Below are 70,498 nucleotides of genomic sequence, written 5' to 3'. Positions count from 1 at the left end.
CCCAGCCTACAAAATATCATCAAAAGAGAATCTTTTTTTATGCAATATTATGGTAGTTAAAACTCTTGTTTTACTTATCATGTATCGAGATTTTTGAATTTATTTTATTGTGTCACAAGTTATCTCTAATGATAGATTCTTTATTTTTTTATTTTTTTATACATTCTTAAATTTTTAATTGTATACAAATATGTGGCTAAGTTTGGTTGAATGCACATTTTTCCACTCCGGCCAACAGAGATATTTGTGTGATTTCAAAAAGGTTTCTAGTCACCCTAGCTCCACCTACCAAGCATATAGTTAAACCAACCATTAACACTATTAAAATAGTATTTTCCACACGTGAAAAAGATCAACGATTTTTATACATAACCACTGAAAGCGTTTTTCATATATAAAAGGAAAGTATTACTCGTTTCCAGAAACGTGCAAACATTTTCTTTTCGATGTTTTGGCCAATATTGTTGTTGGCAATAATGTATAGGTAACCTGTCGAATTAAGAAACATATGAAGCAATCAACAAAACGGTATTGAGAAAGAAAAAGAGTAAGACTCCTTAATAAGGATATAAAAAGGTTGACACTGAAAAAAGTGCATGAGGATGCCATTGCTGTTGGCAAGTTTTACGCGTTTTCTATTTCCTAATTTTACTGTTTAATTAATGCATACTTCGATTTAAATGGAACACATCCTTTTTCCACAAAACTCACAATGACAACTATTCTTGAACACAAATTTCTCAGTGTGTACTTCACGAGGAGGAGTGACTCAAATTTGACTATACATTTCATATCTTTACATGAAAATATACATATCGAAGACCTAATAGAAAATGTTACCAAACTCATCACATACGGTTTATGAAACGAGACTCTTTTGTGTGGATATGAATGAATGGACTGATCATCATACAAGGAAAAAGAAAATCTTAAATGAAATGATTTGTTGGGATGGCATGGTGACCACAACTGCAATAGCTAGTATACACATGACTTCCTACAAATTCCACTTATTTTGGACAAAGGTTGGGGCAGTTGACTCTATCCTTGTTTCCCACTTATTTTAGACAAAAACCAAGCCACATTCGTACTCTCTTTCCCCTCTTATTTGGTAATTTGAACACAATTCATAGGGTCCCCTCATCATTACTGTTGAGAGTTGTCCCACATTGGTAAGGGATAAGGTTTGCTATGTGCTTATATAGTCTTGGACTACTCCCCATATTGTCAATTGATTTTATGGTGGAACCTCAATTTCATCAATTACTCAATCGTCAAAACCATATATATATTGTCAAACAAAACCTTATATTTATTTGATTATATATGTCTAATACAAGGAAAAACAAGGTTTTGGGAAGGGCATAAATATTCGTCAAGTAACGCATGATGTGGTAGGTTTCTATCAAATTCGGTAGGGGGTTTCTTGTAGCCTTGTAGGTAAACATAGGGCTGGAAAAAAAATCCCGAATTACCCGAACCCGACCGAAAATTCCCGAATTCAAAACCGAAAAATCCCGAAATAAAAAATCCCGAAACGTTTGGTAACCCATACCGAAAAAATCCCATGGATTCGGTACAGGAATTGGGACTTGGTTGGCAGATGTTCGGTAATCCCGAACCGATTTTTATACATATTATACATTTATTTATCATATATTATATATATTAGAATAAATTGTAACCATTAGATTCAGTTGAGATTAAATCTCAACCGTTGGGTAAAACACCTCACTCTCTCTAATCTCTCAAATGTGTCAGCACTTCCTCTCTCACTTAGACGACCTGCACTCTTTCTCTAACCTCTCAAATATCTCCGCACTCTCTCCTCTCCTCCTCAGCTATGTCAACAAACTCAACACTCTCTTTGATCTCTCGAATCGTCTCTACACTCTACTCTCCTCCTCCTCCCTCTGTGAGCACACTCAACACGTCCGACCGACCACCACATCTCTATGACTCCTCCATATTCCAGATCCAGGCTTCCATGGTTCCACCTCGAACGACCTCCAAACCAAAGCTTCTCTAGTATGATAATGAAGGTGTCAAGTTCATGAAATTATTGTACCTTGATTTTGATTTGGATTCTAAAATTGAGAAGGTTTTGAACTTTCAATTTGGAGATTTAGAATTAATTAAAATCCCCTTATTTCAATTACTGCTTGATATCTTTGTATTTGGCTTTCTACTTTTGAATTTTGATCGAGGGCTTCTTCGATCTTTGTATTGTTGACTCTCTGAATTTTTAGGGTTTGTCTGCAAATTTGGGATTTGGGATTTGCGTTGATTCAATCTTCTAAATTAGGACTGCAGTCATTCCCGATCCCGAACCGAATAACCGAAACAATTTCGGGAATCCCGAAATTCGGGAACACCGAAATTTTAGTACGGTTTCGGGTTTTAGAATTGCATCCTGAAAGGAGTCGGTTTGGGATTCGGGCTTTAGGTTTCGGTTAGGGATCCCGACCCGAACCAGCCCTAGGTAAACACTGGAATTTATTCCCATATATCTTGGGACCAAAAATTGATGGGTTGGCCAAAGGACCATTATTTTTTTTTTCTTTTTTCCTTGGTTTACATATAGAGTATTCTGTTCTCTTTTTTTTAATAAAGAAATATTATTAGTATTGCAAAATAATTATCTTACACTCATTATTTCATTAATTTTTCATCAAAGTAACTTCTTTTTTTTAATACAAGTAAAAGCTCCCATCATTTCCTACTATATGTGTGCGCGCGCGCGCATAGACAGTTTTCATCACCATCCCCTATACCTTTACTTTGTTGTTTCTTTTTAGGCCATCCTCAAATATCACCTCCACAAAAAAAAATTATAAATTTGAAACCATATGATCATTGGACTAAATGATTGTCATTATAGTATTTCTTTGCAAAACCGTATCCGTCTCCGTCTATTTTTTCATTAAAAAATAATATCTTAATAGTTTTGGATTTGTCTATCTTTTTGCAAGATGAATTATGAATGATAAATTAAAATGTAAATGGTTTGGATCCTTGAAAAAAAGTTAGGAAATGCAAACTACAAGAAAGTGTGTCAAAATGTGTGTAAAAAAATGTGTCCCTCGATCCGGACCCATGTTTATATATATTAGGGCTAACCACATTTTACACCCTCAAGGTTTGTAGTGATTTTCAAGGTCATGAGGGTTCAATTTTCTCACATTGCACCCTAAGATTTTGTAATTGTATCAATTTATACCTTTTGTCTATTTGCACCTCTAATTCTTTATTAAATTGATGAGTTTTTAGTCAATTTGGTACAAATATAGCTTACATGCTAATCCAATTACAGTTTCACGCTCATCATGTCATCAATTTAATAAGGATACAAATAATTTCTTAGACAAAAGGCATAAATTGATACAGTTTTCAACCTCAAGATGCATATGAAAAAAATTAAAACCTCATAGCGTAATTTGAAAACCACCCAAATTTTAAGGGTGTAAAATGTAATGAGCACTATACATTAAGTCACCTTTCTCTTTCACGTATGTATGTTGAAGCGTGTCCATAAAAATATAAGGATAGGACTATCCACACACCTATTTTTACTTTTTACACACTTTTTTTAATTTTCGACCATTGAATCGCATAAATTGAAGAAGATCAATGACAAAAAATTAACAAGGATGTGTGTAAAGTAAAAACAAGTGTGTGAATAGCACTATACAAATAGATATATAAGCACCATCATGCTAATCTACACCTTTCAAATTAACAAAGAAGTAAGAGTGGGGGATTGAAGGTAATTTGATTGCACGTTTTACCTCTACAACCAAAGTTAACCAATAACTCAACTCATAAAAAAAATTGAACTATTAGAATATGAGCCAAGAAATGTTTAAAAGGCAACAAATTCCTTCCTCCACACTCAGCAATCAACCAGTACAAACGTACAGACAACAAGGTGCATGCCTTTGTATCTTAATCTCTTTAACTACTAAACAAAATATTCCAACAACATTGTGTTATGAATATTGAAACTAATTAAAGGTAAATTAATAATGTCGACACAATTGTGGAATCTTGAAAAGTTCAAGCCAAAAACACCTATATTTTAATGTAAAATATAGGTAAATTAATTTTTAATCAAACAATATTCATTTATTTTGTAGGTAAATCATTTTATAGTGCCGTTTTAGATTTTCAATTTGGTGAAAAAATTAAGATAAATTTAAAATACGTAATATTATGCAAATTTAAAAAACAATTTAGAGGAATCAAAACATCATATCATTTTATATTTGTTAAGTAAAGTGGATGCTGCTTCTTTTCTTTTTCTTTTTTTTTCTGGCCACAAACCTTAATCTCCAATTTGTTATAATACACAATGAATTTAAAACATATATTCATCCACTTATTACTATAGTCTAATAGTACTCATCTTTACTTATAAACGAGAAGTCTTCGGTTCGATTCTAGCAAAAAGCGAATTTGAACTACATTATTATTAGCCCATTGTGAAGCTTAGTCCATTCCTCCATCCCTTTAGTGGAGATAATATTGTTTATTAAAAAATATTAATACAATAATACCGAATTATTAATCTCTCTTTTGAAATCGGTGTATACAATTAATTGTATACATTAAAATTGTAATTAGGGGTACTTTAGACATCCAAAAAATGTAAAATGTGGTAAGTCAAATAGGATTAATAAATTTGCTTATGTGAAATCTAGTCATTGCGTTTTAACAATGATATAAGTACTTTTATTTTGTCGAAGGTAAATATTATTACAAACAAAATAAATGTAAACAAGCAGAGGCTCAATTACAAGATAAGCACAACACAGAAATAGACCCCAAAACTAAACAAAACAGAGCCCAAAACAGAAAGAAAACAAAATAAAAATGCAAAACACAACCGCTTGCAACCCCCGCCGTTGCCATAGCATCACAGATCCACCAACATAAACTAGCCTGAGATCCAACCAAACGACACCCCAGAAGTAAAGCAAATGAAAGAAAATAAGGCTCGATCATTCTCTACCGATCATCACCACAAAGATTGCAGCCACAAATCAAAGAGAGCTTGTGAAAATTCACGGTTCGCAAGCTACAATACCAAAAGGCAAACAAGATTGATGTTGTAGACCACGGAGGGACGAAGCCAAGTGGGAAGAGTATGAATCAGATTGATGAGAAACATGGAGGTGGACGGGCATCAGGGAGTGGAGGGAAGTGGAGGACGGAGTTTGGGGCTAAGGACAGTGAGATTGAAGGCAAGAGGAGTGTACGACGGGAGATCAAGAGAGAGAGGGAAAACACAAGCTGAAACAGAAAGGAAGAGGAGCAGAGAGCTACCACTAGCCATAGCTAAGGTCGGCAGCGGCATAGAAGTTATCAGAATGGAGATCACTCACGCAACGACTAAAAAAGCTCTCAGTGGGACATAATGATTCTTTCACCAAAATTGGAGAGAACTGTAAATAGGATAGCGTTATCCACACTCTCAATTTTATTTCTCACATACTTCTCAATTTTTAACCGTCACATTGAATGAATTGAAGAAGATAAATGACAAAAAATCAACAAAAGTATGTGTGAAGTAAAAAAAGGAATATGAATTATCCTAAACATATCATAATATAATTGATTTTGCTCCTTGACATACACGACTAAATAGAGTACTGGGAGAATAAAATTAAGCAGCCACACCATCCCATATTATTCATAAAACAAAATTAAAGCTGAATTATATTATTGTATATATACATAGGCATGTATGTATATATGTAGATGTAGTACCTCACCAACATATCATTGATAAAACTACGGGAAACATTTTTATATGGATGGCCATCTATAAGTAAGACCTTTTGCCAATCCATGCAAGTAGTACTTCTACAAAAACAAGATGATCAACTACAATCGTTACGTTCACTATTTTTTTTTCACATCAAGATGGCATAGCGCATGCTATCACTTACCATTAGTTGATTCATCTCCGTGATCTGGGAAAACTCACCAGATGCCCACACCCCATCAGCACCATGAACATGATGAGGTTGAGAAAAGCAAGAAATCACAGAAAATGGCACGAGTACAACGCTGTACAACAGCGAATTAAACCCCTTAATCCAACGTATACGCGGCAACGATCTTCTATCCACGTGATGATGATCATGATGTGCTGGAAAAATTGGCAATTCTGCTGGTGCTGGGTTCCCTGCCCCAACATTTACCATGCTCTCATCTGCTACTCTAGGGCTTTTCCTTATGTTGTGGAGATTTTGCCTCATTGTTGCTAGCATACTCCACATCTCTCGAATCACCGGTCGGATGCCTAATTGCTTGCCGGAATCAGAAAACTAATGAACAGAAGATTTTGGTTGTGAATTTGGTGAATTGAAGGAAAAGGCTTTTGGTGAGGCCAAACTTTCTATGTGGCTTTTGATAATGGCATGATAGTGGAGTTGCTAGTGCTAGTGTTTATCACAAAGGGTTTATGTCTGAGTGTGCCTTTTTATAAGGAAGTTCACATTCACATATATATATTCCTATTTTTGTGGGGTAATATCAAGGCCAACATTCCCACAAAGCTGCCTAGCTAATTATCTAACATTATTACAAATTAAAACCCCCTCCTGTTGTGCTGATTTTGTACACATTTTTAGCATATACAAAAGAAGTGAATTTTTAAAATTTTGGCATTACCTTTACAGTTCATTTGGTACAAAACTGAGGGCTGAGGATGTCCCACATATGTGTGTATGAAGCTTGGGACACTTACAGATCGTATCAAAAATCAGATCATGGTGTGGTACCAATCATTTTATGATGAGAAAATTTCAACCATTTGATAACTACTGAACTTCGAATATATATTTTCTTTTGGATACATAACACACATACGACGGATGATGCATAATTAAGGAAGTCTACTAGCTATCAGTCGGGTCCCAGATTTGGACTACATAGGAGAGAATCAAATACTGGAATTTTTTGTGTGATGAATTCTGATATCTTGGCTATCACTACAACTCAGTCTCTTACAGGTGTAATCAACATGCATAGTAACCTAGCTATCAGTTGGGATTGTTGCTAAATAATTATTTAGAAATCTTAGCAACCTTTTTATTTGATCTTTATGTTTCTTTGTGGCTTATATTCTTATCATATGTAGTGTTGTATGATCCAAAGCGTTTATATTCTAAATCACTTTTCAAATATTATCTCTACAAATAAATTAAATAAACTAAAAATTGATTAGTAATAATCTAACAATTATTGGATATACGAGTTATGTTTCTTAATTACTTAAAATGCTAAATTTCAACAACGTTAATTAAACAGTTAAATGAACTCTGATTTAGTTGATTATTTGCACAGTTGGTGACCTAGAAAGTTGATAGTTCCGATCATCAAACAACATTGTAGGGTTAAAAGGAGAGTCGAGAAGGTAGAAAGAAAAAGTTCAAGTGAGAAGGGTACTAGCTAGCATATTCCTTCACAAAATCACTCAAGAACTAATTATAATTAAAGCATTTAAATTCACAATTTGTCACGACAAAACTATATATGTTATGGTCCAACAATTTTTTATTAATAAACGATATTATCTACATTAAGGAAGTGATATAGTCCAACAATTTAGCAAGAAAACATTACTTTTTCTATAATGGATAGTTTAATCGTTGTGCTCTTGGACATGATTGCCATTTACTTGTCTTTTAACTAGCTACTACCCACAGCTTATTTTTGTTTTATCTTATTTTTATACAACCCACAGTTATTAGGGCTATACCTTCAAGAAAGAAACAAAACCAGGCTGGTTTGTTCACATATTCCTTTTATTTTTTTAGCTAGCTGCTTCTTTTAGGAAAAGAAACATAATAAACAAGTTAGTGTTTGAGTACTGGAAAAGTGATTAATTAGGTCCATAGTGATGGAAGTTCATGAACCTGCATGCTTCAATTAGTTTCGTTTCACAAAATCCTATAATTATCAACAAATTACTAAAATGTAAAAAACCTTGTTAAAATAAAATTATTACAAAATTAGGTTTTAATTCTTAAACAAAATAAGTTTATATTAGTGCCTGGTACAAGATCTTTTTTTTATATAAAAAAAAAAAGGATCAGCTAGTGGCTGCACCACGTTAGTCTATCATTCCAAACGCCAGGAACACTCACAGAGGCATTTCAGCCTCTTTTGGCCACCATCATGCAATTCACCAACGTCAAAAATCGAACTTAGGACATATTGTGTGGAATACATGTCTGAAATTTATCTCCAACTAATGGGCCACCCCGTGGTGGTTGTACAAGATCTAAAATTGAGTTTAGTCCATTGGATCTATTTAAATGCCAACATTTATATTGCATGTCTTTTTTTTTTCTTTTGTAATTTCATGATTTTTTTTTTATTGTGTCTACACTAATTCCTTAGACCAACTTCAACAATGGGCTAAAACCTATAATTCTCCTCTTTTTTTCCCCTCAAAATCCACTCCAACCCATGACCTAAAATTAACCTAAAACCCAAATAGAGGTCAAATATCAGCCCAAGTTTAGGCCACAAATTGGAGTAGACCCCAGCTTCTGTGACTGAAGCATGGGTTGTGAAGCCCAATTGCCCTCTGTCACTTACTCCACGCGCAACACGCAAAGCCTTCAACCTACATTCAAGCGAGGTGGACCCCACCCATGTGGGTGTGTCCCCCGGTTTGTCAAGTTTTGTCTATAGCCAACGGCTACTTTTCTTCATCGGGTGGTGGTGGTAATTGGACCGTTGGTTAATCCAACGGTCCACATTCAAATATGTTTTAGTTCAAAAAATTATATGAACATTTTACATTTATATATTTATTGAATTCAACGGCTTGGATCGAATATAATCAAATCTAACGGTAAAAAAAATATCTAAAGGTCCAAATTAAAATCCAACGGCTAAAATAATTAAAAAAATAATAATTTAACTCAAAATTCAACCAAAAACTCTATGAATACCTATGTATTTGTTCAAACATCCACACAAAACTCAATTTTCTCCTACAATTATTCCAATTTTTCTTTCTACCATTTCTTCTCATTTCCAAATTTTTTCAAGATGGCAAAAGAGCATGTTAGAGGTCGTAATTGGACCTTTGACGAAGATATTGCTTTATGTTTGGCATGAATTTCTATTAGCAAAGATGGTGTCATCAGCACGAATCAAAATAGAAAGGTCTTGTAGGGTAAAATCATTGATAAGTTCCATGAAAACTCCAACGCCAGTCGAAGGGAAACTGGTGGTGTTTATGATCGGTGGAAGATTATCAACAAAGTGTGCACTTTGTGAAAGGGAAGCTTGGAGAGAGCCATTGTTGACATGCCTAGTGGAAGGGGCACCTCAGAAATTGTGAGTTTCTTTGTTGATATTTTATTTGTCATGTACATAATAGTATTTTGCAACTAATTGTTTTTATGTATTTGCGACAAGAACTACACCAAAAAATCAAGCTTTTAAGTTGCATTATGCTTGGAACATCCTCAAGGATTGTTTGAGGTGGGGAACCGATGCGGACCAACAATGGGGAAGATTATTTCATAGTGAAACCCCACCCCCAAATGATGTCAAGGAAGGTGTGAATTTTGCCAACAATGAATATGGTGTTGAACAAATGAGTTTATGAGTTTTCGATTGTATTAAGTTTATGTGGTTTATTAATTATCTTTTTTTTTTAAGTTTATGTAGTTTATTAATTGTCATTTGTATTAAGTTTATGTGGTTTATTAAATGTCGTTTGTATTAAGTTTATGTGGTTTATCATGATTTTCATGTATTGATTTAGTGATTTTTCAAAATTTATCGGAATTTAAATATTTTTAGGTTAAAATGTTCATATAATTAATTTAGGATAGTCTACATAATTTTTTTTTTAAAGTTAATATAAAAAAATAGCTTTAATTCATTCTTTGATAATCTCAGGCTAAAATTTTAAGCCATAAGTTTGGAGCAGAAAAGCTGTTTTTGGGCTAAATATTTTTAGGTTTTAGGTCACCATTAGAGATAGTCTTATAATATATTTCGGTACAAATATTTAGGTACACTAACTCATTATAAGCATATTTCGGTACAAACATTTTGATACACTAATTCATTATAATATATTTTAGTACAGCTATTTTTGTACACTTATATATTTACGTATTTTTCTTATGTGTCACTAATTTCTTTTAATTTTTTCTCATTTAGATTTATTTATAATTGGAAGAACTAAAATGTGCATATTAATAAAATCAAAATTTTAATGTGGAGACATTAAATAACAAAAATAAAATATGAATTTTAATAAAAGTACTCTTCAAAGAATTAAAATCAAAATGTAACCTAACACCAAATTTGTTTTAAATTTCAATTTTTTTCAAGGACTAATGTCCACAAGCCCTTAATTACTTGATATATTGACTTAAACAGAAACGGAAACGACTTTATTAGGTCCTTTTTCAATTAATTTCTAATTGTTTTTGTAGGAACACACTAGAATCACTAGTGCGGAATCATATTATGATTTCCAATTATGTTAAAGTTATAATTAAAAATACCAGCTCCTATAATGGAATTTGCAAACCAATTCGAAGGTGTCAAGGGCTCGATTAATGTCAATGTTCATCCAGTTCATGTAAATTGCCTTACACAAATGTATGGTCTGGCTGCTAACCGTATCGTGGCCTGCAAATAGATAGCTATCTCCCACTAATTCTCTTTTCAAAGTTTTGGTGTTGGATTAAACGCGCTAATTAGGTCTAGATGAAGTCCATACTCATACTTCCCACTTTGATGGTCAAACTTAGAGGAAGAAAATCTTTCGATCATGGACACAAAACATAATTTGGTTTTGTTCACAAAAATATAATTTGTTTTTGTATTCACTATTTAGGTCGGCAGATATACTCAATTGCTCCCTTTTCATGCACACTCAGCAACTATGTTTATGAGAGTCATAGTGATAGCATCTGCAAATGCAAAAATTTTAAAAATTGAAACAATCTGGGCAAAAAAATTATACTGATTTCTTAAAGCTACTTAAAGATCATTCCTTGTTTGTTTGTATTTGTTAGCAATTATAATGCATATGGTATTGGTCAATTCATTTGTTTTTAACAAATGCGTTAACGTTGGACATACCATTTAGAGATTAAAAAATCAACCATACATGATTAACGCAATTTTGTGACACTATAGTATATAGAAACATGACTCAATATAACCAGCTTCGCACAAACTTGTAATATATAATCATGTATTAGGGATTAGTTTGCTATTGTAGCTAGGTTAATTCCTTATAGATATGGCACAAAACCCCTTCTTTTGGTTTACCTCAAAATCTAGTTTCATGACCTGAACTTATTGTTTAGGTTCTCCTTTAACGACCATCAATATTTAACCTTCAGGAAATTATGTAATCTAAACATGATTAAATTAATAGATAAACTCAATGGTTCGATAAAAGAACTAGTTTAATCGTCATGGTCAGAGCCGGATTGTGTCACTTAGTCCATACTTAAACGCAATTCAGCAGAACTCTAGCATATTTAACTTTTCAAGTCAGATCCAATACACGTACCATGAAACTAGAGTCCCACATTACAAACTTTTTGCATTTTATTTTGTTGCAATATCCAAATTTCTTCTAAATCAATTTGAATCAGGGTTGTGATGGATAGACTGTGTGCAGTATTCATCAAACATTCACATACACAAGTGGAATATGATCAAAAGGGGAGAGTAGGTACATTAAACACACATAAAACAATTTTTTTCATCCAATAATTATTTGTCATACATAAAGGACATTGGCCCATCATCATCTACTCAAAACTCCAAATTGACATAGCACGATAACAATAGTTTCTGATTTCTGTGTAGTGATCAACGGCAGTTGATTAATCCTCCTCTAGAGAAACAGGCATGTTGAGATCAGGTACATTGTCCAAATCTACCCGATCAAGCTTTTTGACACCAACCTTAGCCGTCTGATGATGACGATGGTCCCGCACCATCTTCTGATTGGATGCAGAGATGAGGTTGGTCATATGAAGCAGGATTTCAGAGACCTCAATCTCAACAGCACTAAACTCACTAAAACGATTAGTACTAGTGTTAGTAAGAGGATTAGGGTTATTATGGTAGGGGGTGTTAAGGCTGCACATATTCATTCTCTCTTGAATTGATCAAATTATATGCATTTGGTCAATGCTATATATACAACTTGAGGGGGCTTTTCTTTTTCCAATCCTATTAGGGAAAGTAAGTATCACCTAATTAGACCATTTGACCAAGTTATACAAATTAAAATGCAAGTCATAAACTTTTTTTTTTTTTTTTTTTTTTTTGAGCTAGGTTTCATTTTTCTTTTCTGTTTTTTTCTCAATTTTGTGCTAGGTATGGCTAGAGTGGTCTCATAATCAAAAGTGGACTCTTAATATCAAGTCTAATTAGGATATATAAAGTTAAAACTAGTTATATCCTTTCTTATCTATTTTTGGACAAACGATCGTACCGCAACAAAAGTTACAAAATGAGACTATTAACATTATTAATATGTGGACTAGTAATGTTATGTGATGGTGTGAATAAACTGTGGACATCAAGTTGTTTGATTGCTAACAAACAACATATGAGATATTCAAAACATTTAAATCACGAAAATAGAAAAATGCTAGATAGGATCGCCATCTGCTTAGAAAATCCAACTCAGCGAAAAAAGAAGGTAAGAATATCCAATATTGATTAGGATGCTGATTAGATTGGAAACAAATCCTTATAAATTATAAGTTAAGAAAAAAAGTATCCAAGTATAAAGCTTGTTATGCAACAAAGTAGGAAAGTAGGTTAAGCCTTATTTTCCACTTTTGATTTTTTGGTCTCATCATCAAAAGGGATTTGAATTCTCGCCTCTCTCATCCCCTCTTTTTAATCTAGAACGTTCAATGAAAATTTGATGGTTTGAAGTTGTGCCATATATTTAATGAGCTTCATTTTATTTTTATCGCTTTTGTCCAACAATCTTTTCCTAGCTTTTCCATTCATGTTCACACCACCATTTACCGTCTTCCTTCTAACACGCCAGCCATAAGTGGCTCCTTAAGTCGATCTAGAGGTCGTAACAGAACTTGACAACTATTTTGAAGATCTTAGAGCTACCAATGAAGTAAGGAAAAATCTTAGATTGTGTCATCGTTCCCATCAATCTGTTTAACAACCCTTATATGCACCATACAACAAATAAAAAGAAACGCGTGGGGAGTAAATAGGAGGAAAGAGGATTTGCTCCCATCAAAAGGTGCCAAAACCTAGTTCTCAATTAAACATAAGGAAAATTGATGAAAAAAACTTAAAAATTTTGAATTTTAACGATAAGAATAAAATAAAGGGTAAAGTGAATAGCACATAGTTGATTTTTTAATGTAAAAATGTGATTTTTCGTTAAAATTTTCTTAAACATATTTGTCTTAATTAAAAAAAAATTAAAATTTTGATTGAACTAAAACACACAGAGCAAAGTAGGTGAACAATAACAAATCAACGGCTGGCAAGATCAATGGCTGACAGGTTGCCATCTAGGTTTCCAACGTTCACTGTCTGAATTCCAAACTACTTTTCCGATCCTTCTAGAGGATAATTACCGCGTCAACCAAGTGTTTTATCTCCTTCTCTTTTTTTTTTTTTGGGTAATGATCTCTTTTCCTTCCATTTCTTTCTTTCTTCAACCACAAAATTAGGGTTTCCTCAGTTTCTCACATTTTTCTCCAATTCCATTCGAACACCCCCCCCCCCCCCCAAAATAAATAAAAAAAAAACTTTAAGGCGATTTGACATTCGATTCCATATGTGAAGTCGAATTCTAAGAAAAGCCCCAAGATACCCACCTTCGATTTGGGGAATAAGATCGACGATTGCTTGAATTTGGGGAAAAAGCTTGGACCGTTCTTTCTTTGAATTTGGGGGAGCTTCAGGGCTTCCGGAGAGGGCTGCATTTCTAAGGTTTTGCTTTTCTTTTCTCAAAGATCAAATCTTTACCTCCAATTATGGATACCCAATTCCCCAAATCCCTAATTTCGATTTTTTCCCTAATTCTCTTCGGCTTCATCATCGTCCTCTGCTCCTTCCCCGCCGTCCGATCAGAACCAGAATCCGTATCCGAACCCACCATCATCAGATTGCCCTCTGAATCCGAACCCGCGGACGCCTGCGGCCGATCGACCCGGTCAGCCTCCTCGTGCCCCGTCAATTGCTTCCGTCCCGACCCGGTCTGCGGCGTGGACGGCGTGACGTACTGGTGTGGGTGCCAAGATGCCCAATGCGCTGGTGTCAAGGTGGAGAAATTAGGGTTTTGTGAGGTGGGTAGCGGCGGCTCCGCCCCCCACTCTGCTCAAGCTCTGCTTTTGGTTCACATTGTTTGGCTCATCGTCCTCGGCTTCTCCGTCTTGTTCGGCCTTTTCTGAGAGTTTTCGGATTCTGGTCCAATTCGATTCATCGCTTTAGTTGGTTGTTCGGAAGCTGTATTGATGGAGCTTCCAAAGATTGCAGCTTTAGCAGATAATTTTAGCTAATACATTGTGTAAGATATGTCAAATTCATTGCTTGCTGCACATTTCTGATTGATTTGTTATCGTTTTCGCCCTCGGTATACGAATTCTTTGGCCCGGCTTTGAGGCTGATTGTGTTCTTTGATTTGAGGAGAATTGGGTTGTTGGGTTTTGTTTTTGTTGATTTTCTTCTTAAGTTCTTGTAGATGGCAGCATGTATCTTAGAGATTGTTGTATTCATCATTGTATTTGTATTTCTCTGTACAACTATTGTTTAAACTTGAATCATATTTAACATTCTAATTTCAGGTATTAATTTCCATACATTTGTTCAGATGATGGGATTTTGAATTCTGAATAACTTCAAAGCATTTACGTTTGATTTTTGCGAGAAAGGTTTGGGAACTAAGAAAATGCTTGTTTAATTTGATGAATGTGTTTGTTTAATTGGATAAAAGGGATGAATTAACCCAAAAAAATGTGGTGGCAAATGTCTCAGCTGGAGCTGGTGAGCTGTTGCACCCACCCCCACGAAGGGATTGGGTTGGTTCTACTTCTAGCTTGTATTAGTGATCCAATAATTCATCCTCATCAACAACATATTTCCCGTGCAAACTTACATGCAATCGGGACATTGAAGACTAAAGAGAACTTACTTGCAATCGGGACATCTGTTTGAAACTACTTATTTTTGGAACTACTATTTAAAGCACATTAAAATTTATAATAAAAATGCAAGTCGAAGCACACATAAGATGTTGTTTTTAGAAAGCACTTCAATTGTTTTTTTATAAATATTTTTTAACTTTTTCTGTCAAACATGATCATAAACGTTTGTGAGAGAATAAAATTCGATTTTGACACACGTAACCATCTCAAGTTGTGCATATAGGTACCGTTTGGCATGCAGACAGGACGGAATGGGACGGGACGGGACAGAACAGGACGGGACGGAACATGACGGAACGGATGATGTAAATATTGAAAAAGATAAGGAGAAATTTTGTCATAAAATGTTAGAAATTTGTGTTCCACGGATGTGGAAAGGATCGTTCCAGGGGGAAGAGGTGGAACGAAAAATCAGCCAAATTTCGTCCTATGGGATAACCCGTTCCACAGTTTTTAGGCGCACCAAACGTGGGACAAAACAGCTCGTCCCGTCCCGTCCCACGTTATCAAACGGTACCATAGGGATATGAAACAAGCCCAAGGACGAAAGTTCGTTATAAAGCTCTTTGTATGATCCCAAAGGTATTAGCTAAATCGGATGACTGGTCATTAGCGGCCTACTAAAGTCATCACTCTCACACTCCGTGTGAAGCATGAGGTGTTTTTTTTTTGTTTTTTTTTGTCAAACGATAGATTTATTAGAATAGATATTAGATTAAGAAGCCGACGGGATTTGAACTCACATCGTAGTGTAAGGACAACACTTCTCTTTACCACTGTGATAGAAGGCCACTTGCAAGGGAACGTGCATTTAACCCACTTGCATGTTATGTTAGTTGCCCTTCACTCACTCATAAGACGTAGATCTAGGGAAAGAGGGGTTAGAGATTTGTGAAATCAAAGTCTGAAAGGGATGTTGAGGGAGATCTGCAACTACCTTCACAGCGGGAAAGTGAACGAGGATTGAGAGTGGTGCTTGCTCCCCAAGCCAATATGATCTTCTCCGGATTCTTTTGATAAGATCCTAAATATCTGTTAATCATGTCCGTTCATCATACATCGTGCAATCAGTTTTTGTCAGGTACTGTTTGTGTTTAATTTTAAATTAAAATATTTAAAATGATTTCTAACGGCACGATGTACGATAAATGGACACGATTCACGGATTACTGGGATCCTCACAAAGAGGATCCAGCGAGGATTCGAATTCTTCCCCAAGCACCCGAGCTTTATAACAACTCAGTCTTGACAAAAATCAAGGCACGCAATCTGAAACCATTGACAAGAGAACACCAATTCATCTTGATTGACAAAGCGTCAAAGTACAATTCATCTTGACTAACTCAGCATTGAAGTACCTTTTGCAGGCACATCTCCCATTCAACGAAGTTTTCGAAAAGTCGTTCTTGACGAGTGATTCAACAAGCGTGTGAATTACCGTGAACAAATCTGTTGAGGTATTTCTTCTAAGAAATTTGGCTCCAAACAATCTATAAAATCCGTTTTAGTTATTGTAAAAAGTCATAAAAATGCTTAAGTGGATTCTTTCGTAACGTTTTTGGTTTTACCTGTATCTTGGGCTGTTTGGATTGGCCCCTAACGATTGGACTGCTGAGGGGTCAGAAAAGTGGTTTTGGGCTGGAATTATTATGTTTAGGCCGAAAATTATGAGCACCACTATTTTCACCTTCTACATTAATAATTTAATATATTTTTATGATTATTAAATTGAATAAAATTAAAGATAATTCCGTAAATGAATAGAGACAAGAGAGCAAAAGATGAAAAAAAGGAGTGGAGGGACAAAATTTAAATTTCCCATTTGCTTTTGTGAGATAGATTTGCAATGAATTCAACTTGTGAGCATCTTAATGGCCATTTCTTCTTAAAAAGTAGGCTTAAAAGCCAAACCACCCCCACTAGATAAAACTAAACTCGAAAGGCCAAATACATTTTTCAGCTGTGTGTTCTAATATAGTGAAAGTAAAAGGTGCTTTTATTTATTTTCAAAAAAGCTACACCAACTGAGGTGTTTTGTGATAAATTTTTCAATATGCTCTGAATATAGTGACGGTGCATTATAAGTTATTATACAAGTTGAGAGAGTTTTTATTTTAAGTGTCTCTCTACTTGTATAATATAATGATATATAGTTTATGTACTTGTATTTCTAGCACACTGAAAAATCTCTCGTGTTCTACCTCCATGCGGTACCAAAAACAAAACTGCACCAATAGCCTCCAAAGTAGTGACAAACACTCAACAATGTCCAATTGGTTGTTGTACAAAGACTTTCTTGTTCCTCGATCAACATCAACACAAACTAGAGACTCATCAAGTTTGAATTTTCTCCAACAAATCATGGCCACACATTTCCAAGCCAACGGTGAGGTTAAAGAACCCAACTTTCCTCCAAGTGCATTATTCAACTGTGGATCCCACACACCGCTATTTCCCTGCGGTTTCCGTGTCACCAAATCCTTGTATTTCATGCCATGAAAATTCAGCCGAAAGAAAACCATCTCTCTTAGAACGCATAGTTCATCCTTTGGTCATGGACTCAGACTCTGAATTGCAGCAGAGCAAAAGGAGGAGGAGCCACCAGAGAGAAGATCAATCAGTAACTGGCTTGGAAAATTTACCACATGAAATCATCACTGAGGTAACTTCAAGGCTGCCCTTTTCATCTCTGGTAAAATTCAGGTATGTATGCAGAGCGTGGAAAAATTTAGCACAAGACCAACATCTTCGAATTTTCGATGCTTTGCATAACTCTAACACAGCTGATCACAACAATCTGTGCCTGATTTTTCACTGTGATTACCCCATCAGAAACCATATTTACTTTGTAGATTACCCTTTTCACCATGGTGAAAAGGAGACAATGCTAGTGAAAAAAATTCACCCTCCTTTCTGTGGTTCGATGCCTGAGTTTGATGTGGTAGGATCATGTGATGGTTTGCTGTGCTTATCTGATTCGTTGTACAATGATGCAATATGCATATATAATCCGTTCACTAGGGATCATAGAGAGCTGCCTAAATCAGTTCGATTTCCTAATCAAGAAGTGATTTACGGATTCGGGTTTCATCCGATTACTAAGGAGTACAAGGTAGTGAAGATAGTGTACTATAGTAGACGAGAATCATGGAGCCGGTTTCGAGTGTATCGGCCACAATCAGAAGTTCAAGTTTTCACTCTTGGAACTTCTGATTGGAGAAGTTTAGGAGGAACATCTCACTACCTTCATCACTGGCCAGCTCAGGTCTTGGTCAATGGAAGGCTTCATTGGGTTACTTGGAGAAAGGGTTACCACCCTGGTCGAAAGCTCATTTCTTTTGACTTAGGAGACGAGCAGTTCAGGGAGGTACCGAAACCGGAAGTTGACGGATTGAGCAGGTGGAATTATCATGTGCTGGTTGTAAGAGGTTGTCTTGCTGCATTTTTTTACTGCAGTTATGGGAAATTGGAGATGTGGGTTATGGAGGAGTACGGTGTGAAGGAATCATGGGTTAAAGAGTTGACCATTGGAAGTTATGTGCCAAAGACATTGAAACAAGATGTTGATAGATCATGGAAGATTTCAAAGATTGTTAAAAGAGGAAGACATGTTAGGGTTTTGTGTGTTTTGGGGAGTGGCCAGATCTTGTTGGAGTACAAAAGCAGAGCTCTAGTTGTTTATGAACCAAGTAGTGGAAAGTTTAAGGATCTTTTGTTTCAGGGGATGCCTAAGTGGTTTCAAACCGTTGTTCACGAGGGCACTCTCAATCCGATACATACTCTTGTTAACATGTGATGGTGGGCAATGAGGAGACAGCGGCTCTTGCGCAGGTGCTTTGATGGAATAGAGGAGGAGGAGGAGGAGGAGGAGGAGGAGGAGAGGTTGGGGGGGGGGGGGGGGGCGGGGAGTGGGGGTTGAGATGTCTTTCTGTACTGTTTGTAGAATTGTGTCCTAAACAAATGTAATGAAACCAACATGAAATTCTTCATTTACTCTGATCATTATATGGTTAATTTACACAACATTTACATATGCATCATACAAATTAGCATAACTAGTCTGAAGCTATTCTGTGCGACGGCTACAGAACTGCAATTCGATTATTCGAGCATCAGTCTTTTCATCATTGAGTTGTCCTCGGAGCTTCTGTTCTATCAGTGCTTTCCTGCATTCTTTTGTCCGGGCTGAAGCAATTGTGTTGCTGACCTTTTTTCATTTTCCACCACCACCAAGGTAGACTTTTCCAAACACGTGAATTACCATTGTCAAGACTCTCGAGCTGTGTTGTATTTTTTAGATTACAAATCGCAAACTCAATTTCGTACGGAAGACATTTGAATCCCTGCATCTTAACTTGTTTCAAATGATCATGTGTGAATTCAGAATGCTTCTCGGCCTGTGGTTTGTCACGACCGGAGTATTTTCCTAAATGTCTCAAGCCAAACTGCGATACTAAACGAATTTTCTACCCAAACAAAAGGCATCCCGTAGCAACTAAAATCTCGATGAAAGAATATGGATACTGATCATTTTATTCTTTAGTGCTGAAACTTCAAGCCCTACTTCATAAAGCTCTAACTAGTAACTACTGTCTTTAGTTTCCAGACATCAGCCTCAAGTTAATTATCAGGTGTCGAATAACAGCAAAGAAGAAAGCAAATCAAGTTCGACTAAAAGTTAAAAACCGATTTCTGTGCGTAATCTAATCTAATACTAACCGTTACTACAAGCTCTTGCTATGAGGTGCAAACTTGAGGAGATTCAGAACACACTCGAGGTAAAGATCACGAGTAATAATTTACTTTCAATGCAACCTGATTTGCCTTTTCTTCGCTGAAATCTGGACACCTAATAGTTTACCTAAGACTGATGTCTGGAAACTAGAGTTTAGAGTTAGAGCTTTATGTTGGAAAATTAGTTTTAATATTATTGTTAGTCTTATTGTTTTTCTTGTAAGCCAGGGATTAGGATTCCTTGCTGGTTAAATTTATTTGGCTTGCTCGTCAAGTTTGGGTTTGCTTTCGTTTTCTCGTATAAATAGATGTTTGTACTGTTGTTAGAAGTAAGTTAGTCACAAAAAAAGTCTTACTAGTTATGTAGTCGCCTTGGCAAATTTATAATGTTCTCTTTTGTTTCGATTAATAAAACATTATTTGTAGTTTAGTATTATGTTCGTTCCTTCGGGGTTTAATCCACTCTTGTTTGTTATCAGTTTTCTAGAGTTTGTTGATCTATCTTATTTTAAGTTTGTGAAAATTGTATGTTCTTGTTTTTGGATCTTGATTAAGATTTCGCTTTCGTTGTGCTCGTGTTCGTTTTCTATTTTGATTAGGGTTTTACTCTATCTAGTTGTAGGTAACTAGCAAAAGTGTGCCTGTGTGATGATGCAGGTTTCAAAATCGTATAAAACATATAGAAAATTATAAATAAATATGTGTGTGTGTGTGTGTGAGAGAGAGAGAGAGAGAGAGAGAGAGAGATAGGCAATACTTTCATACATGTGGAAATCTACATGCAACCTTATTTACAGTAAGTAAGGAACAAAATTTTCTTAATTTTGTCCTCTTCAGTCAAACCTCTTGACTATACTATTGGAGAGATCCTCTAGAAACCATGACATAGTTATGGTAGCGTTATTCGTGAAACATAGGTTTGTTATGGGTTCAAAACGTACACCATATGTTTGTTAAAAATGTGTCACATGATGAACTGGTGACAAAAGTATCTTTTATATGTTGTTGTCAGTTGTTTTTGTGTATAGTGATTAGTGAAAGTGAGGACTTGAAGCATGACCAAATAACAATTCTTTTTATACCTTGGTGACTTATTCATGCTCACCAGTGTAATAATAATTCCAAAAAAGAGTGTATAATTAGGTGACAATATGGAAGCATATAGGAGCAAAGTTGCACTTGAAAACGGCCAAAACTTTTGATGGATAAGTAGTGAATGATTTCCTTCTTGGGATTACGCAACATCAATAGAGTCCCCAACTGCAGAATGAAATAGTAAATCTCTCATATAAGTATTCTAGGCTACGATATATTGTCACGTTTATAGCCTTGCAAATATCAATGAAAATCAAACTTACTTGAAAGTGAGTTTGGGCCTTGCTAGCCACCATAACGTGCGCACCACCCATTCAATGTCTCCGTTTTCCTTCCAAACGCTCCAAGATATGTTCTTCATCGGTCAGGTACTCGACCAAGCCTTTAAAATAATTCAAAGTAAATAAATACATCAACCTCCTAAGCACATCTTTACTAATAAGATAATAAATTATACCTAAGTGACTATTGACATCCTACGTAAATTGTTACCATTGGTATAATTCCGACAATCATGATGACCAACTCTCAGCTTAGTTTCCCACTGTTTGTTGAATTCAAGTGCCATATCTATGGCACCTGATCCTTTGGGAGAACCAACGTACCAGCATTTTCTTCTCGGCAGTTTCGACAACTTCCTCATAAGAACAACTCCTAAAAGAAAAATGCATGCTAGTCTAAAATACCAAGAAATAAAAACAAACTTAAATGGAACCCCCAAGATAAATTTGTAATATTATGTTGCAGGGTTATAATTATATCAGTACTCACAATTTCTTCTTTAATTTCACAAGCAACATTAGATGGTATCTCTATGATATATTCAACCCATACAAATTAACCAGGTTCAAAGTTTTCTCAGAAATTGTAATAAACTTCATTGTTATTTGTTTACAAGAAGGAAGTCCTCTCTTATAGAGGGCCAAAAACTAGTCATAACAAGTGGACAAGCCAAATGATGATTACATGAGAAAAACACTGAAGAGGAAAATAAGAATAAAAGGAAAGCAAAGCAAAGTAATGATGGCTAGCTATAAAACAAAGTAATGATGGCTAGCTATAAAGTACAGTAATGATGGCTAGCTAGAGGAATAATTACAAGTCTATTGTCTATACCAATAATGTCTAGCAGCTATTGTTGACAAGTTTCACAAGTAGAAACTAAAGGATCAAAAACAACTAATGTCAAAGAGTTATGCGGTATGAGATCAAGGATTCCAAGGAATGGTGTTTCAAAGCAGTATATCAGACAGGACAGACAAGACCAAGCCCCGGTTTGAGGTGCACAAGTTTTAATTTTAGGTGTTCTTCGACATTGATGTTTGCATTTTAATTATTTTCAATAACTTACTAATGCATATGCCAATTAGCGATGAACTATGCTTTCTTGAGCAACATGAAAGACGTAGTAGATGATGCAGCTAGTTAGGCTTACCCGGTATTGCTTTTCCGGATAGAACTGCAAGGGCTGCATATATGTTTTCAGGATCTTTAGGTTGAAAATCGAAAACTATGGCCTGAAAAAAGAGACTAGACGAATTTAGAGTTCAAATTTTCAAACTTTTGTATTGAAAAGGTTACAAAATATGGATACCAGGTCTATGTTAATAGACATTTTCCCAAAAACTTTTGTGCTGCACCATACTAGTGTTGGAAATTAAGTACTAATTAGGAGACATGTTTTTTCCGTAGCAGTTAACTTTTCTTTTCACTTGAGTTAGACTACTTTAATTAATTTCAAGAAAAAAACATTTTTCATATTTATATTTTTTACCATGTTTTTGTTCTTGTAGCATGCTTTGACTTCTCAACTACTTTTAAAAATCTAAATATAAAGAAGTTTAGTATTTGAAACAGAAAAAAGCAGCATTTAACATTTAATCTCAATTTACCCTTTTCGTTTTTGTTATACCAATTCGCCATTGGGCTTCAAGGTGATTTCATATCAAAGATTTAAGCACTCTTGAATCAAGCATATCAGTTTGCGGATGGTGGTGTGTCTGGATCAGGAGGGATTTAAAAGGGTGATTGTGGAGTCATAGTCTTAAGTTTGATAGGCATGCTGAAGAAGGAAAGGGCTCTGTCTATTGAAGGTATCCTTCTTGATGTGTGGGAGTTAACGAAACAACTGTAGCTAGTTGAGTTCTCATACGCTTCCCGACGTTGTAATGGAGCAGCACAATCTGTGGCTTCTTTTGTGAGTAAGAATGGAAGAGTCCATAGATTGGGCATGTTATTTCCCGAGTAGTTGTTTAATAATCTTGCTCATGATATAAACATTAAACATTTATATTCGACTTAAATGAATTCTATCGTTAGACCAAAAAAAAATAAAGCATCAGTTTGGTTACTTTGGTAATGAAATTGCATGAGAGTTGACTTTTGGCAAACTGAGATTATGTACTAGTTGGGACACAGGTTAGGAAATAGATTTTAAGGTTAATTATAGTAAACAAAAATCAACCAAGAAAATCCAAAAGAATAATTAGTGAACTAGCTAAGCTACCTTATATAGAGAAATGGAGGGAGGAGAACCTGACAATCAGGTGGTGGTGGGGAGGGATTAATGATAACCATGAAATGCTGCAAATTCCAGAGATTGAGAGAGTAAGCAGCAGATGTAAGCAGCTGGGCGGGTCCTTTTGTTGCTCTTAGAGGCACTGCTGCAACATAAACTTCATCCCGTCCTCTTGTCACTGTTGGTTTCGTGAGCAGTGAGGCCATTTGGTTTTCCAAAAAAATAAAAATAAAAATATTGAATCGGTTTCAGATGAACAACAAAAATATGAAAAAAAATTAAAAATTATTTTTATATTATTATAAAGGGGATAATTCGCAAGTTTGGGTTCATTTCTGTCCACTCGGTTAGCCTTGGTGGAAGTCATTTGTCAATTGGCCCAATCCCCGTCCAAAGATTATAAAAGACAAATGTTGTGTGAAAATTCCACGCACAAGATAAAGTTCGGAGATTTCTTCACACTTTTCATCTCATTTTTTACATTTTAAGGCCCATCAAGCTTTTTTTATGTTTGTTTTGGATGGACAAGGATCCTCTCCGGATTATTTTTGTGGGAATCCAGAGATCAATTAATCGTGTTCATTTATCGTATATTGTACAGTCAATTTTTATTAGGTACTACTTATATTTAATTTTAAATTAAAATTTTAAAATAATTTTTAACCGTACGATGTACGATGAACGGACATGATTAATTAATCATCCGGATTCCCACAAATAGGATCCGGAGAGGATCCCATTCTGTTTTGGATATTTTATATAGCTAATGGTTTGAATCACTGGTGTGTACTAGTCGATGGTATTCATCAGTCGAAAGAACTTTTCAAACAGTATCGTTATAAACAACTGATTAAATTTGTATTACTAATAGCTCATTGTGAGGCTAAGTTCATCCTAGATAATATCGTTTGTTAAAAAAAAAACATTTGACAACTAATTTAATCACATTATTATGCGCGCATGCGAAAGACCTTTTTTTATAACCGGCATTACACGCATCTTAAGATATTTTGAACGTATTTAAAAATAGAGAAAATAATATTTTAACGAACAACTAATTGCTTTTATTTAATAGGAATCCTTGTTTCATGGAATAAATTTTGAAGTGCAAGAGGTAAAAGAAGAAAATGAAATTGCTACATTAAGTTATTTCTCTCCTCATTTTTGATGATTCAAACCGAGTCCAAAGAAATTTGGCAAAAACTAAAAATTGAGTTCAGAGAAAGAAGCACACGATTTTAACCACTTTGACGAAACCAGATCTACACAACCACTATTTTTTTCTTGTCTTTTCGTTGGATCATCATCCCTTTTTCCCAACTAAAGTTTTCACATGTTTGTTGAATTACTAAACACTAAAGCGCATGCAGAAGGTCTTTTTTGAATCACAGCATGTTACGCACTACTTACACGTTTTAAATGTATTTATATGCGTGAATTGACAAAAGAAAAGTCAAATATTTGAAGTAAATGAATAATCTTAGATCATGGTAGAAAAAAACCCCTCACAAACCAATCAAAGCAGCTGAATTCACATAATAAAATCGATCTTTGAATGTCCATCTACATTCTATTGAATTTACATTAAGAATAGAGAAAATAATATTTAATAAACAACTGGTTGAATCACTTATTGCTAACCCATTGCGAGGCTAAGCTCACCCCCTATCTCTTAATGTAAATAATATCGTTTGTTAAAAAAAAAAAACCAATCATTTGACAACTAATTTAATCACATTATTATGCATGTGCAAAAGACTCTTTTTATAACCGGCATTACACATCTCTTAAGATGTTTTGAACATGTTTAAAATTAGAGAAAATAATATTTAATAAACAACTTATTGAATCATATTATTGTTATCCTATTGTGAGGTACTAATTTAAAAAAAAAAGTGTACAAAAGGAATTAATTATTAGAAAACACTATTAAAATAACGAAAATACCCTTGCATTATTTTGAGTTGCTTTTGAAATTTTTTGTTTTAGGGGTATTTTTGTCCAAATATTTTGATGAAACTTGTGACCTCAAAAAGGGTTGTTGGCTTTATATATAAGGGTGTAGCCACAAACAACTGTTAGCATCAGCTGAAACAACTTCACGAATCTAAGTATGGAAAATTTTCACATAGATATCAACTATTAATATTATTATTTGAGGAATCAAATTGCATTTTACAAATTATCATTGATTAGATACGTATCACTATCTCAATATAAGTTTTTAATTATGAATCAAATTATAGAGACGTGCCACCTAACAATTGTTGATGTGGATATTATCAATTGGTTTTATGGTAGAATCTCAATTTTTTTATGGTATCAAAGCAGTTAGCCCATGTGTGAAGCTCAACGCTACACGTGTTCCATGTCACCCTAATTCCTGTTTCCCACGTATTTGGCTTGAAAATTCGTCACATATGATGGGCATGTGAGGATGCGGTCAAAGAAAAAACCTTGCAAGAGTTTATATAAGAAGTTGGTGTAACCTCAACTTTCTTAAGCTACTTAAGAAATGAAAAGGCATTCCACACAAATTAACAATGGTGGCATGCATATTAACTATTTCAATATAGTTCCAATTAATCCATGGAAACTTATAGTGAAACGATGGATGTGCACACCCATTCTTATCTCCAAGTATACCTCAAACTCCTAACAACCACATGATGAACCTTTGTCATCAAGGAAAAGTAAACTTAAAATCAGAAAGAAAAAGTTGATCAAGTAGAAAATGCATGTAACTCATGAATTTGTCATGAAACAAGTAGTAGCTATGTATATAGTACAACAATAGTCGATCTTATTACTCAAATATTCAAACATCGGTACGTACACGCACCACGATACAAATCATCATGTCTACCATATGTATATGGAGAGCCAGCATTATCTATGTTCCACACTCACCTCACCTTCTTTGTACGTTACGCCTTATATAATTTCTTAAACCACACTAAATGAAAGACATTTAATTGATCTCTTCACATGCATGCAAACCCCAATATACCCACTAATAATACAACTTAAAAATTCACTCTGTCTTCTCCACCGGGGCTTCAGTACCAGCTTTCTCCTCAACATCATCAGCTGCCTTCTCTTCTTCCTTAACTACTACCTCCTCTTTAGGGGCTTCAACTGCTGATTCTTCCACCGGTGCCTCCGGTTTAACTGGTGCCACCGGAGGAATTTCAGCAGTATTCTCCTTGTCCTTGGCCTCCTCCACAAGCACTCGTTCTGGTTCTGGCTCAGGGGCTACCTTATAATTAGGTGTAGTAGTTTCCTCTTCAGTTGTAGTACTAGTACTCTTCTCCAGAGTTGGTTCTTCTTCTTTTTCGACTCCTACAACTTCCTTGGGCTCCTCTACCTTCACTTCCTTTGTCTCAGCTTCGACTAGGACTTCCTCATCTTTTGCAACTATGTTTTCCTCGTCTTTTGAAGCCTCCGCTTCAGCCTTAGGTACATCTTCCCCAGAAGCCACAACAGTCTCTGCAACTTCCTTTGCCTCCTCCGCAACTTCAGTTGGTGCTACTTCTTCAGTAGTAGCAGTGATAATAGCCTCTTGAGCCTTAACTGATTCCTCGTGATGAGTTGTATCCTCTACAGGAAGGGCTGTCTTTGCTGATACAACCTGCATGATCATATACATACAGATACAACTCTTTGATTAATATTTTGTAATTAACTAATCAATTAGTTAAAATTGTAAGAGAGCTTGAACTGATAATCACAAACACAAATGTGTTTTACATATTGAACAAATTAAAGGAATGATTTTTGCAGAAGTCTTTATTTTTGTCCCTAATTCCTCTTTGATCAAAATAATACAAGTAAATAAAGATATACTGAAAGACAAAATAAATGTGCGAAAATCACTTCACACAAATCAATGTAAAATAAACCAGTCTGGAACCGAAGTTGAGTGAACACCTGAGCAGTGGCCATAATGGGAATCGAAAAGTGATCAAATTGAACAAATTAGAAGATCGAGAGAAAGGCGAACTTAGATGAGGAGAAAGCCAAGAACAAATTAAAACTAATGGTTGCATGAATAAAAATGATCAATGGGATGGTTTATATAGAGGAGTCCATAGACCTCACTGCCTCGTGGTTGATGCACGAGAGGACTAGAGTGGTGGGAAATTTTTGTTTCTCACCGCCCTCAAACGATGATGGTGCTTATCACCTATTACTCTTGAATGAATTTAAATTTCGAGATCTGTATGATGGATAGACACAAATCTTAAATTTACATTCATCCAATAATAATAATAATTAAATAGGATGGTAAAGAATTGTCACTGCTTGAGAGTGGTGAGCAAAAATGTACACCCTATTAGGGGAGATCAAATCATCTGCACCCAAAATGGATATAACCTCTCTATGACTCCAATAATTAACTGATACATGTTTATAAACTTAACTTTTTTTAATTTTATTGTTAGAAAGTTAATATATGTTAGTCAATGATTGATGTCACAAATACACCGCACCCATTTTGAATGAAGAATTGGTGGGGTGGCGAGGGCGAGGGAAACTGAGGGAAACTGAGGAATCTTGGGATTTGACACCTCATATCTCTCAAAATTCATGAGATTGGCATGTTTGGTAATAATGTCACACAAAAGGTGTTGGATCCAATTTGGGTTAAATAATCGCTCTTATAGCGGTTAGAGAAATGTTAAAGAAATTCTTTTAAAAGTAAGATTTTTTATGAATTTTCAATCATCTTATATTTTTGACATAATATTTTATAATATTAGCACAAAAATTGATATTCAACTATACAGTGACAAAGAATCTATAAATAATCTCATTTTAAGAGAGTCTTCTTAATATTTTTTTAATTGTTATAATGATCTTAGGATGGCAGGGAATGACAATAATGGGCATCTTTTGCTTTTTCCCAAGCCATCATTCTTCTTTCGGTTGTGTGTGCTCATGTGCTTTTGTGCAGTTGGGCTTGCAGGGTTACATTACCTTCATCATATCCACTCATATGCATCCTTCAAATCTTGATTATTTAACTACCATTTGTTTGGCCTATTTACCAAATTAATTAAGCTACCATGCATGTTACAATTCCATCAGGTTATGGAAAACTTTTTTTTTATATACTACACGATTATCATCACATGTTGTTAGTAGTTCATATGTATTTTTACATAAGATAAACGGTAGTATTATATGACAATGTTACAATTACACTTGAATTTTTACTATGTCACGTTTTATATTGGGCAACTATATATTTTCTTCATGATCTTCTTCTTAAGTCTCCTCCAAAATTTTAAAATGTTTGATATAACCTAACATTTAACAGGTAGACAAAGTGTGAAACATGATGCTTATTGCTTAGAATACAAAGTCACTAAAAGTATAAAAGGTTAGGCCGACCATAGATTATGCAACCATAACAACCAATAGGCACAATTTGCTTATCAGAAATGAATAACACTCTGACGTGGAACATCATAGACAATATGTTCAATCACCTATTGCCTCCTCTATTTGTCTTGGAGCCCTAATAATAGGCGACAAAATCTGCACTATCAATACTAATAGTTTTCTGATCCCACTCTCCCTAGTTTCCTTGGCTGAATTGGAAGACAGTCACACATGCAATGATGTGTATACATCAGCATTTTTTAGAATTCATAAGTAATCAAACTCTCACTAATCACTTTAACTTTTCTAAGAAAACTCTTTTAAAGTGACTCTCAATGGACCATATGTCATCTCACAGTTTAATGTTTATTTCCGTACTATTATTATAAAACATTGTGTAAGAAACATGAGGTGGCAGAGATCCATGAAGGTCTCACTTTTAAGAGAGTCTCCTTAACATTTCTCAAACTAAGAAAGTTGAAACTAGATAAAGAAAAGCAAACCGCATGTAACTGCAGTATAGATCACATCTCTAACGCAAGTGTGAAAACTCGAACCCTCATGCATAATTGAATCGAGTTTCTATTAGTTAAAATGTTATCTCCAGTGCTCATATACTAAAGTTTCACTGATACCTATGACATTCTTTGTGCGATTTGGATCCAAAACCAAGTTGCACAAACAATATTCCAAGAACAAATTATCTACCCCATGCATGCATGTTCAATATTACAATTGATAACTTCGCACACTACTAGCAGCTGGCGATGATGGCCTTGGGATGGCTGTTGTATATACATTCCAACCATGATTCAAGTCCTACGTGCCGTTTCATTTAGGGTTTAGGCGAATGAGGATCCTCTTTAGGAATCCTCAAATCATGTTCGTTTATCGTACATTGTGCGGTAAGTTTTCGTTATATACTGTTTATGTTTAATTTTAAATAAAATTATTTAAAATGATTTTTTACTGTAAAATGTACGATAAACAAACACGATTTAAAGATCTTTAGAATCCTGAGAATCCATAAAGTATTCTCATTCGGTTTAGGCAATGACTATCAAGATTCAAAAGCTGTAAAAGGGCCCACAAGAGATTCACGAGAGATTCACAGTGCCTTGCTGTACTTCTGTGCCAACGAATGTGTGACACGTTGCAAATACATCACCGACCACTTGGTGGGATGTGGCTCCCTGTCAGCAATGGACATGAAATGGTCCTAGTTTTGGGATGAGGATCTTCTCAGGATTCACTTTATAGAATTTTAGAAATTCTCACTTCTTAACAATTTATCGAATATCGTGATGTTAATTTTTGTCAAGTACTATATCGTGATGTTAGTTTTGGTGCTCAATTTATGGGTCCGCATGATAAATCATGAATAACAGAAGTGTGACAGGTTGGGGAATGAAAAAGCTTTCGTGCTCTATCAACCTTTTATCTTTTTTCATCTCCTTGAATTGAATTTGAATGCGTATTTTTTGTTCATTAACTTATGATTAATGAAATATGAAGCCAAGATAATCACACATGGTGCCAGATTTGTGTGGTTCACTATAAACTTCATGGGTGCAACAATCGAGCTGTCCCTAATTAATTAGTTGTACTATACAAGTCACTATATTTGATTTGCCAAATTACTTTCTACTTATTCCACATGAGACTTAGAGTTAGCTAGTGCACTATGCAAGCCTATTTGTTGCAGGGCTATTGGATTTGTTTGGGCATAAAAATATTGGTTTGGGCCGAGTTTAGAATTGTTTTCGGCCTGGTGCTAGTTGGGCCGAGTGTAGAATTGTTCTCGGCCCAGAGGCTGTGTTTAGGTGTCATTGAGAGGTCATGGGCCACGCAGTCGAAGCTGGCCATATCCCGTCGGGAACCTATGGGATATGGATGATGTCTATTATGAGAAGGAGTTTCGGTAGGATAAGGATGTTAGAGTTTGAAATTGAATGCGGCCTGATAATGAGTTAAGTTCAAAGTCCTAGTATGAGTAGAACTGGCCGAGATAAGGTTGAATCGGGGAAAGGAGTTCTAATCCGAGAATGATTAGGATTCGATATAGGTTGGCTACTATAAATAGGGAGGGAGGACATCAAACAAAGCCCCCTCCAATTCAACATACAAACTACCATGCGCAAACTCTCGCTCTACGCGAAACCTCTCAACAACCTTGAGATTTTTATTTTCCTTTTTCGCCAACACATCTTCAGTTTGGATAAACAGCACTGTGAAGGCAACCGGCGAGCATATTCAGTTTGGATAAACAGCATTGCGACGAGGCTAACTAGTTATCTATCCAAGTCTCGACCGAGAAGGATTTTCGAATCCTTATTGGCAGAGGTCATCTCATTAGCCTTCTTGGCGAAGTGAGGTGTTTCGAATTACTGGGTTCAGCATGTTAAACGCCAAGTTGTTTTATAATTGGATACTCACAAGTAGGCTTTAGAGTTCGGCATTCTGATAGCTGAACCATTTTCACAATCAAGACGTACATTTGTTTTGATTATTTGTGTCCCTATACTCTGGTGTCGATTCGGCGTGCTTATACTCTCACAAACATAATCACTGTGACCGAATCAGGTGCCGACGATTTGTGAACTTCGCAAAACTAGTAGCCTTGTCTTCAGGCTCTATTAGGGGTGGGCATGGGCCAGGCGGGGCCCAAATTTGAAGGGACCGGACTGGACCCGCTTTAAAATGGAACGGGCCAGGACGGGCCGGGTATTGAAATTTCTGAAATTGGAACCAGCCATAACCCGGCTTGTTTGAAACGGGCGGTTCGGGCTGGGCCTACGGGTCCAACATATAGGAACGACGTCACTCAAGTCTGTCTTCCTCCGACACGAAACCCAGATTCCTAGCAACATCAAGAAGTCGAATCATAAAACCACCATGACTGAAAGACACTGCAAACTTAATGCTCTCAAGCTTTGATGATCTTCACCACTTTGACGTGCAAGCTTACATTCTTTGTGAACCATAGTCTCAGTCAATTTAGTGATTGCATCAATAAATAAAACAAGAGGCTAATCAAATGTATTAGTTTTGTGCCGAAAACTGAATAATTTCCAATCATTTGTTAACAAAATAAGAAATCCCACGGAAACAAAAACCCTAGTCAAATTGAAACTCTCAACTCTGAAGAAACAAAAACAAACCGCCACTAAACATGGGTTGGACCTTGGAAGGTACTAGGTAATTTGAGCTTGGCCTAGACGATCATTTCGCTAATGAAATGGGAAGCCTCGCTTCTGAATCTCCACGTCTGACGTCACATGCCTGCTCTCTTCGAACTTCTTGTGGACCTCCGCCGTCGCGTCGTTCAGCATCGTCATGTCTCTCAGCTCCGCCCCTCTCAGTCCCCTCTCTCTTTGCAGAGTAACCTTCTCAGTCCTCTATCCCTCTTTGATCTGGACCCATGCGCCATCTTCGTCCATCTGAGGGAGATTTTGATAAAATCGAGGGAGAGACTGAGCATCTTACGGTCAGAAATGGAAGGATCTGAAGAAGTTTGGTGATGTTCGAATTAGAGGTGAGAGAGAAATGAGAAACGTGAAAAAGTTTGCTGGACTTGCAGAGAGTGAGAGAGAAATGAGAGACGCATGAACTCGAAAAAGATGTGGGTTTCAATTTGAAATCGAAGAAGGGAGAAGACTCCAGAAGCCTGGGAAGGTTTCATTTTGTATAATTATTGTAGAAACAGGCCCAATTCATTGTATTATCATTATAGGAATGGGCTATGCATTCATTCAAATAGGTGGGTTTCTATTCCCTCAGCAGGGCAATCCATTGCATCATAGAAACGGGCCGGTCCGGGGCCCCGTGGGTCTGAAGATTTGGACCCGCCCCGCCCCGCCCCGTTTATTCTAACAAAAAATTGGACCCACCCCGTACCCACCCCGAACCGTGATTACCCGCCCCGACCCGCAGGTCCTCTACCCGTTTGCCCACCCCTAGGCTCTATATTTCGAAGGCTGAGGCGTGTTCCTTCCTTGGCCGCAGTCGCAAGATCAAGAAGTCAGTAGCGCACCCAACGTAACATCAACAAATTTTACTCCTCGGTCGAACTCGGCAGACGAGTTGGCACGCCTCGCATACAACCGAATGACGTAGTTAGCTTATTAGTTACTCGGCCTGCGCGCCACGTAGGCTTGGTAGTTTTTAGGGTCAACATTTTAGCACGCTCGGTAGGACCCAGTGTTATAACTACGAAATTCATGACCATCGAGACATGATCAGTAAAAAAGAAAACAACCATGGAAAAATCAGCGACCGATCTGCCGGTTCAGAATCCCGAACAAGAAATGTCACATGCGCGAAATCCTATTGTCGCAGTGACCCCTGAGGCTACTAGTGTAACATACTGAGAAAATGAAGTATGCCTCGGTACCCAGCCTCGAAACACAGAAGTACCCAACCGAACTGCATGCGTTTTCATTGAAGGGATAGTGGAAGACTGTGACGAAGACGGTGGTGAAGGCTCTGACCCTCTGACTAGGTCGTTTCTTCGAAGACGACTTGATGAGCAATCTCGACTAGTTAAACAGATAATGGGTCAAAAAATGAACAGTTTGCTTAAAATGATACAAAGCAATGGTGAGACCCAAACAAGATTGCTCGAACTATTAGTTAGCAAGGTCTTCGAATGATGACCTGTTGATCAGGCTCGGCAGCTTCTACTTAAAGGTAATCCCCTACAGGTCGAAGCAATATCTACTCGGCCCAAAACAATTGACTTAGAAAAGAGGGAAGGATCAAGTAGTAGGTCAGATGGATCCAACCAGAGAGTGGAAGCAACACCCGTCGATATGACCGAGGTCCAACGGATGATCGATTCGGCCATGAAAAAAGAGTCGAAGTTCCCGAAATTCATCCACCCATATCCAGCTTATGTGGAAAAGTTTGAATATCCTTAAGGTTTCAATATTCCACATTTCAGCCTTTTTGCTGGAGAATCATCTTTATCCTCGTTAGAACATGTGACTCGTTTCACTGCGCAATACGGAGTTGTCAATAGTGATTTTCATAAACTACGGTTGTTTAACTTTTCGTTGACAGGCTCAGCATTTGCATGGTATATCAACCTCCCACCTAATTCTATCCAAAGTTGGGAGAAGTTGGTCGGGAAATTTCACGAACAGTTTTATCGACCGGGGATGGAAATGTCAGTTTCTTCATTAGCTAGGATGGCTCAAGCATCTGATGAGTCACCAATGGATTATCTTACCAAATTTAAATCGGCCAGGAATTAGTGCCGAGTACTTCTTCCCGAAGTCGAATTTGTTAGGCTTGCTCTGAATAGGCTCGACGTAGAGTACAAAAAGAAATTCTTAGGGGCAAACTTTTGTGATATGTATGAATTAGCCTAGCATGCAGAGCAATATGATTATTTTCTCCGAGAAGAAAAGATTTTGAAATCTCCATCCCGAGGAACAATTTACAAGAATCCCACGGTCAGTTACGCATCGACCGAATGCGATGATTCTCAATACGTCAACGTAGACGCAGTCGAGATAGTGATAGATAAACCATACGTTTGCAAGGCACTGACTCAAATTAATTCCAAGGATGTCAAAACTCGCTCGGCCACCGAACAGACGGCGAAAACATCGAAAGTTTACACTTTCGATATCACAAAGGCCTAGGCAATTTTTGACTAATTGTTATTAGCAAAGATCATCAAACTTCAGCCAGGACATAATATTCCTAAGGCCAAAGATCTTAAAGGAAAGACGTGTTGCAAGTATCATAACTCGACCAAGCATGCCACAAACAACTGTGTCGTATTCCGTGATGATATCCAGAGCTAGATTGACAAAGGCAAGCTAAAATTTCCCAAAAAACGAATGACAGTCGACGCTGATCCATTTCTTTCAGTAACAATTGGCATGGTAGATGCCCGTTTAACCAAGAGCAAAGGGAAAGGGAAGGCCGAGTTGGTTCCAGTACAACACGTCCTAAAGAAACATTCCCAGCCACAACTCAAGATCGACCTATTTTCCAATGAACCACCTACCAAGTTTTCGGGATCGGCTGTAGTTGAATCCATGTCAGATTCCAGTGTAAAAGAAGGTGACTGGCCGATAGTTTTGTGTAGCAATTGTAGAGCACGCGTTGTATTAACTGAACCCAAGAAGAAACTGCCTCAGACTCAGACTCTGACATCACGGCAACAATCTACAGCCACGATGGCACCACCAAAGGAACCTAGTGAAGGCTAGCGCCAGAAAATGTTCGATAAGCTCGGCCCCTAGAAACAAACGGACGACCCTACCTCGGTCAGACGACGCCTTGATTTTGACGCACCATTTTATAACGAGGATTATTATTCGTGTAATTCCAGTAGCTTGAGCTCATTAGCGAATCCAAAAAACTTCAGGCCGCCTGAACCACGTGACCAACGTTGGTACAGTTACAATTCTCCCACCAACATGTATATTGCGCTTTCCAAATCTCAGAAATGTCGACGTCAGCGTATCGATTACATGGCTCGACGGCAGGCAGCCTAGACTATTTCAGCCACTAAATGGCAGTCGAAAGAGGCGATAGGGAGCGGAGATGACCGGCCAACCCTAATAATCATGGCTGAATTACAAAGGCAGAAGGAAACCAATCGCGACTTCGAAACTACCATCGATGGGTCCAAGAAGCGCATCAAACTCCTCATTCGGCCCGATGAGATGAAAGCTCGCTTCGAGCAATTTAGGAAAGAGGCTGAAAGCCAGCTTTCCCCGTTACCTTCGAAAGAACCGCTAATAAGAGTTCGACAGAATCTACACCCCACATTCCTCAGCGAATCTTTGGAATACATGAAAGATTTTCACAAGAAATATTCAGCCAACGATTTGTACTATTTACTCAAGGCGTGCCAAAAAGCTCTTGACATGGCATTAACTTGCCCCAATGTTGAACAAATCATCCAAAAAACCACCGATCCAGCAATGAAAGCTAGATTCCAGCACATACGAGAGGCTAAGGTTCTCGGCTTCGAGGTAGACCCATACACGAACATTGATATAGCCGAACTCCTTTTTTCTCTCAAAGACCTTCAACACATTCGATATCACTTCGAAGTCTTCTCGGCCGTATCCTTATTCGGTTTGACTGCTGATAAGAAATATCGGGTGGCACGTTTGGACGCCTACCTAGATACAAGAGACGCCCGGATCGTCTATGAGGAACGCGTTTGTAAGACACTACAGGAGTAAAATCAGACATCAGACGCAAGTGGGTCCAACGACGACAGTAAAAAGGAAATAAGGTCGGACTACATGGCACAAGAGCAAGAGCATGTTGAGACACACGATAATCAAGCCGAGGATGCTCTAACACACGATGTTATAGTCCTCAATAACCTGGAAGACGACGACCAGGATCTAATGGGCACTTCAGTAATTGAGAATATGGAAATCAGCATGGTCCATGTTCTACCTGCTGAATTCCAGCTAACTACACACCAACCAAATTTCTTGGATGGTGATGTGGTCACTGAAGAAGTAACACAAGTTGATTTCGTCACCACCATTGAAGATGAGCCAGCAAATAACGACGATAAACTTAAACAGCTCTGGCCATCTTGTTTCCCCGCTCCTCCTCAGCTAATCTTCAGCATTTAAAACCGTTGTATGTCACGGCCTACATTGAAGGTTATCCAATCTCTAAAATTTTCGTCGATTATGGGGTAACGGTCAATATCATGCCTGTATCCGTCATGAAGGCATTACGACAATCCAACGCCGAACTCATTCCTTCAGGAATAACCATGAGCAGCTTCGTCGGTGACAAGTAGAGGTGAACATTACAGGTCGCAATCACATGACCGCATTTTTTATCGTTGACTCTAATACCGAATATAATGCTTTGCTTGGTAGGGATTAGATTCTTCGAAAGAATTGCATCCCTTCTTCTTTATACCAAGTTCTTATTTTTTGGGACGACAAATCGGTCGTGGTCAACCCATTCGATAATCAGCCATTTGAAACCAACATGATTCAAGCCCACTATTATGATGATCACGTCAGCTACATTACCCTACAGGGTTTTAATGAAAATGAACGGCCGACTCAGATCTTAGTCCCAAAAACCATTGAGGTAGGCGCCGAGACTGTCCACAAAGATTCGACAAGACTCGGCTTGGCCAACTTGATCCCTACCACTGATGATTGATGTCAAAGGTGAGAGGCGTCGAGCCGCGGTTTCATTCATAATGGAACGTCTGCTGGCCCATTGGTATGCTATTTTCAAGCACCCACATTCGGGCATCAACTTAATCGAATTTTTGGCCTAAGAAGATAACGGCCCAGTACTGTTGGTAGACAAAGTTCAGGCCGCACCAACCGAACTCGAAGACAGTCAAACCTAAGTTAAGGACCCCTTAGAGGAAATAAATGTTGGAACGGCCGATGACCCTTGGTCGTTATTTATTAGTGCACTGTTACCCCATGCCATGAAAGTCGAACTCTGTTAATTACTCAACGAGTTTAAAGATTGTTTTGCTTGGAGTTATCATGAGATGCTGGGCCTTGATCAGACCCTTGTTGAACATAAATTATGCATCAAAGATGGGTGTAAGCCTTTCCGCCAGCCCTCTCACTGGTTCTCAACCGAAGTACAGCTCGGCATAAAAGATGAATTAGTTCGATTTTTAAAAGCCGGGTTTATACGGACCGCTCAATACGTCGAATGGCTGGCCAATATCTTCTCAATGCTAAAAAATGGTGCCTTACGCATCTGTATCGATTTTCGTAATCTAAACCTGGCAACGTCCAAAGACGAGTACCCGATGTCAATTTTTGACTTGCTAATTGACGCCGCAGCACATCACGAGATCATATCCTTCATGGATGGGCATGCCTGTTATAACCAGATTTTCATCGCCGAAGCTGATGTCTATAAGATTGCCTTTCAGTGTCCCGAGGCACTCGGCACATAGTAATGGGTCGTCATGTCCTTCGGCCTCAAGAATGCCGGTGCTACATACCAACAAGCTATGAACACTATTTCCATGATTTAATTGGTACAATTGTCGAAGTCTACATCGATGATGTGGTCATCAAATCAGCACGACTACAGACGCATTTGGATAACCTCCGTCAGGCATTCCTACGCATGTGCCGGCACAATCTGAAGATGAATCCCGCCAAATGTGCTTTCGGCGTATCAGCCGAAATTTTTTTAGGCTTCCTCATACATTACCATGGTATTGAGGTAGACGATAACAAGGCCCGCGCAATCATTAATGCTCCACCACCGACGACTAAGAAATAATTATAGTCGTTGCTAGGTAAGATCAACTTTCTCCGACGATTTATTACTAACTCGGCCGGGAAAATGAAAACTTTTTCCATGTTTTTGAAACTCAAGGACTCCGACACCTTCGAATGGCGTGCCAAGCACCAATAGGCATTCACGCAGATCAAAGTCTCTCTAACGACTCCACCTGTCCTCGTTCCACCACGATGGGGTCGACCTCTTAAGCTATATATCTCGATGGTCGAAGAATCCATCGATGCCTTCTAGCACAAGACAATGACGCCGGGCGAAAACAGGCCATTTTTTACCTTAGCCGAAACCTCAACCCACCAAAAATTAATTACTCCGCTGTTGAGAAGCTCTGTCTTGCCCTATTTTTCGTTGCATCCAAACTTAGACATTACATGCTCCTGTCAGTCACTTAGGTCATCGCCCAAACAAATGTTATTCGTTACATGCTTACTCAGCCGATCGTAAAGGGCCGAATCGGCAAGTGGACGATGGCCCTTTCTGAATTCAGCCTGCAATATGTACCCTAGAAAGTTGTCAAAAGTCAAGCTCTAGCAGATTGTTTTACTCAACACCCTTCCCCGTATGAGTTCGGGGGCAATGGTGTTGACATCAGCCTGATACAAACACGTGATAATTACTAGATGATGTACTTTGATAGTTCCAGTACTTCAGTCTTGGATGGTGTTGGGATCGTTATTCAATCCCCCACTCATAATCGTTGGTATTTTTCTCTCAAGCTCGATTTTAATTGTACAAATAATCAGGCCGAATACGAAGCCTTTATTATCGGCCTCGGCGTGCCGCACGATTTGCGGGCAACTCGTGTCCTTGTTCTTGGTGACTATGAACTTGTCATTAATCAACTCAACGGGACTTTTCGTTGCATGAGTTGTACTCTGGCGCCTTATCGCATGGTTGCTAGCTATTTGGCCGAATCCTTTGACGGTGTAACTTTCAAACACATTTCACGAGTTCTTAATACTGACGTCGACGAACTGGCTTAACTAGCCTCCGGAGCCCAACTCATGGAGGGAAAATTAGGTCGAGAAATACCTGTGTCATGACAAGCACATTTGGCCTTGATTAATCAGCAAGTTCTCCAACGTGATTGCGTGATTTGTACAAGGGTCATGTGTTTGCCTTCGTTGTTAGAACAAAAGGACACTATTGAGGTTTGTGTTGTCGAGGCACTACCAAACGATTGAAGAATGATGATTATGCGATATATTGATAACGCTAACGAAAAACACAACCAACGGACAAGGGTTCATGCCACAAACTACACATTATACCATAATGAGCTGTATCGAAAAGGTGAGGATGGGTTACTGTTGTTGTGCCTCAGCCAGCAAGAAGCTGCTCAAGCAATGGCAGAAGTACATGAAGGAATTTACGGAGCCCACCAATCTGGATGAAAAATGCGTTGGCTACTTCGACGGCAAGGATATTTCTGGCCAAGTATTCTGAAGGATTGTATTGAGTACACAAAAGGTTATGTACATTGTCAAATCCATGGGCCTATACAGAGAGTACTGGCCAAATCATTACATTTGGTCACCAAACCATGGCCGTTCCAAGGATGGGCCATGGATATTATTGGTAAATTCTCACCATCTTCTGGTGTAACCAAACATGCATGGTACTTGCACCCCAATGGGTCGAAGCCAAGTCATATGCCGAGCTAACGTCTAAGAAGGTTTGTAGCTTCGTTGAAGAAAACATTGTGACTAGATTCGGCGTGCCAGAAACAATCATAACAGGTAACGGTACGATCTTTACATCCGACAGATTTAAGGACTATACGGTAAATCTAAATATTCGACTCGAGCAGGCGAATGGATAGGCCAAGGCAAGTAACAAGGTTCTTATTGGTATTCTTGAAAAGATGATAAAAGAAAGGCCAGGCATGTGGCACTTAAGGATAAACGAAACGTTATGGGCTTATTGAACCTCTCTGCAAACATCCATCGGAACAACTCTGTATGTGTTGACTTATGGACACGACGCATTATTGCCGATTCGAGCTAAGTATAAACTCGTTGCGAATAATTGAACAAAGTAGTTTGTTCAGCGCCGAGTACAGTCAAGCCATGAGACAAGAACTAGAAGATTTAAAAGAAGTTCAGCTTGATGCTTATAACTTATAAGTGGCTCAAAAAAAGATCGTCGAGCGTGCATATAATCAACAAGTTAAGCAAAAAACGTTCGGCGAAGGAGAACTAGTTTGGCAAACCGTGATACCCGTAAGAATTAAAGACCTCAAGTTCGGCAAGTGGTCACCGAATTGGGAAAGGCCATTCGTTATTCATAAAGTCCTCGGCAATGGGGCATACCATCTTAGAGATCGAACCGGTATTGTTCACAAGTTACCAATCCATGGAAGGTTTTTAAAGAAATACTATCCAGTTACATGGGAGATGTGAGAATAAAAGTTCATTTCATTGGTTGATTAAGTTTACAATCAAATAATTCTAGGGTGACGAAGGAAGAAGAGATTTAAGAACAGCCTTCAGCTCCAACCACCTCACTTCGGCCATCATGATCTCAGCTTGCCGATTCCTCTTGTCCATCTTCAGCTGCTCAACTCACTTCACGCTCGTCGCGTATTCGGTTAAACAAGATTTTCCGCCTGACTCAAAATCTTTGGCAAGCTCAGAAGCAATTACCAACCTTCAATTTTGAAGTTCGGCAATTTGACAGTCAAGGTTGGCCAGGGTTTCTATTTTCACCTTTAAAACTTCAACCTTCAGACAAATAACATCTCGACCGGTTGTTGCAGCTTTCAAGTCATCGTCAGCCCGAAGAGCTTTCTTGAAAATACTGAAATATTCTCAAGTCCGTTCCAAGGCGGACGATGCTTGAATGATGGTTTCGGCGCTCAATTGACCATCAGCTCCGAGATCATTCAGACATGCACATACCGAATCAAAGCCCTTGCGCTCGAGGACTTGCGAAGCTGAGAGAGACAAAAGCTCCTGCAACCGAACAAGAAGAGTTGATTCGGCGGGCTCAATCTTAGCTGCCGAAAGACCAGCCATTCCCGAAGTGCTGGATAGGAGAGCATCAAACTCGACTTCCCATGAAGGTTGCATAAGAAACAATTTAGGCGCAAGGAAAATCATAAAAAAATGTAGCAAAGAGGGTTTGCTTTAGACCTGCCGAGATGAGACTTCAGCCATGTCTCCAAGTTCATTGCTCGAACCTAGAGAGCTTAATGGTCGAGCCCAGTGTTTCAGGCTGCTTCTTAATTCACGCGGACGATGAAGGTTATCTACGTTCGATAGCCACTGAGGTGGCCAGGAATATAGATAACACCCTTCGGCGCATAGAATTTTTGGTGAAATGAATAACTGGGCACCTGACATTTAATGTTTTTCTCAGTTCAGACTCGTTATAACAAAATTGACAAGAGAAAGTAGTTGAGCCTTACAAAAGCCGAGGTCACTTCTTGAGAGGGGATGCCGAGGTCCTGGTCCTGCGGGTGAACTGGAGTTTCTAACGTCGCCTCAGGTTCAATAATGGGTCTTTTCCCACGATTGGCTGCATGAGGATCAACCGGGGCGGCCGCCTTAACCACAGGAAGAGGATCAACAGAAGGAGTTTCGGTTGGTCGAGAGCGACTTACCGACAGAATTTCGTCACTCTCGTCTTCCTGAAACAAAAGATCCGTTAATACTTTTGAATTTAATGAGTAAAGGGAGTGACCGGCATAGTCATACTTCTTATAAAATGATCGTCGATTGTTTTGGATTCTTAGGGAGATTCTTCCCTATCAAAAGGGTTGCCTCCCCCAGTACAAGTTCTACGGTCAGCCCTGGAGCTGCAGGCGTGTCGACTAGCGGTATAGCAACTGGCTCAACCATGACCTCGAGGACTTCAGGTGCTGGTTGAGTTTGGGTTGCCAGGCTGGTTGAAGATAGCCGATTCTCCGCTGAGGCCTCAACAACAAGAGTATGAGGAGAGGCACTCGGAGCAGTTGTCCCGATGGTATGGCTAGAGATAACATGAATCTCCCGTGGTCCCTTCTTCGCCAATTGCTTGACGTGTTTTGGGGGACGGAGAGCTTCACCAGCCGTCTCGGCATCCGGGTGAAGCCATTTGCTTGGTGTATTTTATGTGGTGGCTTTGGATTTCTTGGAGGAAGAGGCCAATTTTTTCTTGACCAATGCCGGGACGACCACGTCTACCTGTTTTAGTACCCGATCGCCTAAGAAAGCGAAATCTCGTTAGTAAAACCTTTCAAGTGTTTAAAGAATAAAGGTGGATACAAGGGTATACCTTGGGGCGCCTCTTTAGATTGAGGGGCAGAGGTTTTCTTAGGTCGATCGCCAAAAATTTTGTTAACTACGACCTCGACCGAAGTGCCAAAAAAGTTATGAGTATATTCGTCCCACCAGTCGTTGAAGGTGTCGATGCCGAGAGATTCAGGAACAGTTGGTTGAAGGTGGAATTTTTTACATCGTTCCTGAAATTCTTTCTCGGTGTCTGTACACTCCCTTTCTGAGGAACCAGAGACACGTCTTCGGCTTAGAAGGGAGCAGGAAGAAAGTAGAGGCATCGGGTAACCTTAAAGGTAGCCAAGCTGTCGGGCGGCAAAATAGGGGTGGTAGACTTCCCAACTTGCTCAGCGAGCATCACAACCAAGAGGAAGGTCACGAGTTAACACGAACAACCCCCAATTTTGACGAAGACCAGCATCTTCGCTTTCACTCCAAGTCGAGGTGGGAAGTCTGATACAGTAGGGGTATTCTTGATGACGACATATCAAAAATTCATCATCAGAAAGGACGTCCAGGCCGAAGAGGTGTTTAAAGACTTCTTCAGCTTGGTGATGAGGTACTGGTTGAGGGGCCAACTGAAGGTCAAATGCTATAGTAGACTGGAGGCAAGAGATTTCTGGCCGAAATGTGGAGAAATAAACCTGCAGCTGGAGTTGGAACACCTAAAGAGGTCCATTCTGGTGTGGGTCGATCTTGTCGATGGTTGTTTCCCCCAGGCAACGTAAAAGGTTGGCAAGGATGACGGGACTGAGCGCCAAAGAGTGACCACTAACCAGGGCTTCCTCCATCGGCATATTCTCGACCAAGCATTTATTCGACTTGGTACAACAGATGAACTTGTTATACCAGTAAAATAGGAATGCCTCATGTTCTCCCTTCCGTAGACTTGCTTCCCCTCGACCAGCAAAATGGAGGATAAGGGTGTTGTAGTTTAGAAAATTCTTGTGTACTTTCTGAACGTCCTCTTTTGAAGGCTCTTGACCTTCTTGGCTCGACGACCTGTGCGTCAAACAACACCTTGAGGTCAAGGTTTGATGGGCATCCAATCAGGGTGGCATCAGCTGGAATGCCGGAAGGAGGAGTCCCGATGATAGCCGAGATGTCAAGGATGATGGGAGTTATAAGGCCGAATGGAAGGACCATGGTGTTGGTGGCTGAACACCATAGGCTTAGAGCTGCCATGAGGAGTTCTTTATCCATTATAATCTCCATGGTCAAGAGCTTAATAACGTTGTGGATACCAAGAGCCTCCCACTCTTTACCGAAGAATTTTTCCATTCGTACGACCCAGGCCACCCAGTTTGCATTGGTTGAAGGCCAGGATCCTTGGGGTTTTGTCTGGCACCACTTTGACCAATCAAATCCTTGTAGCAAACCTGCCAAGCAATGTTTTTTGAATAGGTTGATGATGGATGATGGCACCGTGTCTTTGAAGAGTGGGCCTAGAATTTGGTGAGTAGAGTTTAGTTCACCCTCGAAACGCAGAGTCTTGATAGTGTTCCGATCTATAAAGTCCTTGCACTTGTTGCACTCGGGGGAAAACTCTGAGATTAATGAGGCCATTGATGAAGGCTAAAAATTTATGAGAACGAAGCTTAAGTTTTTCTGGTTTTTGAAGGTTTTGAGAACAAAGTGGCGAGAAAATTTCAAAGGTTTTGGAAAGCATAAGGTACGAATGGAAGGGATTCGAATATTTATAGACATTTGGGACGGAAGGCTGAACGTTTAATTTTCAAAATCAAGGGTAGAATCGAGCGAGAGAGTTACTAATCATTATACATGCTCAGAGAATCGAGGCAAGAAGACCGAGGTTTTCACAGTTTGAGGATGCACGATGGCATGTTGCGGCGGGTTTAGTGCAAGAAGGACATTTTGGTGGTCGCATGTTTTCGAGGGTCATGATTGAAGGCTGCTAGGGTAACCAGGGGGCTAACATGTGGCATGACAGTTAGGAAATCGAGATCGTGGGGTTACGTCTCATAAATGCGCATGGTGGTAGTTCCCAAGAATCGGTTTCACTTATTCAAGGTCGAGGCTTGAACCAAGAAGTATAGGTTGACGACCTCAGAAGCGATAAGGCAATGTTTGGGCCCAAAAATATTGGTTTGGGCCGAGTTTAGAATTGTTCTCAGCCCGGTGCTAGTTGGGCCGAGTGTAGAATTGTTCTCGGCTCAAAGGCCGTGTTTAGGTGTCATTGAGAGGTATCTAGTTCATGGGCCGTGCAGTCGAAGCTGGCCATATCCCGTCGGGAACCTGTGGGATATGGGTGATGCCTATTACGAGAAGGAGTTTCGGCAGGATAAGGATGTTAGAGTTTGAAATTGGATGCAGCCTAATAATGAGTTAAGTTCAAAGTCCTAGTAGGAGTAGGACTGGCCGAGATAAGGTTGAATCGGGGAAATGAGTTATAATCCGAGAATGATTGGGATTCGATACAGGTTGGCTACTATAAATAGGGAGGGAGGACATCGAACAAAGCCTCATCCAATTCAACACACAAACTGCCCTGCGCAAACCCTCGCTCTACGCGAAACCTCTCAACAACCTTGATATTTTTATTTTCCTTTTTCGCCAACACATCTTTAGTTTGGATAAACAGTACTGTGAAGGTAACCAACGAGCATCTTTAGTTTGGATAAACAGCACTGTTGCCGTAGAATCAGCCGACCGCGAAGCACCTTCAGTTTGGTTATCTATCCAAGTCTCGGCCGAGAAGGATTTTCGAATCCTTATTGGCAAATGTCATCTCATTAGCTTTCTCGGCGAAGTGAGGTGTTTCGAATTACTGGGCTCGGCATGTTGAACGCCAAGTTGTTTTATGATTGGATACTCACAAGTAGGTATTAATGTTCAACATTCTGACAGCCGAACCACTTTCACAATCAAGACGTACATTTGTTTTGAGTATTTTTGTCCCTATACTCTAATTTGTTTTAATAAATAAAAAGTAACTAAGACTGAAATTTTATGGGATTTTTTTTTTTTTTTTTATAAACTATAGAAGAATTCACATAAATTCATCTAAACTACGAGAGGAAAAGAATTTAAACCTAATAAAATTTTCAAAGTTTTTAAAACATGATCGAGTAGGAGAAAGTCATGGGGTATAGGGCTGTATAGCCTCTGGAAAGATACCATAAAGCCCATAAGCGTAGAGATTGGGTTTATGCTTTTACACCTTCATTACAAAGCCTTTAATGTCAGCCACGGTTCCAAACTTCCAAAAGAGTCTGCCATGGCAGTGGCACCATTGGCGGTTTTAACCCTATAACTAGTTTCCTCAACTTATATTTTTGGGAGATTTTTGGGTTCTAATAGCTACTCAAGATCCTTTAGAAATGTTATATGATTCCGAGAGGTTTTCAAAATGAGTCATTGAGTTTAGTTTCATCAATTTACACCATGATGATTTAACATTGCAACTATTTAAGATTTGATTGATCGTTATTTTACTGTTAAATTGATGATGTGACAAAATAAGAGACTCATTTTTTGTGCTGATGTGTCGAAAAAACTCACCCCTAACCCCTTTCTATCAATGGGAGAATTCTACCATACAACACTTCACCATGAATAATATGGGTATCGTAGTTGCCATGCCATATTACCAGTCAAACAACAAGCATAATTGTTTTTTTTTTTTTTACAAATAAATTATGAATCATGTTTATGCTTGAATTAGTTATATGAGGAGTGTAATGACTCTCAGTCGTTGATGAATGCAGAACTCACATTGCATCAATGACTTATCATTATCAATTTTCACAAGTTATGGGTGCAATCCTGTCCTACACCTTGCAACTACTAATATTATTTTAGTAACAAACATGGATTAGCACCCCTTAATAAGAAAAATAAAAGAGAAGACACAGTCAAAGAGTGGGGAGTACATTTCTTTCAATGGTATGTGGGTCCCCATGATCAATCTAATCCCTCATGTAAGGGGATAAATGTGTAGAACATACAAAGCTATTCTCTATTTCACTAAACATTCCCCCAAATCTCCATAAACTTCTGCATTAGTGTCCTACACGTTCTCTCTCTCACTTATGTTTCGGATCACCACAGGACCAATTCTCACTCAGTTTGACAAATCATCCTCAATCTCTCTCTTCCCTTTTGAGAACTTCAACAACCCACCACAGAGAAGGCTATAGGGGACAAAAGTCCAGCTTTTCCCTTTTGCCTTTTTCTTGCTCTTCTTTCTTTGCTTTCAAGGTCTTATTTCTTGTGTATTCCCAAACACACAGACGATTATTTCCTTCATTGGGTTGTCCCCAAAACACAAATTCTCTCACTTTCTTCCATTTTTTCCCAATTCCCCACCTGGGTTTCTTCCATTTTCTCCCCAAACTCACAAAGCAAGAACCTTTAATTCTGTTTTCTCTGTAAAGTGTTTGTTCGGTTCGTCTGCGATTGGGAATTGCTAGTTGGGTTTTCTTTGCTGTTGTTGATGAGTTGATAATTTTCTGGATTTTGGAGCTATTTCAAGTTCCAAGAACATGGGGGGAGGAGAGAAGAGTGACAAAGAAACAAAGAAAGAAAACCAAGGTGATACAGATAATGAAGGAGTTGAGGGGATTGGGAGGCAGATGAGTGAGACTTCCGTCTCTGCAGCTGAGGAGGAGGAAGATGAAGAAGGAAGCAGTAAAATTCAGTTGGGTCCCCAATGCACTCTTAAGGAACAGATTGAGAAGGATAAGGTCTGTTTTTTCTGCTCAATTATTGGCAAAAAGTTTGTATCTTTTTACATTAATTTCTTTTATTTATGCAATATTTTGTTGGGTTGTTGACTTTTTGTTTTGTTTGCTGCACTGTTGGTTGACTTTGTTGTTTCAGGATGATGAGAGTTTGAGGAGGTGGAAGGAGCAGCTGCTTGGGGCTGTGGATTTTGAGAATGTTGGGGGTATGCGACATTGAAAATTTCATTTCATCAGCTCTCAGCTTTTGTGATTTTACTAGAATCGTCAAATTTCAAAATCTTTGAATTTTATGTTAGTTTCTTTTGTACTTTAATCTTTCACTGTTGATGATTGCCAATGATCAAAGTTGTTAATAACTAATTGGAAATAATTAAAGTGTAGCTTTCCTTCAACCCCTTTTCCTTTTGTGCTTTCCTTGGATGTCCAGTCCTTTTCCTGCCTTAATAGTTAATAATGATTCCTTATCTTAAGAATGTTTGCATCTTAATACTTATCATTGCTTGGGTCAATGTTCCTGTTACGCTTGTTTCCAAAGAAAATTTCACGTGAGAATTTGTAAATATTTTCTTTATTTTGATTTAAGATTCTATCATGAATTGTCATGTTGTTTATATATGTAGAAGAAAGAATAAGGATCGTCTTGGAGACATTGTTCTGTTTAGCTACAACCCTGAGCTTATCTCTTAGTTTTATGAATCTCAATCTGTCTGAGGCGCCATCATTTTAGGGGGCCTGTAATATTGGGAATGGTTTTGCATAATTTGTTTTATTGTCTGTTTTAATGAATGGTGTTATCATTTTAGAGCTGATATCTTGCACTGTTTTCTGCATGTGGTGTATCTTGCAGCGCAAGGCCTGTATCTGGACTTGATAGTAGAACACCATAATTGTTGAACTTTGAAAATTAGTGATTCTTCACCTATCGTCATTTTACTAGAACATTCTCGGATCTTTTTTCCTCGAATCTTGTAGCCTTGTAGAATGTAGAGATGAAATTGTCAATTATTGGGTTTCTTTCTTCATCTTTTTTCTTCTTTGTTTCCAACGAACCTACGGGTACAGTTAGCTATATTCTTTACTAATTTGATAGTAAGGATGTACATTTAGAAATAAATGATTTAGCTCCAATACTCTATTTCCGATGTTTTACTCTTTACAGAGACGATAATTGTTTGACAAAAGTATGCCTTAATCCATATTTTTGCGCTTTTTTTAAAGGGTTTTCCGTTCCTTTCTCGCGCATAGTAATTGTTTCCCTTGTTTTACAACAGAAACTCTTGAACCAGAAGTGAAGTTCATTCAGCTGTCAATCCTTTCTCCTGGTAGACCTGACATTGTTCTTGATATTCCGGAAGATGGGAAACCCAAAGGCTTATGGTTTACGCTGAAAGAAGGTAGTCCGCACAACCTGAAGTTCTCCTTCCAAGTTAAGAATAACATTGTGTCCGGCCTCAAGTACACCAACACTGTTTGGAAAACTGGTGTCAAGGGTAAGTAATCCATCTCCATCCTAGTTGTTCATGTAAAATGAAACATCCCGAATTGTTCCATTCAAGATTATTTTAATTTCAGTCGACAGCACAAAAGAGATGATTGGAACTTTCAGTCCTCAGCAAGAGCCTTACATACATGTGATGCCGGAAGAGACCACACCTTCTGGCATGTTTGCCAGAGGATCATATTCTGCAAGATCAAAGGTAAGCCTAGTTGAAGTATTTTCAGTTAATTGACCGCAGTGATATAGTCACCACTAGAAAGTCTCATCCTGTTCTGTCTATCTTTCTGTTATTGCAGTTTCTTGACGATGATAACAAGTGCTACCTGGAGATCAATTACACCTTCGATATTCGAAAGGAATGGGCTAAATAAACCGATAATTTCCCAGAGTGCTAGCAAATCTCTTCCGTTCAGCTGATGTTCTCACACCGCAGTTAGTTTAAGATTTTTTCCGGTTAATGATACCCGAATATTACTTACTTCCATGCTTATGCTAAGTTTGTTACTTATTTTCATAACATCGGATTGCAAGAAAGCGAGTGTTTTTTTTTCTTTTCGAGGGGATTCTTTGGTTACTGCCTGCAATAAAAAAGGTGAGCTTAGATTCTGTTCTAATCGAAAGCATTGTTGCTCTGGTTTGGATGCATTTGGATTTGTTTTCTTCATCTTCTTCCTATTCAAATCGGCCCTATTTGTTTCTTCCACCTAAAAGAGTATCGAAAATTTGGAAATTTATTGGGACAAACAGAATGCTTAAGCTAATCTTAATAGGTTGGTGACAAGTGCTTCAAATTCACCGTCAAAACACGAGTTGTTGGCAATGAGGCTCGTACCTTAAGTGGTTAAGAGCATTATCCTACACTGGAGTCCCTAAGTTCGGTTTCCTCCGGTCTCTATCCCCGGTATAAATAAATAAAGAAAAAACAAGAGTTGTTGAGTTCAAATCCAAGTTTTCCTAGCATGAACGCAATAGGGTTCAAAGATTGAGGCCCTCACATTTGTGTCATGCCTCTTTATTGTTAGGTGCAAGAGATTTCAAAGAAAACCATACCTGAAAGGAAGAGCTTGATTAGGTCATCCTGTCTGCTTTCTGCACTTTGACGATAACCCACCATTCTCCTACCTCCACATTCATGCTCTAGGACTTTGCCATTGTATAGTCTTAGTGCTTTCTTCCTAACAAGTCTTAAAAACGGAATGGACGCGAGAGTTTCAATGTGCCGGGAACACGATCTAGTACAGCAATTGTCATAATGTAATTAATTGATTTTTTTTTCAAATTTCCAACTAATGGGATTATTACACTTGGTGTAGCAGGTCATATTCTCAACACACAGAAAAATCTCTTGTTATGTTGATAGTCTATAGGGATGGCAACGGTTCGGTTTGGGGACGGAAAAGCAATATCCATCCCCATAACCACAAAAATTAGCCATACCCATAACCGTAAAATAACCAATCGGGGATTATCCATAACCATATCCACCGGGTAACGGATTTTCAATCGGTTATCGATTATATCCATTTAATCATACACGAACAAAAATCTAAACACAGAGTCATAGATCAACGAACTGAAAACCAACCAAAAAAAAAAAACTGACCTTAAAACAAAGAACAATACACATAATAGAGAGATGCTGCATCAACAAAATGAAAGAAAATGACAGAGAATGAAACAAATAAAGGAACCCCCAAAACCTGACCAAACAGTGCAACAAAATCCAGATATAATTCACAGCAAAAAGGCTGAAATGATGCAAATATATGCTAACAGTAAAGAATCCAGCCACTCATCCGACATCCAATTACAAAAAACATAACAATATATTGACGACAAAAGAACGAGATATATGCAATTTGCTTTTAGTTCCGCCAAGGTTGCCATCATCATTATTTCATGGTGCTCCTGCAACTCCTCCTTCACACCCATCAATGGAGCATGAATCCTACATTATTAAGAAAATGACGAAATAATTAATATGAATCGTTGTACACATATAATCTACAAAGAAGATATTTATATACATATAATATAATTGCCAATACTTACCTCATCCATATCCATTTCTTCAAAATAAGTGCAGCAACCAACGTGTGCATTAGAACAAGAAGCTAGTTGTGAAACATGAAATTGAAGACTTAAATTAGTTCTAAAAACTGAATGCCTACTAATTAATTAAGTTTGAAAAATAAGTTCGAAATTAAGATTAAAGAACATGCACAGCAGCACAAATATAAGATGAAAATAAATTAATACTTTGGAGTACCTTGAATTTCTTTCCACAACCAATTTTGGGCGCACATTAAGGCTTCCAATGTCTTTGGATGAAGTCTACTACGGTGTGGACTTACAAATCTCCCACTAGTACTGAAAGCTGATTCGGAAGCAACTGTAGATACAGGAATAGCTAATATATCCCTTGCCAAAGCACTTAAGATAGGATATTTAGTCCCATTTGATTTCCACCAGCCCAAAATATCAAAATCAGATGTTCTAGGCAAAACAGCCTCATCCAAATAGTGATCTAATTCTGACTTTTCATTATCAGTACTTACAGTACTAGAAACAAACAAGTCAAAGTTATCCATTAAAGGATTCATCTCTTCAAAGTCAGATTGATTCAAATGAGATGAAGTGAATGATGGCTGATGACCCATGTTAGAACTATGATTAGATCCACACTCTTTTATCAAATCATAACAATATTTGCGAATCTTATCAATTTCATTTGAAGCATATTGCCCATACATAAGCAGAAAGAAATACTCAATCAACCTCATCTTGAATCTTGGATCCAATACAGTAGCTACAGCCATTATTCCATGAATCACACTCCAATATTTATCAAATTTCTCAATCATACTTCTTGCCATATTTTTTATTTCATCACGTCTAGAGGTAAGCCACCGAGTTAGCGACAACCTGATCTCACAAATCTTTGGAAAATAAAGATTGGCTGTAGGGTACTTAGTTCCAAAAAACAACTCGGAGACATTATAAAACAACTTTAACTTCTCACAAATCTCTCTTGCCATCTCCCAATCTCTATCATCAGGCAAACACTTATATTGCGACTCTCGTTGTTTCAAACGAGGGAAAACATCCTTGTAAATCAAAGCAGATTGAATCATTAAAAAGGTGGAATTCCACCGAGTTTTACAATCAAGCACCATTTTCTTAGTGCCTGGAAGCTTCAACTGACGTGCTGCTTCCTCAAAATTTTCCTCTCTTTTTTGTGTTGCTGTCCAATAAACAACACTCTCACGAATTTTCTCAACACCACCACCAATCACTTCGAGACCATCCTTCACAATTAAGTTTAATATATGTGCACAACAACGCATGTGAAAGAACCCTCCACCAACAAAAGTGAACTACCAGAAAGTTTTTCAAGAATAAGATCAATCATTTTATCATTTGTAGTGCAATTATCTACTGTTAAGGTAGAAAGCTTACGATCGAGGTTCCAATCTAGCAAGCACTCCATCAAAACATCTGAAAGTGTCTCGGCGGTATGTGGACAAGGCACATAAATAAATCTGAAAAAATTACAATGAAGATGGTTACAATAAACAATCTGAAATATAAATCTAAAGCTAGACAAAAATTAAATAGAAGTTAAAGTATTAAAAATATCACCTTATTATTCGGCTCTGCAACGTCCAAGAGTCATCAATAAAATGAGATGTTATTACCATAAATCCTCTGTTCTGATTACTTGCAATCCACATATCAGTAGTTATGGCAATTCTACTCTTATTTTCATCCAACAATTGCATTGTTTTCAAATGCTCATAATCATATATTTTGAGGATATCACTCTTGATTGTGTTTCTTGAAACAACCTTAAACAACGGTTGGACAACACTCATGAAGTTTCTAAATCCAACATGCTCAACCATGGAAAGAGGATACTCATGCAATATTATCATTTGGGCGAGAGCTCTCCTTGCACTTTCTTGGTCAAATGTATACAACTCTACTTTCCCATCTCCTACTTTTTGGGTTAGTGTTTGCTTCAATTTTTTTTGTCTCCGACGTGGACATATCGTCACATGATGCCTCAAATGGCTGGTTCCATTTCCAGTGTTCCCACCAAGCTTCTTGCTACAATAATTACATATTGCTTTCATCACCCCATCAACTAGTGTTCTTGTGTAATGTTGCCACACCAAACTGCGAAGTCTCGAATTATTACCTTCACCATCATCACCCCCAGGTTCCTCAATCTCACCAGCGACCTCATTTGGAGTTGGTATATCTTGGGGCTGAGCAATTTGACTTGGTATTTCTTGTTGCACAACACTTGGATGCAATGTAGGTGCTAGATTACAAGCAGTTGGGGTACATATTGTTTCTTCTTGAGACTTAAATTTTCTTTTAGACATTTTGATTGCTGCAAACACAACCAAATCCATTAATATGTAAACAAAGACATGGTATAATACTGAAATTGAGTCAATTAACATGTAAACTAAATATATAACAATAAACAAGAAGACAATTATTGATTTAACAAGCAAAACCCAATACCCATTTAATCATACACCAACGAAAAATCTAAACACAAGAGTCACAAATTAACGAACTAAAAACCCACAAAAAGAACCCAAAAAAAAAAAAGAAGAAGAAACTGACCTTAAAACAAAGAACAATACACAGAACGGAGAGATCAAAGATGCATCCCCAACAGTAGAGAATCGAATTAAAAATTGAACATAGCTCAAAAACACTTACCCTTCAACGTTTGGAGCCTTAGAAAACTTTATGATGTTCACGCAAATATTTTTAGGTCTCAATGCATCCACCTATCCTGCAAACCAAAAATGGAAATGCATTAACACAAATGCCAAAACTGATTTCTAAGATTTTAGTATTCTCTTTACCCTTGCAACCAAAAAACAAAAATTGCAGAAAAATGAGCAAGAAGCTAAAGCAGAAAAAATCATATTTTCAACCACCAAAACCCAATACCCATTTAACCTGAGATTTCAGTGTTTTCTTTACCCTTGCAACTCAAAACAAAAAATCCCAGGAAAATGAGCAAGAAGCATAAGCAAGAAAAAAACATATTTTCAACCACCAAAACCTAATACCCATTTAATCATACACGAACGAAAATCTAAACACAGAGTCATAGATCAACGAACTGAAAACCAACCAAAAAAAAAAACTGACCTTAAAACAAAGAACAATACACAGAACAGAGAGATGCTGCATCAACAAAATGAAAGAAAATGACAAAGAATGAAACAAATAAAGGAACCCCCAAAACCTGACCAAACAGTGCAACAAAATCCGGATATAATTCACAGCAAAAAGGCTGAAATGATGAAAATATATGCTAACAGTAAAGAATCCAATAAAAAAAAGGAACTTAGCTTTCGAAATCCAGCTACTCATCCGACACGCAAAAGGGAACGGACGATCCAGAGTGATTCATGGACTGACACTGAGGGAGTCCTGGAGTCGAGGGACCTTACTCGTATTTGTTCACCATCCCAACCCCTCCCTCTCTGTTTCTCTCCCTATTATCCGGACAACCACTCTCTCTTCTCTTTCTCTCACTGTCACTCTCTTTTTCTCTCACCCGTGCCAGGATCGGCAGCATGCATGGCCTTACCTGCTCGGCTGCGCCCAAGAAAGAAGATTCAAGTCCTAATCTGAAAGACTGAAACCCTATGATAAAAGGATGATTCTAGTTCTACCCCTCTAACTCATCATCCTCACCGTAGGATCTGAAGATGAGATGGACAATCATGTCATTTTACACAACTACTGAATCAGTGAATCCCGGTTGCAAAATTGAATTTTTAAGAATGAATTGAATAAAATATAATATATATCAAATATATATATATATATATATATATAATATTCGGTTCGGATTCGGGTACGGATATGGATTGGATATGACCATATCCAAACCCATAACCAAATAAAGTTCACGGTTTTTCTCCATATCCAAACCATACCCGAATTTTCATATCCAAACCTAATCCATTCGGGCGGTTATCCACGGGTATTGGGTTTCACGGTTAAAATTATCATCCCTAATAGTCTAGCATTATCGAGTCAATTCTAAAAAAATGTAGCCATTAGGTTATGTAGGAGAAGAGACTTAAGGAGAACGTAGGACCTGCTTAGAATTTAGCCAAATCAATGTGAGACTAGCTTTCCAAAAAAAAAAAAAAAAAACCCAATGTGAGACTAGAGTTTTTTACTTAAGCAATATTCTAATATATCCCAATTTACAGAAAAATATAATTGATTTTAGTTGTAGTTTTTTTGGGAATATTTGAAGAGATCGAAACTCATTAAGTTCTTCTATTATATTGACTAAAAAAAACTAAAAATACGTATTTCGACGTAGTTAAGTTAGCTAAGAAAGTGTCTCATGTACATATAAGTTCGAATTATTCTCCTTAGAACTTATATAATATTTATTTAAAGCATGACTCATATGAAAATAAATAATTTCAGAACGTTGAGATTTCATTGGCGGTTCGTTAATTAGATGAGGATCATGTGCAAAAACACCGCTCTTCGCCAACTAATTTGTTTGACTAAAAATTTCCATCACACCTTTCCCCCAAGTAGAAGACAAATCCCACCTCTTAAGATGAATGATTAATTAATCAAACTACCTGATTTGACCACAAATACCAATGACTTTCACATGCCTCTGCATATCCAAATAAAATGTCAAGAAATTCACATCATTAATAACAACATAAAAATAGTATTAGAATTTTCTAACCGAAATGTCAATTTCTATGTGGTATAAGATGGAATGACAGTAGATGCAGTTACTGTCAAATTTGACAACAGCTTTAAATAATTTTTAATTAATTAGTAAATACTTTTTAATTTCTTATTCGTTTAAATATTTATTGTAAATAACCGTTAAATGTGTGACCATTGCAATTTGTCCTTTATCCTACAATTTTTTTTTTTCTAACCAACGAATTCATTTTTTTACCTTATTTTGGTGACCACTGCAAGTTCTAATAGATATTAGTATTTGACTACACACTTTGTATGTATAAACACATTTTTTTAGAAAATGAGAATGAAAGAGGGAGAGAGGTAGAAAGTGAGGGGAGTGGGAGTTTTTTTTTTTAATATTGGAAGTATTTTAACATCACCTGTAGATGAGGCTTCAATAAAAAACAGTAAAATTTGGACATGTGAAATTACATTATTGCCCATCCTTTTTTTGTGTGATAGAAAACTTATTTGTCGTTTCACCCTCTTTTGATTGACAAAGAGGATTTTATAAATTAGTAGAGATTTACTGTTAATGGTTATTTGTAATAAATTATAATAAATTATTACAAAAAAATATTCTGTCTAAATTTATAAAATAAAATATTTTTGTAGCTACATTGGTAAATCACAATAGCAAATCAACCATGTGCTTTTACGAGTTTGATGCATAGTTGTGATGAAGATAATAGACATTTGTAATGAGTGATATTTATTATTTAATAGTGACTAGTTTTATTTGCTGTACTTTGTTGAGTAGATATAAATATTAATTATCATATAAGAGTTATTTAATGCTATATTCCACTATTAGAAAAATTATTACAATAATACAGCATAATTAGTAATAATATTTCCTTGTAAAACAAAATTAGGAACAATAATTATGATCATGTGGTAGATTAAGAATTATTAGTATTATTTTGGATTAAGGTTTACTTTAACAAGGTTATACAGTATATGCGTAATGTTGGGCATGTGTAGTGTGTACTGTGGTGTCTGCGTGTCCGCAGAGACACGGTGAAACGGTGTCGTGTTTACGGCGTCGCGTGGTTTCTCTGAGTGAGTGCGCATGTTTGCCAAATCATTAGGCACCAGTTGGCACCGACGGACTTTAGAACAACCAGACAGCCAATGTTTGTTGGCCCAAATCTCATCCATGCCCCACCATGCCATTCTTGTTTCTTTAATTTATAATTCTCACCACGATTTCAAGCGCTGAGTTTCAAATGTGATGATAAACGCTTTTAACTATTAAGTTATAGATTCTATGCTTCATTCTAAGATGTCAATTAGGCATTGTGCAAGTTTCTTAAACTCGTATTTCTTGTAATCGTCCTTAAATTTAGGCCTGATATTTGGACTCAACTCGTTAACATGTTCCAACCCACCTATTAAAAATTAGCATTTCAATGGATGCTTAATGAGTCAGGTCGTTAATAGATGAAATCGTTGGATGTCAATTAGGCATTCTACAAGTTTCAAATTACAAAGGACTTGATGTCAATGGACGTAGGCAGTCCTTCTAGATTGTCCTTTGCTTGGAGTTCGTTGATACAGTATAAGTTTGTTACTTGTCCTTTTCCTACTTCCTACCCCAGATTTTGCCATCCTAGTAAATACCAAGAAGTTCGATTCCCAAGAAGCAAAAGAGAGAGAAAAAAAACCAGTTACAAACCACACACGATTAGCACTAATTAACAAGAATACTAGCCATGAAAGATTCAACTGGTGCTTTGGTTGAGCCAAGGATGCTAGCTAGGAAAGGTTCAACTGGTGCTTTGGTTGAGGCAAGAATGCTAGCTAGGAAAGGTTCAACTGGTGCTTTGGTTGAGCCAACTGCTAAGTAAAATCAACAACTTACATTAATTTAGGTGCGACAGTGTAAGAGTGTAGAAATATGACTCTTTGTATTGATGTGTGAAAAATATAACAAAATATGTAAGGTGACCTTACATGGACTTATAAGTAAATTGAGCTATATTGTCTATTGATTTTATGATGGAACCTCAACTTTCTTCAGAGATAAACTAAATAGGGTGTTCAAGGAAGGGAGCATTAAACATTTCCTCATGGGAACATTGCATGGCTCACAAAAGTTCCTAATGTTGGAAGACGAATTAAATTTTTCTTGAAGAATACGAGTCATTAACATGACACGAGTATAAATAGATAAATTCAAACAAGACCCATAGACAACCTTAGCTAGAAAATGTAAGAGAAAGTCTTTAATGATGGAAAGGGATTCGGAGAGGATCCCTTTTCACCTAATCTATCAAGTTCGTGATTCGAGCTATTAAAATTTGATCTAAAGGCTATGAATAGGGGGTCCTTTAAAAGTTATAATAACTGTAACTGTTGGATCAAATTTAAACGGTTCAAATCCCGAACTTGATGAATTAGATGGAAAAAGATATAGAGAGAAGAATCCCTTTCCTTTAATGATGAGGTAGAGTGAAAGTTTCGAGTCTCTTCAATGCTTTGAGAAACTGACTTGATGAAGTTGATTTAGAAATCCCACCCTACACACACAGTCACACACTCTCTCCCCTGTTTTCAAAGTGAAAATGTCATTTCAATTAAAGTAAATGTTCTTAGTTTGCAAAAGCTTAATCATTAATAGTCTAGACTCTAGAGGGGATGGGGAAGTCGTATGATAGCCTCCGTGATAAAAACAATTTAGGATTTAAGTTTCTGTGATAAAGTTTGTTAAATTTAAGGTTTAAAATTGAAAATTTCGTCAATTTTTTATTATTGTTAGTATGAGACTCATATGTAAGGTTAAAAAGATTAAATTAGCATCACATTTTCAATTAATGGAAAGTTATGTTTTAAACTCATACGTGTCGTTCACATACTAATAATTAACAGAAAATTAATAAAATTTTTAATTTTGAATCTAAAACTTAACAAACTTTATCACATAAGCTTATGCTCTAATTTTTTTATCACATGCTATTTTTCAACTACTCGAGAACTAATAATCCATTTACACTTTGCAAACAAAACCCCCACTTTCCATCTTTACATCTCTTCACACCACCACCGCCACCAGGGCACCAGCTGGTTCCATCCCCCACACATTTTCTTTTGTTTTTATCTCACCAGCAAAAGACCCCCTCTCACTTTATATACCCTCATCACATTTCGCTCTTCAATTGCTTCCGCAACCTTCCATTTTCTCTCTAAGTTCCTCTGCTGTGAGAGGTCAGTGCCACCATTTTTTTTCTTCAGGATTTTGCTTGTTCAATTCTACTTCTTTGAGCTTCTGAAAGTTTACTGCTTTACTTCATATTCTTTGATATTTAGTCTTATTTGATATGTTGTGATGTATTATTTTGAATTGGGCTGATCTAGATCTGATTTGTTGGTGTGCATTGTTTGAATGTGGACTCTTTCCTCTTGTTCTTCTAGAGATTTGTTGACTTGGGTTTTACTGAGAAACCTCTTGTGAGTGTGGAAAGGTGAATTTATTGCCTCACAGAAACAGAACTTTGATCTGGTTTTTCCCATTTTTTAATTTCTTTTCTGGGTTCTGAAACAGGGAATTGGGTCATTTTCTAAGTTAATTTCACCTGCATTTCCTGTTTCCTTCATTGCAGTTTCATTTACTCTTGCATCTGTTCTTTTAGACCATCTCCAACCCTTAGGGCTAAAAGCCAAATTTTTAGCTTAGAAAGTTTGGCTTTTAGCCCAAAAACATATTTTTTGGTCCAACCTTCTGCCCTAAAATTTTAGGCCGAAATTATTAAAGAATGAACTTAGGCTAATTTTTTTCTTAAATCAATTTTTTTAAAAAATAAAAAAATATGTAGATTATTGTAAATTAATTTTATGAACATTTTAATCTAAAAAAATTTAAATTCCGATAAACATTTGGCATTTAGCCCGTGAAGAAAGCTGGGGAGGTATTTGGCCCAGAAATAACATTTAACATTTAGCCTAAAATTTTAACGTGGGTTGGAGATTGTTTGGAGGGGTAATTTGGGAGTAATTTGACTTTTAGCCCAGGTTTGGAAATATTCTTAGTGCGGTCCCTTAGATCTTTAATTACCACTTTAATGGGTAATTATCCTGTTTTTACAACTTTTTTTTACTGTAAATCAAGATCTGGCAATGATTGTGTTTTTAGATTTTCTTACTTTTTCCAAGATTTAGCAGAATGGGTGTTGTAGAAAAATAGTTCTACTGCAAAGAAAAGGTGAAAAGGTTGGATCTTTTGGAGTAAATTGAAGAGTTTTACTGCTCACACTGTGATTAATTGGCATTTGTTTCATAAGAGTGGTTAATTAATTGGTATTTTACCACTTTGCATGTCTTGTTAAACTGAGATTTAATTCATATTTTGGAATTTATTCTTGCAGGAATTTGGAGAGTGTTACCATACCAAATAGTACTATCAAAATTTTTGGAGAAAATGGTACTTCCTGTGGTTTGCATGCTATTGCTTCTGAGTTCTTCAGCAGCATATGCTCAAAAAACCAAACCTCCCTCTCCCTCATTCAGCCCTACTCCAGCCCCCGCCCCAGCGCAAGATTTCGTGAACCTCACGGATTTACTCACTGTGGCCGGCCCATTCCACACCTTCCTTAACTACCTTCAATCCACTAAAGTGCTTGAGACCTTCCAAGACCAAGCCAACAAGACTGAGGAAGGCATAACTATCTTTGTCCCGAAAGACAGTGCCTTCACAGCTCTTAAGAAGCCCTCTTTGTCCAATCTGACCGCCAACCAGCTCAAGTCAGTCATCCTATTCCATGCCTTGCCGCATTACTACACTCTAGCCGACTTCAAAAACCTCAGTGAATCAGGCCCAATTCCTACATTTGCCGGCGGAAGTTACACTTTGAACTTCACTGATGCTTCAGGCTCTGTGCACCTTACCTCAGGATGGTCAGACACAAAAGTAAGCAGCAGCGTGCACTCAACCGATCCTGTTGCAGTTTACCAAGTTGACAAGGTTCTTCTACCTGAGGCAATCTTCGGTACTGACATTCCTCCAACCCCAGCTCCAGCACCAGCTCCAGTTCCTGACACTGCACCAGCTGCGGATGCTCCAACCGCTGACGGAGGCTCATCATCTCCAGGATCTGCACCGGGAAAATCTTCGTCTTACAGGATTATCAGCTGGGGCATTTGGGGTCACTTGGTTTTGGCAGTCTCTGGTGGTCTGGCCTTGATCTTGTGAGAGACACCTCCCCGTTGATCGATTTTTTTTTCAAGCCATATGTTAAGAGGGTCGATTCGCTTATTTTCGTTCGATTGCTTGATTGGAAACCATTTTTTGTGGACATATGTGGCACTGAATCTCTATGTGTATGAGAATTTGAGTTCTTTTATTTTACATGAGTAAATGGGATTTTGTTTGATCTGCTGTTTATGCAGTGAAAAATTGTTGTTCTATTAACTTAATTCTTCTGTTGCTTAGCTTACAAGATATACATAAATACATGTGAGATTTTTCATGTTATGGGGATCGCCTACTCGTTTTTGCTTCTTCTGAGCAGGCTGAGACAATCATCGAGACAAAAACATATGCATCTGAAAGTGGTAGAGGTTTTCACATTAAGGAAGATGTGTCATTAAGAAACATGTTTCATATAAAAAGATTAAGCAGTGCTCACTAAACTGATCTTTACTAGGAGAAAGACTTGGGTGTCACTGGAGATGTATCTTCATCTCACTATAGCACTTGTCGCGTGACTTGGAGAGATGGGAATGGGATACATCTCCATCGACAAGTCATGCGATGAAACTGCCCATACTTTTGCTTGTCACATCATCTGCTTTGTTTGTCAACTACTTTTTTACGAGATGATATTCTAAACACTCTTACTCTACTTTATAAAGACGAGGTTTCGAACTTGGATGCAATGCCCTTACCAACTGGCCTAACCTCTGGTTTGTCAACCATTTACATCAGCTAAACTGTTTACAAGTTACCATTTTACAATAACATTTTTCTATTTTTGCTTGGGAACTTGCACAATGTTCAAACTATAGAACAACGTCCAAACTTTTGTATACCTTTTCTTATTTGTTGTGAATTGTTAAATAATCAACAAGCAATCGATATGTTTTTGAAATAATTCTTCACACGCAATAAGCCTAACATACAACGACATGTTCGGTTGAACATTGAATCTAAAAACTAATTGACAATACAAAAAGTAACCAAACTCTTTCATCGAGCATTATAAAATTTCATAACTTTCCGACGTGCAACAGTGCTCAAACTTACGTGTTTACTTATGTGGAAACACAATAAATGATTTGAAATTTATAGAAGATGCCAAACCGACCACATTCCTTTTCCCTCAAAATATTATTAGACATTCACATTCCTTTTACAGAGACATAGCCGGCCTCTCCTCCTCTGCTTTTCCATTTTCCTAATCTATTTTCCCTTCCCCTGGCTCTTCGCGCGTCCTTCCGCGTACACGTTTTTCTCTCCTTCTCTCACTCTCGACTTCTTTCCTTTCATCAATCTACACACAAACATCTCTCTCTCTCTCTCTCTCTCTCTCTCTCCAACGTCCAAACTTCTGCAGAATCAATGAGAAAGTCCATCAATTTCGGTTTTGTTTCTGAATCTCCGTAAGGTACACTCCATTTCCCGACGTGGGTTTTGACTATTTTATATGTTTATGTCCGTTACTGTATGATTCGATTACTGGGTCAATCTTACAAACGCTTTTTTTGATCGACGTGCATGCTATTCTGCATCTATGATATGATTCCTCAATTGGGTTCTCTTCGTATATCGATCTAGTTTGTGTTTCTGTTGTTGCCAGATTAATAATTCCATGCTAACACGTCGAACATTGTGATCTTTATAGCTATTTGAAGATTGAAATATGTGGTTTTTGTTTCTGGGGAATTCAGTGTCTTAGTTTTTTGTACTGGGAATTCGGCACAAATAAAGGGGAAGATGTCTGCTTTTGAAGGAGTTATTGTTTCTGATACATGGCTGCAGAGCCAATTCACTCAAGTCGAGCTTCGCACCCTCAAATCGAAAGTAAGCTTTTTGTGATTGGTTATCAATTTTATGCATTTTGTATTCTGTCAAATTGTTAGGAGAAATTTTATGATCAAGTGGAAATTTTTTGGTGATATGTGAAATTGGTTGCATTGGTTTTAGTTTCTTTCGATAAGGAATCAGTCTGGTCGAGTCACATTGGGAGATTTGCCGCCTGTTTTTGCGAAATTGAAGGCTTTCAATGATATGTTCAATGAAGATGAGATTAAATCAATCTTATTGGAGTCGGGCAGTAACATTGGTGAAGAAATTGATTTTGAGTCCTATCTTCGGGTGAGTGTTCCATTTCTCCTGCATTTAGTGAATTATTCATAATCGTTTGATGGAGTATGCATTTGTAGTCTTGTTTCTTTTACATCATGTTCTGATACTTGTTAGACACAATGGAATCGGATTTGCTAAATGGCAGGCATATTTGAATTTGCAAGCGCGTGAAAATGCAAGATCTGGTGGTTCAAAACAATCTTCCTTTCTCAAGGCAACCACAACAACGGTTCACCATGCGATTAATACTTCTGAGAAGTCTTCTTATGTTGCTCACATTAACGGCTATCTAGCGGAAGATCCGTTCTTGAAGAAGTATCTTCCTTTAGATCCATCTACAAATGCTCTATTTGATCTTGCAAAAGACGGAGTACTACTCTGGTAGTGTTTCTTGACCCACTCAATTTTATACTCAGTAGAGTCAACTGACATTTTTCGAGTTTCTTAATTATTTTAGTTGTTTGATGTAGTAAGCTTATCAATATAGCTGTTCCTGGGACTATAGATGAGCGAGCTATCAACACTAAAGCAGTTCTTAATCCATGGGAGAGGAATGAGAACCATACCCTTTGTCTTAATTCTGCTAAGGCTATCGGCTGTACTGTAGTTAACATCGGCACACAGGATTTGGTTGAAGCAAGAGTAAGTTGAGCACTAGCAGCTACCTATTGGAATGTTTTTATTACTTTTCCTGCTTGTTCTGAGCTTCCAGTTTTCTCGTAACGTTTTCACCATATTCTTAATTTGCAGCCCCATCTTGTACTTGGCTTGATTTCACAAATAATCAAGGTATGCAGTATGAGACATTTTCGCTTTTTGCTTTTGTGTCTCTTAGATCATAGAAACCAGAGTGTTTCAAGATTTGGATTATCTAGACGTAAACTTTTAACTTGTTTTTCACGTGGTGGCAATATCAGATTCAACTGTTAGCTGATCTTAATCTGAAGAAAACTCCACAACTTGTGGAATTGGTGGATGACAGCAAGGTCAAATCTTTTTTTTTTTTCCTTTTATCCATGTTTGGATAAGGGTAGACGATCTCCATTTACATTTCGCCATGTTTGTGGATGAGCGCATAAACTTACTTCAGGTATTGTGTTCATGGACAGGATGTGGAAGAGCTCTTGGGTCTACCACCCGAGAAAGTTCTACTAAAATGGATGAATTTTCATCTAAAGAAAGCTGGCTACGAAAAGCAAGTCACAAACTTCTCTTCTGATGTGAAGGTAAGAATGAGCTGACCAGTTTAGTAATGATAAGCATTTTAAGCATAAACCTAATAGTTACGGTGTTACAGTTGTACTTCCTGTTTCCTGTAAACTGACCACTAAATTATCAATTAAGAGGGAGGATATTTTATATGCATCATACATTATATCTTATTTGAGTTGCTGCTGTGCAGTTAGACTTTCTTGCCGACTTACAAATAAAAGCAATATTCTGCATAAAACTTGTATCCAACATGACATGTTTTAGTTTTGTTTTAAAGTATGTTGTTGAGTTTTTTTCCTGTTCTCGTGGTTATGTAATAAATGCGATGCATTTTCAGGATGGAGAGGCTTATGCTTACCTGCTTAATGCTCTTGCACCAGAGCACTCAGGCCCTGCTGCCTTGAATATGAAAGATCCTACAAAAAGAGCAAACCTGGTTCTTGAGCAAGCAGAGAAATTGGATTGCAAAAGATACCTTACTCCAAAGGACATTGTTGAGGGCTCACCAAATCTTAATCTTGCATTTGTTGCACAAATTTTCCAGCACAGGCAGGAAACAGTACTTCTCAAGTGCTTTAGTTTGAGCTTACAAATTTGGCTTCTCTATTGCAAATTAATTGTACTGAGTTAATCGTGTGTGGCTTTCTCTATTGCAGAAATGGGTTGTCTGCTGATTGTAAAAAAATGTCCTTTGCTGAGATGATGACAGATGATGCCGAAACTTCTCGAGAAGAGAGATGTTTCCGACTGTGGATTAACAGTCTTGGAACTGCTACCTATGTCAATAATCTTTTTGAAGATGTCAGAAATGGGTGAGATTTTCAATTCCTTCTCACGCTTACCCTTCGAAGCATGTACCTGTTGTGCCTGGTTGACCCGTGGTTAATATATCTCACTTGTGCATGCAGATGGGTTCTTTTAGAAGTGCTTGACAAAATTTCTTCAGGATCAGTCAACTGGAAGAAGGCATCAAAGCCTCCAATAAAAATGCCGTTTAGAAAAGTCGAGAATGCCAACCAAGTTATAGAGATTGGAAAGGAATTAAATTTCTCCCTTGTGAATGTAGCAGGGAATGATATTGTGCAAGGAAATAAGAAGCTCATACTGGGTAAGTTTGAAGAGTTTTTTCTTTCATGTTCTATCTTGGTATGACCGCAATATTCAATTTTTGCATCCAAGCAAAACTTCAAAGTGATGTTACTTTCTTAGAACTTTATATTTTCTGATCCACTTGGCAAAAACAAAAGACCGAAGTTTTGGTTTCTGATGATATGTTAGAGACTAGGTGAGTGTTTTTGTTTTTTGTGTTCTTTTGGGCTTGATTTTGTTTCTGGTTGTGCTAAAGACAAATCATGCCCGTGGCCCTTTTTCTCAATTCATATTTTTATGATGTAAGTGATAACTTTTAACTTTTCTACCTCTGCAGCATTTTTATGGCAGTTGATGAGGTTTAGTATGCTTCAACTCTTGAGAAATTTGAGATCCCACTCCCAAGATAAAGCGGGTAAAGAGATTACTGATGCTGACATTCTAAACTGGGCGAACAAAAAAGTTAAGAAGGCGGGTAGAACCTCACAAATAGAGAGTTTCAAGGTAATTAAGCCTTTCTCACTGATCACTTCAATCCCATGATTGGTGATTCAGTTTTTATTTATGGTTTTTTTTAATTGAACTTTCAAATTTTAGGATAAAAACCTTTCAAGTGGAGTTTTCTTCCTCGAGCTTCTTAGTTCTGTGGAGCCAAGGGTGGTCAACTGGAGCCTTGCCACCAAGGGGGAAACTGGTACTCTACTTTTTATTGTTCATGATCAATATTGTTTTCTTTTACAATACTATTTGTATACGTGCTACATTGTTCTTGCTACAACATTTTTGTATTGAACTGTTGGAGATGGACCTGTATATAGACTGATACTGTAGCATTGAACACATTTCTCATTTTTCTCATGTTCTTGTTGTTTACCCCTCAAGTTTTTAAATTCATTATCTTCAATATTGCAGAGGAAGATAAGAAGTTGAATGCAACGTATATAATCAGTGTTGCCCGAAAGCTAGGTTGCTCCATTTTCTTGTTACCAGAGGACATTATGGTGGTATGGATATTACAGTATACTGAAATATTTATAACATACTCATCTGTGTCATCTTGACTCGAATATATGAAAACATCGAGTACTTTCCGTCCCGTCTGGCACCTGATTAGGTCATTTTGATTTCTCATTTGTTTCTGATTAACCGATGTATGTGAAGTAGATATGACTATTCAGTTGAAAACTGGATTCAACCAAAAGCGCAGTTTACCGTCTTCGGTGGATACATTAGTTGGTATATGTAACACCCAAATTTTACTGTTAGTGTGCTTTTGTATGACAGGTAAACCAGAAGATGATGCTTACTTTGACAGCAAGCATCATGTACTGGAGTCTGCAGCAACCGGGAGGGGAAGCGGAATCAAACCTTACCACTCCTGACGGGTCCCCTACAGCTTCCGCTGATGGCGAGAAGGAAGCAACTTTGGCCAGTGCAGTCTCCAATCTGTCTATGGACGAAGCTGCTTCAAATCCAACCTACCAACAGACAGAACACGAGAATCCCTCGAAGGTCGAAAATGAGGAATCGTCTGTAGAAAATGAAAAAAAGGACACTTCTGGTGAAAAATGACAGGATATGCTTGATCACATTTCATTGTTTTTGGGTTTCTAGAGAGGAGGAATAAGAGGAAACTTGGTTGCAGTTATCAGACGCTCTCTTGTTAATGGGATTGTAAACCACAGGAAAAGAAAAGGAAAGAGTTTTGTAAATTGATTTTTGTACCTAGGAATATTCTTTTTAATGGCTATTTCATTAATTTTACTGAATAATATGAGAATTCATTTTTTATTCACCTTTCTTATATTTTTTTAAATATAAGCGATATTCTTATTCTTAATTGCACTAAGGAGAGGATATGTGTTTGAACCCGAAAGACAGTAGGTTCAGAGGAAGGCTCTAAGCACATTTCTTAAATTTTTTGAACTTATAGATTAGATCTTGGTATTCCTCTTTACTTGTAAATAAGAAGTTTTAAGTTTGATTCTAGCCAGAGGTGAAGTTGAGCCACATTATTATGGCAAGCCTATTGTAAGACTTAGTCCACTCCCCTACCCCCTTAGTGTAGATACTATCATTTGTTCAAAAAAAAAAAAACTTAGATCTTGGTTTTAGAGTTTATTTCGTTTTTATTTCATTTATTTTTCGAGAACCTTGCGGATTTTGACTAAAATGATGAAAATACAAACTCTAATTGTCAGATTGATCCCTTTTAGAGATTTGTTGATGTGTTATCAATATCTGATCGATAATATCATCAATATTTGATTGATATTGTCGTCATTTAATTTTAATCATTTTAACAATTAAGATTTGTAAATTCTTCTTCATTTAACTCAATTTCCCTTGAAAAAAAAAATCACTCAAATTATATTTGTACAAATAAAATAAATGTACGGAATTATAGGCTCCTAAGACCAAAAGTTACCAAAGAAACAAATGCATAAAAATGTTTTGTTCATAATATGTGGAATAGAAACAAAATTGGCTAGTCTACATTTTCATGTTCCTGTTCACTTGTCATGGAGGTAGTAGGATGTATTACAAATGACGTTTTACCGTAATAACAAAAAACAATCATATCTATGCACCTGGTGCAATTTCAATCCCTCTCCCTCTTAACAACTAAAAAAAACTGACACAAAAACAAAAACAAACAGTTCACCACAGTACACATTTTAGCATGCAATCCCTGCGTGTTACGCTTTAATACATATTTGCTAAGATCTATCGCCCACGTGACCTCCATCACAAGATTATGATCACAGCACTGCTTAAGCATTTATATATTGCCACATTTCTTTGCAGATTACCATGTCTGCATTTCACAAAGAACCATTTTACAGTTTATTTTTCTGAGACGATTAGATTTGTAGAACAAATTGAAATTCATTGAGTGACAGTTATAGGCACAACAGCATCGAAGCAAAAATTACAGGGCATAAAAATGCGGCAATGCCCGAATTTGCAGCGTATCTAATCACATATACGGTAACAGTTGAAAATTTACATTTGATCACCTCCAACTACAACATGCTAATACACAACAGGTACTCTCTTTTACTTGGTTGTTTCTTTCATACAGAAACGCAGGAGAGAGACAACTTCAGGTTCTTTCCTCCCGAGGGGAACAATGCCCCCAATAGGGTGCCTGACATTTTTGCAGCTTGATCAGCTCGATGCTGCAAATGCTATTTCTCGTCCAGTTTTAGGGAATTTAGGCGTCTTATTCTCTGATCGAGCTCTTTCATCACCGCTGGTTCTTGCTTTTTCCTTTGCTTTGATATCGTGTTGGTTGTCATTGAACCTATCTTATCAAATGCCACCTGCAATAGTGTGGACACCATATGATACAAGGTTCACACGAAGAATATATAAATTTCTTCAGGGGAAATAAGCAGTTGTAGAGATATGCGTTACCGTCAATAGTTCATCAGGATCAAATAGGTGATGGGTGGTTCTCTGTAGAATACTGATTACATCTCCAACATGATGGGTTATAAGCAGCTGATCTTCCTTCATCTGCAATTGAAAATCACAAAATCAGACTAACTTCTCCTGTAATCATGTCTAATATTTCAGCTGAACTTAGATGATCGACAGTCAAGAGGTAGTAAATCGGCATAACAAATACGAGCAACAAAAAAGGCCAAAGTTTGAAGTTCTTGTACCTTAAAGATTGCTAAAGCAACGTGAAATAGAACTTTAGCCCCCTCGTAGAAAAGGACATCCCATACCCTTAGAGTAGTCTTGAAAGAGAAAAAGAGCAAGCCCCATGAAAGTGTTAGTCACGGAAATTAACAGCATGTTTCTAACACAGAGAGAGAGAGAGAGAGAGAGAGAGAGAGAGAGAGAGAGAGAGAGAGAGAGATTTGGTTTGGTTTAACCTCAGAAGGCAAGCTCTTAGAAAAGAGGCATAGAAACCACTCGGTGGCCACAAGGGAGACATCAAACTCCATTGCTTCCAAATGTGCTGCTATCCTGCATTTTGCTTCCGATTTTTAAAAAGGGAACTTTAATGAAAAGCACCCGGTACTGTTCATTTTAACGAAAAACCACATTTTTACACTAAAAAGTCAATCCTGGTACTATTCACTTTACCCTTTATTTTGTCCTTATCATTAAAACTCAAAGTTTTCAAGCCCTTTTCATTAGTTTTCCTTTTTAAAAATACACAAGGGGAAAGTAAAACATAAGACAGGCAAGTCACCGAAAGCAAGATACCTCGGGCACTTTTTATCCAAGAACTCCTTGACAACTCTTTGTTCAACATGGCATCCTGATAAATTATTTGTATAGCAGTCATTAACTAACACATTTTCCAAGAGGACTGCAAGCATCCAAAATGCATCTTCCTCTGTTTTCATCACAAGCAGTAACAATGCTGCAACATAATTTAAGCCCTGCAGCAAGAAGGTCGAACCGTTCCAGGTAAGTAAACATCAGCAGCCAAAAGTAAATATAATTCATATGAAAATACAGAAAGAGGAAAGACCAACTTTGTTGTTTCAAATCAGTTATCTTGGAAAAATACATGAAATAAGATATTATCTCGAGAAATAAAGACAAGTGGGGACGAACACACAAGCAGATTGTGATTGATAAAATTTTCCCGTCAACCCTATTGAAATTTACAGGAGAAATAACTCATACTTCAGTGGGGCATACAACATGAGTTGGTGAACTAAGGTATTGGGATGGCTGAAAAAACAACATAAAGGTACTGTAGTAACAAGTATTTGAGAAACCATTCGAATAGATTCAATTTTTGTTATTTTCTTTGTTTAGGACATTCTCATTAGAGAAGTGTGGCTACAAGATATATTCAATGGGAGCAATTTAAATTATGCTAGCTAACAAATGAAGCTGAAAAGGAAAGTAAAACACAAAAAGGGTGCCATAAAGAGTAAGAAAATCAAAGCGTTGAACTTAATCTGAACAAAAACAATAATATGGTTAACAAAAGTCGAGTCTTGAACATGCTGCAATTGGAACATCAGTCTGTAACATATAAATGTTTGGCACTTTCATGCCCGTGATAAATCAGTTAATCACACAACTTTAAAACATGTGTATTTCGAGAGGCTCAAGAGAACCACCTGACAGTATCCAACATCAGAATCCCGGAAGGAATACCCAACAAGGACACGTCGGAGAGCAGCATGACCCTCTGGGGTGTCCAACCATGGATGACCGGGGAAGGTCCGGGGGAGGTCCTGCACATACAGTCAAGGAATGAATTGCAGAAAGTGGAAGAAATTCAACGACAATGCAGCTACAACCTATAAGCTATAATTTTAAATAAATTCTAAGCATTAGAGTAAAAATTAAAAGGAGAATTCCCCAATGGATTGGTACAAAATAAGCAGACAGAAAAATGCTGCAAACATGAACATTTCCAAAGATCATCCACAAAGTTACCTAGAGCTAATAT

At 37.5% G+C, this 70,498-nt stretch overlaps 9 protein-coding genes across 10 annotated transcripts in view; 5 read left to right on the top strand and 4 right to left on the bottom strand.

The window, feature by feature from the left end:
- The first annotated feature begins 14,036 nt into the window (after window positions 1–14,036).
- On the top strand, window positions 14,037–14,453 carry LOC103444613 (uncharacterized). Its single transcript, XM_008383570.4, has one exon. It carries the CDS (start codon window positions 14,037–14,039, stop codon window positions 14,451–14,453), a length of 417 nt encoding a protein of 138 aa, XP_008381792.3.
- A 3,199-nt stretch (window positions 14,454–17,652) lies between these two features.
- On the top strand, window positions 17,653–19,239 carry LOC114826954 (F-box protein At3g07870). Its single transcript, XM_029108014.2, has one exon. The coding sequence runs from the start codon at window positions 17,761–17,763 to the stop codon at window positions 19,000–19,002; it is 1,242 nt and encodes a 413-aa protein (XP_028963847.1). The 5' UTR covers window positions 17,653–17,760; the 3' UTR covers window positions 19,003–19,239.
- Window positions 19,240–20,996: 1,757 nt separating this feature from the next.
- Window positions 20,997–23,899, bottom strand: LOC103442683 (uncharacterized). The gene is made up of 5 exons (XM_008381499.4): window positions 23,571–23,899; window positions 22,471–22,552; window positions 21,528–21,689; window positions 21,299–21,417; window positions 20,997–21,200 (listed from the first exon to the last, which is right to left on the bottom strand). Exons 1-4 carry the CDS (start codon window positions 23,757–23,759, stop codon window positions 21,350–21,352), a joined length of 501 nt encoding a protein of 166 aa, XP_008379721.1. The 5' UTR covers window positions 23,760–23,899; the 3' UTR covers window positions 20,997–21,200; window positions 21,299–21,349.
- A 2,437-nt stretch (window positions 23,900–26,336) lies between these two features.
- Window positions 26,337–27,730, bottom strand: LOC103411284 (major latex allergen Hev b 5-like). The gene is made up of 2 exons (XM_008349925.4): window positions 27,484–27,730; window positions 26,337–27,184 (listed from the first exon to the last, which is right to left on the bottom strand). Exons 1-2 carry the CDS (start codon window positions 27,496–27,498, stop codon window positions 26,588–26,590), a joined length of 612 nt encoding a protein of 203 aa, XP_008348147.1. The 5' UTR covers window positions 27,499–27,730; the 3' UTR covers window positions 26,337–26,587.
- Window positions 27,731–46,358: 18,628 nt separating this feature from the next.
- On the top strand, window positions 46,359–49,303 carry LOC103411285 (rho GDP-dissociation inhibitor 1-like). The gene is made up of 5 exons (XM_008349926.4): window positions 46,359–47,191; window positions 47,328–47,394; window positions 48,463–48,681; window positions 48,764–48,888; window positions 48,986–49,303. The coding sequence occupies exons 1-5, from the start codon at window positions 46,991–46,993 to the stop codon at window positions 49,058–49,060; spliced, it is 687 nt and encodes a 228-aa protein (XP_008348148.1). The 5' UTR covers window positions 46,359–46,990; the 3' UTR covers window positions 49,061–49,303.
- A 990-nt stretch (window positions 49,304–50,293) lies between these two features.
- Window positions 50,294–53,110, bottom strand: LOC139187754 (zinc finger BED domain-containing protein RICESLEEPER 2-like). Its single transcript, XM_070804334.1, has 5 exons — window positions 52,388–53,110; window positions 51,044–52,066; window positions 50,742–50,803; window positions 50,535–50,637; window positions 50,294–50,389 (listed from the first exon to the last, which is right to left on the bottom strand). Exons 1-5 carry the CDS (start codon window positions 53,108–53,110, stop codon window positions 50,294–50,296), a joined length of 2,007 nt encoding a protein of 668 aa, XP_070660435.1.
- Window positions 53,111–58,407: 5,297 nt separating this feature from the next.
- On the top strand, window positions 58,408–60,852 carry LOC103442687 (fasciclin-like arabinogalactan protein 7). The gene is made up of 2 exons (XM_008381504.4): window positions 58,408–58,667; window positions 59,825–60,852. Exon 2 carries the CDS (start codon window positions 59,878–59,880, stop codon window positions 60,646–60,648), a length of 771 nt encoding a protein of 256 aa, XP_008379726.3. The 5' UTR covers window positions 58,408–58,667; window positions 59,825–59,877; the 3' UTR covers window positions 60,649–60,852.
- Window positions 60,853–61,754: 902 nt separating this feature from the next.
- LOC103442686 (fimbrin-5-like) lies at window positions 61,755–66,855 on the top strand. 2 transcript variants are annotated; one of them, XM_008381503.4, is made up of 15 exons: window positions 61,755–62,062; window positions 62,346–62,478; window positions 62,602–62,772; window positions 62,909–63,144; window positions 63,234–63,405; window positions 63,514–63,552; window positions 63,681–63,749; window positions 63,873–63,989; window positions 64,313–64,524; window positions 64,632–64,787; window positions 64,884–65,083; window positions 65,402–65,568; window positions 65,662–65,758; window positions 65,977–66,068; window positions 66,349–66,855. In XM_008381503.4, the coding sequence occupies exons 2-15, from the start codon at window positions 62,392–62,394 to the stop codon at window positions 66,634–66,636; spliced, it is 2,103 nt and encodes a 700-aa protein (XP_008379725.1). In that variant the 5' UTR covers window positions 61,755–62,062; window positions 62,346–62,391; the 3' UTR covers window positions 66,637–66,855. The 2 variants fall into 2 exon arrangements, with proteins under 2 accessions (XP_008379725.1, XP_008379724.1); XM_008381502.4 differs by having other exon boundaries at window positions 61,801–62,062; window positions 62,300–62,478.
- A 1,078-nt stretch (window positions 66,856–67,933) lies between these two features.
- LOC103442684 (uncharacterized) overlaps window positions 67,934–70,498 on the bottom strand; it is a 4,100-nt gene continuing 1,535 nt past the window's right edge. Inside the window, exons 2-7 of the mRNA XM_008381501.4 lie at window positions 70,164–70,280; window positions 69,289–69,467; window positions 68,952–69,045; window positions 68,736–68,813; window positions 68,485–68,586; window positions 67,934–68,390 (exon numbers count right to left, since the gene is read on the bottom strand). Of these exons, the coding sequence (XP_008379723.1) occupies window positions 68,256–68,390; window positions 68,485–68,586; window positions 68,736–68,813; window positions 68,952–69,045; window positions 69,289–69,467; window positions 70,164–70,280 (705 nt within the window). The 3' untranslated portion in view covers window positions 67,934–68,255. The remainder of the gene's footprint in view (window positions 68,391–68,484; window positions 68,587–68,735; window positions 68,814–68,951; window positions 69,046–69,288; window positions 69,468–70,163; window positions 70,281–70,498) is intronic.

The sequence above is a fragment of the Malus domestica genome, chromosome 09, assembly GCF_042453785.1.
Source record: "Malus domestica chromosome 09, GDT2T_hap1".
In the NCBI taxonomy this organism is placed as follows: Eukaryota; Viridiplantae; Streptophyta; class Magnoliopsida; order Rosales; family Rosaceae; genus Malus; species Malus domestica.
The sequence above is the reverse complement of the archived record's forward strand: the minus strand, read 5'-3'. Positions and strand labels throughout refer to the sequence as shown.

Excerpts from the sequence above, each read along its gene's own strand:
- LOC103442686 (XM_008381503.4), top strand. The coding sequence starts at position 62,392 with ATGTCTGCTTTTGAAGGAGTTATTGTTTCTGATACATGGCTGCAGAGC. Across the intron at positions 63,406-63,513 it reads AGGATTTGGTTGAAGCAAGA|CCCCATCTTGTACTTGGCTT; the intron begins GTAAGTTGAGCA and ends CTTAATTTGCAG. Across the intron at positions 66,069-66,348 it reads TACCAGAGGACATTATGGTG|GTAAACCAGAAGATGATGCT; the intron begins GTATGGATATTA and ends TTTGTATGACAG.
- LOC103442683 (XM_008381499.4), bottom strand. The coding sequence starts at position 23,759 with ATGGCCTCACTGCTCACGAAACCAACAGTGACAAGAGGACGGGATGAA. Across the intron at positions 22,553-23,570 it reads CACCACCACCTGATTGTCAG|GCCATAGTTTTCGATTTTCA; the intron begins GTTCTCCTCCCT and ends CTCTTTTTTCAG. Across the intron at positions 21,690-22,470 it reads ATCCGGAAAAGCAATACCGG|GAGTTGTTCTTATGAGGAAG; the intron begins GTAAGCCTAACT and ends TTTTTCTTTTAG.
- LOC103442687 (XM_008381504.4), top strand. The coding sequence starts at position 59,878 with ATGGTACTTCCTGTGGTTTGCATGCTATTGCTTCTGAGTTCTTCAGCA.
- LOC139187754 (XM_070804334.1), bottom strand. The coding sequence starts at position 53,110 with ATGGATTTGGTTGTGTTTGCAGCAATCAAAATGTCTAAAAGAAAATTT. Across the intron at positions 52,067-52,387 it reads ATCAGAACAGAGGATTTATG|TTCACTTTTGTTGGTGGAGG; the intron begins GTAATAACATCT and ends ACTTTCTGGTAG. Across the intron at positions 50,638-50,741 it reads AAGAAATGGATATGGATGAG|GATTCATGCTCCATTGATGG; the intron begins GTAAGTATTGGC and ends TTAATAATGTAG.
- LOC114826954 (XM_029108014.2), top strand. The coding sequence starts at position 17,761 with ATGGACTCAGACTCTGAATTGCAGCAGAGCAAAAGGAGGAGGAGCCAC.
- LOC103444613 (XM_008383570.4), top strand. The coding sequence starts at position 14,037 with ATGGATACCCAATTCCCCAAATCCCTAATTTCGATTTTTTCCCTAATT.
- LOC103411285 (XM_008349926.4), top strand. The coding sequence starts at position 46,991 with ATGGGGGGAGGAGAGAAGAGTGACAAAGAAACAAAGAAAGAAAACCAA. Across the intron at positions 47,192-47,327 it reads AACAGATTGAGAAGGATAAG|GATGATGAGAGTTTGAGGAG; the intron begins GTCTGTTTTTTC and ends TTGTTGTTTCAG. Across the intron at positions 48,682-48,763 it reads TTGGAAAACTGGTGTCAAGG|TCGACAGCACAAAAGAGATG; the intron begins GTAAGTAATCCA and ends TTTTAATTTCAG.